Source organism: Panthera tigris, chromosome B2 (genome assembly GCF_018350195.1).
Source record: "Panthera tigris isolate Pti1 chromosome B2, P.tigris_Pti1_mat1.1, whole genome shotgun sequence".
Lineage (NCBI taxonomy): Eukaryota > Metazoa > Chordata > Mammalia > Carnivora > Felidae > Panthera > Panthera tigris.
The window spans coordinates 2,933,300-2,988,107 of NC_056664.1; the positions used below are offsets into that span (position 1 = coordinate 2,933,300).

The 54,808-nt window shown below is 48.1% G+C and overlaps 11 non-coding genes across 11 annotated transcripts; 6 read left to right on the forward strand and 5 right to left on the reverse strand.

Annotated features, from left to right (window-relative positions):
• Positions 1–2,609: 2,609 nt before the first annotated feature.
• Positions 2,610–2,682, forward strand: TRNAV-CAC. The gene has a single exon. It is a non-coding gene; the product is annotated as a tRNA-Val (tRNA).
• A 1,383-nt stretch (positions 2,683–4,065) lies between these two features.
• On the reverse strand, positions 4,066–4,139 carry TRNAT-AGU. The gene has a single exon. It is a non-coding gene; the product is annotated as a tRNA-Thr (tRNA).
• A 3,555-nt stretch (positions 4,140–7,694) lies between these two features.
• Positions 7,695–7,777, forward strand: TRNAL-UAA. The gene has a single exon. It is a non-coding gene; the product is annotated as a tRNA-Leu (tRNA).
• A 24,550-nt stretch (positions 7,778–32,327) lies between these two features.
• TRNAI-AAU lies at positions 32,328–32,401 on the reverse strand. Its single transcript has one exon. It is a non-coding gene; the product is annotated as a tRNA-Ile (tRNA).
• A 2,077-nt stretch (positions 32,402–34,478) lies between these two features.
• Positions 34,479–34,552, forward strand: TRNAT-AGU. The gene has a single exon. It is a non-coding gene; the product is annotated as a tRNA-Thr (tRNA).
• A 3,440-nt stretch (positions 34,553–37,992) lies between these two features.
• TRNAV-AAC lies at positions 37,993–38,065 on the forward strand. Its single transcript has one exon. It is a non-coding gene; the product is annotated as a tRNA-Val (tRNA).
• A 1,599-nt stretch (positions 38,066–39,664) lies between these two features.
• TRNAS-CGA lies at positions 39,665–39,746 on the forward strand. Its single transcript has one exon. It is a non-coding gene; the product is annotated as a tRNA-Ser (tRNA).
• An 800-nt stretch (positions 39,747–40,546) lies between these two features.
• Positions 40,547–40,619, forward strand: TRNAR-ACG. Its single transcript has one exon. It is a non-coding gene; the product is annotated as a tRNA-Arg (tRNA).
• Positions 40,620–41,992: 1,373 nt separating this feature from the next.
• Positions 41,993–42,066, reverse strand: TRNAI-AAU. The gene has a single exon. It is a non-coding gene; the product is annotated as a tRNA-Ile (tRNA).
• A 2,411-nt stretch (positions 42,067–44,477) lies between these two features.
• Positions 44,478–44,550, reverse strand: TRNAF-GAA. The gene has a single exon. It is a non-coding gene; the product is annotated as a tRNA-Phe (tRNA).
• A 9,647-nt stretch (positions 44,551–54,197) lies between these two features.
• TRNAI-UAU lies at positions 54,198–54,291 on the reverse strand. Its single transcript has 2 exons — positions 54,254–54,291; positions 54,198–54,233 (listed from the first exon to the last, which is right to left on the reverse strand). It is a non-coding gene; the product is annotated as a tRNA-Ile (tRNA).
• Between the last annotated feature and the right edge of the window lie 517 nt (positions 54,292–54,808).

The following is a 54,808-nucleotide window of genomic DNA, read 5'->3' on the forward strand; positions in this document are numbered from 1 at the left end:
CAGAATCCCAAGCAGGCTCCAGGCTCTGAGCTGTCAGCACAGAGCCCGACGTGGGACCCGAACTCACAAACCATGAGATCACGACCTGAGCCGAAGTCGGACGCTTAACCGACTGAGCCCGCCGGGCACCCCTGACACAGTGTTATTTGAAAGTGGGCTTGGGTTAGTTGTAAATATATATTGCAAACTCTAGGGTGACCAGTAAAAAAAAAAAAAGTAACAAAAGAAGTATAACTGATATGCTAAGAAAGAGAAAATAAAATAATAGAATATAATAATGTGAAGTGCTCAATTGAAGCCACAAAAGACAGAAAAAGAGTGGAAGACAAACACAGGAACAACAAACAAAGGCACCAAACAGAAAGTAGTAACAGCTGTGCAAAATATTAATCCAACTATACCAGGAATCAGCCCAAATACCAATGGTCTAAATGCACCAATTAAAAGACAGAGGTTGTCAGAGTGGACCAAGAGACAAGATTAAACTATATGTTGTCTACAAGAAACCCACTTGCAACATAAAGACACATATCGACTAAAGGTAAGTGAATGGACACAGACACACCAGCCAACGTTAGAACAAAGGGAGCAGGAGTAACGTGTTAAAGTCAGACAGAGCCGACTTCAGAGCAAGGAAACCACCAGAGATAGAAAGGAGCTTCATAGAATGACAAGGGGTTCGATTCTCCCTTGACAAAAGGGGCCAATGCTTAGTGTGAACATGCCTCACAGAGCATCAAACCACCTGGGACAGAATGTAAGAGAATTGCAAAGAGGAACAGGTGAATCCATGATCATGTTCGGAGACTTCGTGTCGGAAATGGTCCAGCAGGCAGGAGATCAGTGAGGACGCAGCCGAGCTGAACAGCGCCATCAAGCAAATGGATATCATCTACATCTTCAGACAGCTTACCCGACAACAGCAGAACACACGCTCTTCGCAAGGGCACACGGGACATACACCAAGACAGACCACATTCTGGGCCATACGACACACCTTACCACATTTGAAAGCATTCCAGTCAGACAACGTCTGCTCTCGGGCCCCAACAGAATTGAACTAGCAATCGATAGCAGAAAGATAGCTAGAAAATCCCCCCAAAACCCGGAGACTAAACAACACACTTCTCAATGACACATGGGGCAGAGAAAATGTCTCGGGGAAAAATGAAAAACATCTTGAACTGAATGACATGAAAACACACTGCTTCATACAGTGAAAGAAGCGCTTAGAGAAATTTAGAGCATTGGATGCATATTATTTGCAAAGAAGAAAGATCGGAAGTAAATCATCTAAGATTCCATCCTAGGAGAGTAGAAAAAGAAGACCTAATTATCCAAAGCAAGCAGAAAAGAATAATAAAAATTAGAACAGAAATTAAAGGCAGGAAATCAATGAAACTAAAAGCTGGTGCTTTGAAAAGATCAATAAAATCAGTAAAAATCGATCAGCCTCTCACTAGACTCAGGAAAACAAGGGAAGGGACACAGATTCGTGATAGCAGAAATGAAAGAAAGGACAAGACGATAGATCCCAAGGACAATAAAGGGATGTCATGCACAATCTTTATACCCACAATTCAGATAACCTAGACGAAATGGACCGATTGAAGTTGTAAAGACAGAACTTGCCAAAATTCACACAAGAAACAATGACCCTCAATAGGCCTCCACGTGTTAAAGAAATCGAATCAGTAAGTAATACCATTCCAAAACAGAAATTTCAGGCCCAGGGAAGTTCACAGTGAATTCTGCCAAAGATCTAAGGAAGAAATAATACCACTTCTCTACAATCTCTTTCAAAAGACAGAAGCAGAGGAAACGCTTCCAAACTTAGTGGGGCGAGCGTCATCCTAACATCAGGATCAAACAAAGACGCGGCCGGAAAGGAAAACCACAGACTGTCATCTTTATGAACACAGATGCAAGAATCCTCAGCAAAATACTAGCAAATTGAATCTAACAACGTATCAAAAGAATTATACACCGTGACCCAGTGGGATTTATTCCAGGTGTGTAAGGCTGGTTCCAGATCCAAAATCACTTCATGTAATCCATCACACCAACAGACTAAGGAGAAAACGCGCATGCTCAGAACGGTAGCCGCAGAAAAAGCATTTGACAAAATCCAACTCCCTTTCGTGATAGGAACTCTCGGTCAACGTCTCTACCTTCTACTCAGTTTTGCGGTGAACCCTAAACTGCTCTTTAACAAGTCTATTGAAAAATAATAAATGCGTATATTAGAAAAGAAAATGGTTAATGTGTGTGGAATTGTGTGAAAGGGAGTGAAGTTTTGAATTTCAAGCTGGGCAGGGAATAGATTGAGAGCCACGCCCGGGAGCATGTGGAGGGTGGGGAAGAACGAGATCATTCTGATCGTGGTCATGGTTTTAGCATAAGGCTCATAGAATTTAAACACTTAAAAATGTCTGGGAATGGGATACCTCCTAACCTCAGCATGGTGCTTGTTTTGGATCAAGTTTAAAATGCAGTTGTGGACCCTGACTACGCAAACCTGAGTAGAGAGAAGACCCCGGACTTTTAGGAACCAATGCTGATGAACGCAGGAAACCTAGGTGAGCGCCCAGCCCAGCCCACATGTGGGGGTTTCTGTGGTGTAGCGGTTATCACGTTCGCCTCACACGCGAAAGGTCCCTGGTTCGAAGCCAGGCAGAAACATACCCACGGCGGAATAAACCCTTTTCTCTTGCAACAAGCCAATGCCATGTTTCACATAGACACCTGTCACCCTTCTGACCCAGCCTTCTATTCGCTTTCATCTATGGTCTCCAGGGCACCGTCTCCATCCCTTCCTGTCCCGAGTTAGAGAAGTCATGGGGACACCCCGAGACAGGGTGTCTGTTTTGTGCGCCCGGTCACCAGGCCAGGTGACGCTGACGGGGACCTGGAAGGAGGAGTTGTTTGGGAAAAGAACATAAGCCAGAAAAATACTTCAGGTGGAGAGAAGGCCCTCTCACCGAGTTTGTTTTCACAGTTCTTACAGCGCGACGGTTTCTCAAGTGCCACGTTCTCCAATCAGTACCCTCCAGCTCCCGGGGCTTCTAAAAGCACCGGGTCTCATTGACCGTCACCTTGGACTGCATTCCACTTTCAGGAGTCCTTTAAAATCCAGTCTTTGGGCAAAAAAACCAGACCCCCCAAAGAGGGCCAGCGTCACGGCTGGCAAACCACACGCCCGACTTCATGTTCTACCTGGTTTGAAATTCTCAATGACTTTTCAACAGAAAGCCCTGCGTTTTCATTTCACGCTGGGCCCACAAATCCTGTCACGCGTCCTCCCGAAAGCTCACAAAAGGAGCGGCCGTGCCACCTCTCTGGTCCTTCCGGGGAGGAGCAAGCAGCTGAGAACAGTGCCACCCCCTGCTTGACGACGAATGTCGTGTGGAGGAGGGGCTGCCTTTGCAGACTGGACCGCCTTAAGAGGCATCCTCGCACATCAAAAGGAAAAGATCGGCTAAAACATTAAGATTCTATTCTAGGATTTGATTTTGTTTTTCCCAGCGTTTTATTTTGATCTAAGTACTTCCAGTCCCAGCTGCCTCCAGTCGCCTGTTAGACTTCTTGTTTTCTGCTTTGGTTGGTTCCATCGCCATTCTTCTTACTCTTCCAAGATTCCATCACGTCACTGTACTTTTCAAAATATTCTGCGGTGTCCTAGAATCCACAATCACGGGAGAAGGAGGGGTGGTCATCGCGGCACTCGGTTTGCACAACATGCACGGTTTGTCTCTTTTTCTTGCCTTCTTTGTGGATTGCCTTAAAAGCAAAATGCTGAGACTGCGAGCTTCTTTGGGAAATGTGGAGCGTAGCTATAGAGGTTTAAAATTAGAAAATTACGGCTCGCGTCCAGTTCACAGCATAGCTTTGCCAATTCATGGTGAATAATCTTCTCAGTCTTCTACAAAACGCCTCAGACGGGCAGACTCGACATCTGAGGCTTCCATCAGGTATAAAACCCAAGTTCTGATTTGTTTTGTTTATTTTTTACCCATTGCCTGTATTTGCCTTGGACAATTTCGCTTTGTAAAACCTCAAAGAGGAAGGCCCCGCTGGGATTCGAACCCAGGATCTCCTGTTTACTAGACAGGCGCTTTAACCAACTAAGCCACGGAGCCCGATGTCCCATCCCTCCCTGACGCATGTTGTTTTATGAAATGTCACACCTTCATCTACTTGGAGCCCAGGATGGGGTCATCGACACCGGGGAAAGCTCCTTCCTCGGGGAGGAATCCTCGAGGAGGATTGTCCTTAACTCGAACACCTATGTACCTTGGGAGCTCCCTGCCTCCCAGCAGACGGGCACAGGAGGCACGGGGCACGCTGTGTACACACTCGCGTGCAAAAGGAACAAAACAGGAGGGACACGGCTCCACGGCGATCCTAGGCTCCGGTGGGCACATGACGCTTCCTGATTAGGACTCAGCGGTGCTGTCTGGGAATCGGTCTCCCGGACCCTTGGCTGCGCCCTCGGGATCAGCCATCCTACTGGTGGGAATTTTCTCCTACTTGCAGCTGAAGAGTCGCCTTAGCCGACCTCCTGCCTGTAGTGTGGCAGGTTCCAGCCCCTCTCTTCATTTTCTTTTTCTTTTCATTTTTCCAGGTCCTCTGTCCCTTTAGTTCAAGCTGCGTTCAACCACCCTGCTCTTTAAAGACCTGCGATCTCGTGAACGTTGTTGGAGTTTATTCTTGTATAGTGGGAGTTGGCAAACTGTGACCCATAGGACAAATCTGGCCAGCTACCTGTTTTTGTCAAGTTTTATTGGAACACGGCCACACGTATTCTTTTCACATCATCTGCGGCCACCTTCCTGCTTACAACAGCAGATTTGAGTAGCTTCGACAGACACTGACTGTATGGTCCACTGGCCCATTGAAGAAGAAGTTGGCCAACCTCTGTAGTAAAAAAAGCCACATTCGCAGACCTCATGCAAATAAGCCCTTGTTTGCCTTGGCTTCCAACTGAGCTGCCGTGGCATCACACCCGCAAGAGTTGTGCTTTTGTGGATGGGACGGGCGGGGCAAGTCCTTAAGAGGCTCAGAGGTTTTTCTGCTGAGATACCGCCTTAACTCCCTTTGGAGTGCCAACGAAAGATTTTACAATCACGCCTGTGGCTTCATCTTGAGGCCACATTTTCTGACAGTGCTCTGGATTTAATTCTTGCCTGAAAGTCATTTCTTTCTTAACTTCGGCATCGCTTTTCATCGCGCAGCCGCTGGGGATGACGAACAGCTTGTCTTGCAAGCCCTCTGAGTTGTGGCTCGTTTGTGTTTGACAGTCCTCCCCTTCACTGAAGCCTGAGCAGCACCTTCGCAGTTCCGCCTGGAAATCTCTCTAGCTAAACTGGTCCGTGGGACTGGTTTTCATGTCATGACACTGCAGGCCCTGGCGTTTCTAAATCCCCTACTGCTTCACGAGGAATCCCTTTTCCTCCAGGTTCAAGTAATATTTTCCGCAGGATCCATTTGTGCCTCCTGTGGCTTACCTGGATCTTTTAGAGGGGGGGGGGGATCCAAACCTAAGGTTATGCCTTGGTATGGACCCCACCTGATGCCCCATAAGTTAGGATGTCTCCTCAGGAGAGCTGGTGGGAACCATTTTCAGCGCTTTGTAAGCAGCTTACTCTTTTCCAGTGGCTCCTTTCCCAGCCTCCTGGAGTTTTAACCTCCCCTTGAGCGTGAATCAATATTCCGCCCCGAAGGCACAGCCAGCCCGGGAGCCCTCTCCGTGCGCGGCTTTCTCCTCTCCAGTGTCCTGTGCCCCCCGTATCCTGACTACTTTGGCCTCCTTGAGATGCTGTTTGTGCTCCCAATGCAGGGACCCCGCCTGGCTCTGAATCGCCCTCCGCCCTCGCCCTCCGCCGTGCTGGGGCTAGAAGCTGCCTCCAGGCCCTAAGCTAAAACCTTTGTGAGACTCACCTCTTCCATCCCCCTGCTGCCGGGGATGGGGGCCCTGCACTGACAGCAAATGTCACAATTCCTGTCCGGCCTCCTTGTTGCCCACGAGGGAAGCGCAGCTCCTACAGGCACGCATCCTTCACGGGTGGAGGCGGAAGCCTGCGTCCCTGTCGTCCTACTTGCCCATTTCCTTCTGACCTTGCTGCTGTTCGTGGCTTTTTGCTGCGGTATCATCTATCTATCTGGCCCTTGCTACTTTGGGACAACTTAAATACACTCACCCATCATCCCATTTATCTATTTATATTTCTCTCATGTCCTTTATTTTACACATTCTCCGTTGTAATGGAAGCAAATGCTAGAGTTTTATGTCTTTATCGACTGTGCTTTTGAAGTGGTTTAAAGTTCTTCTCCTCATAGACTTCTGGTAGCTTTATTTTTTACTTTCACATTTGGGAACTAAACTTACTAGCTGATTCTACTGTGTAGCCCGTGTTCAGAACAACAGTAATGGAATGCTCTGGGAACCTTTGTGTCTGTCCATACCTGTAGGATGCTATCTCTGATCTGGTTTTTTTTTGTGGAAGCAGCAGTCGTGTCCAACCCCAGCCTCAGCCCAGTTCTCACCCCAGCGCTGAGATGTCTGGGTTTCCTTCTGGGCTTGTTAAGTGCAGGACCCTTGGGCCCGGTCTCCTTTCTAGGAGTTGAACCTTGATCTGGCCAGAGACAGAACCCAGAGCCGGCCAACCGGAGGACTTGAGGGGGCCACTCCTTGTGGGTGAATTTATCAGCCAAAGAGAAAGATCTGAATGTGGATCCGGTCAGTCTGAACATTCAAAACGAGGGTTGGGTCTCATCAACGGAGATTCGGGAAGAGTCATCTCTGCTTGTCCGGTAGGGCAGACATGACCCCCTCACACTGTGGTGCCTCCCTTCGGTTCCCTGAGGGCCGTGTCACACGCTAGGTGTTGGGTAGCGCCCTCCAGATCTCATTTCAGCTCAGGAGACCCCAAATGTCCCATCGGATCCGTACATTCCCCGCGACGACTCGCAGCGCCCTTGACGGAGTGTGGTCCGCAGACGGAGGGCGGTGGTCACCCGAGTGTGCCCGGTGGGGTTGGCATTCTCGGGGCCCCCCCTATACCGGAGGTGCGGGCTCCCACCCTCCGCTCCTTCGGGGACACACTGGGCTGGCAGTTACAGCCCCTTGCCATTAAAATCGGAGTCACGCATGTGAACTGTGTCCGCTAGGGATTTCCGAATCTACCGCCAGGGCGAGCTCGTTTAACCTCACGTCCCTTGGGCCCCAGCCCCGCTGCCCAGACCCGGGTTGGGGAGGGGGGAGGGGGACGGGAGAGGGAGGGGGACGGGAGGTCTGGGTCGGGGGGGGGGGGGGGGGGGGCACGAGCTCAGGAAAACCGCGGCCTCTCACGTGAGTCCGGATGGCGGCGGCGGGGAGCGGAGGGAGCAGGTGCACCGGGGCGGGGGGAGGACGGGGGCTCTTACTCTCCGTCTCTCCCCCGTTCGTTTTTTCGTTTTTCTTTTCGTACCACACAGAAAGAGCTACTTCTCTGAGGCACAGGCAGTGAGCTCGGGGGGGGGGGGGGGGGGACCGTGGGCGCTCCCCGAAAGCAGGCGGCGGGCTGCTTCCTCTGCGACGACCCGCCTCACGTCCGATGCAACCCCCAAAATCAGAAACCCGGGGCTTCCTTCCTGCGCGGCGCGAATACCGTGCTTGCAACAAAAAAACAGTTGCCGGGGGCAGGAGCCCAGCCACCGGGATGGCCGAGTGGTTAAGGCGTTGGACTTAAGATCCAATGGGCAGGTGCCCGCGTGGGTTCGAACCCCACTCCCGGTAGGGCGAGTTTCTGAAGGCTGGAGGCCCCCCTGGGGCGGCGCCGGCGGCGAACACGGCCCGACCCCGCGCCTGCTTTTCTTCTTGTCCCTCCTACGCTGTCCTCAAGCAGGAGCACCTGCGCGAACCGAACCGATTTTTGCTCGGACCCCCTCCGAGGGCCAGCGTGAGGCCCTCCTCCCCCCTCCCCCCCCCCCACGCGCCGCCCCAAGTCCACAGTCTTCCTAAGGAGCTGCTCCTCCTGCGGGCCTTTCCGTTCCAAGGGGGACGGAGGCCTGGGGCCCCGCCGGACGACCACCCGCCAGGTGCACCTCACGCCCCGCTAGGCTGCCCCTGCGGCTGGCTCCGAAACACGGCTGACCCCGCGCCAGCGGAAGGTGGGTGTCTGCAAACGGAAAGACGCTCCCGCAGGGGGGTGTTAGCTTGCCTTCCGGTCGGTGTTGTTGGGCATCTTTTCAAGTGGATGAACCCCCTGGGTCCCCTCTCGTGTGAACTTATTATATCCTGTACTCATTTCTCTCCTTCCCTGTCAGGGCTTCCTCTTTGGGGAAACAGGAGTCCGTCGGGCCTTCTGTCGGTATGTCACAGGTTTATTTGCCTTGGAACTTGGCAGGGATTTTGGAGGCGGACACTTTGGACTGTGTGCCCCCCCCAGTGATCAGCCTTCTGGTTCAATGTCTGACTTGCACGTGCCTTTTCCTGCTACAAGAGCGAGTGACAGAGGAACGCCATTTCTTCTACCATGGTCATGATTTTTTTTTTGTATCTAGATCTCCGAGGTGTCTGATTTTTCCCTGTGTTTTAATATGCGAGATACAGATCGAACTCTACCTTATTTGCAGAGGATTACCAGTAATCTCAACACCATATTACTGAATGTCCATATTCTCCCCATCCGTTGAAATGCCGGACTACTAAATTCTGTTCTCTAAAACGCATAGGACCAGATGATTGGAAAGACCATGACAACAACCAATGTTCTAATTCTGGCTTTCCCGTGGCCTCTCTGAGCCTTGATTTCTTCCTTTGTTAAATGGAGACAATAACCCTTATCTCACGTAAATGCCTGCGGAATTAAGAAGTCTCTTTGCCTCTGGATAGATTAGTCATCTTTCCCCTAAGAAGAAACTCACACACTTCTTTTGTAGCAGTCCTTAGCAGAAACCCCGAAATCAGATTTAACATCAGATAAAATTTGTCCTGATAGCTAAATTGCTTCTATGTTTTGAGATCAAACATCGAGATTCCACATTTGAACGTTCTCTGATCCTGGGGCAGCTCAGTGCATCATTTTCATGAGCGGCCTTGAATTTCAAGTGTGAACGTTGAGTTTCACGTTTGCTCCTGGCCATCCCCGGCAGAAGGAAGGAACTTCCTGTGTCTTCACGGTCAGAAATAAGTCGGTTTGAGAAAGACTAACGTTCCATGGAGAGGCAAGACTCCTCCCTACCAAAGGTGGTTTCTGTCATCTTTTTTCTCTCCCGTGAATGGGGTAGAGAGAGGACGGGTGGAAGTGGAAGATTTATTTTTTTCTCAAATGAGATTCCAGATGGCAAAGATTTTACCCCAACTGAAATCTGCTAAAGAGAAAACACAGCAGTCTCTCAGTGGTCGGTTAGCGAGGTCGTGCAGACTGGTGCCCAACGACACCGACTCCAGGTTCCGTCACTGCACAAGTTCTCTTATGTCACATCTCCCCACCAGAGAGTCAACTCATCTAAAATTACCATCCCAAACCCATCTCTGCCACCAGGAAGATCCGAGCCTGTTGTGTCAGGCACTTGACTGTATTAACTTCCTCCCGATCATCAGTGATGCTGGCGACTTCCACGCAGCCCCAACCTCTCCTGTTGTTCCTCGAGGCAGGTAGAGTTCCGTGATGGCCTCCAAGTTGCCCTCCCACGGTGTATAAGCCCTGTACAATCCTTCACAGATGCTAGTCTTTCATCTAATACATAATTAATAGCTACCAATTCATCCCTTAAACTAGTTTATATACATAGTTTATAAATATATATATAGACCATAAATGGCACATATATGGTACATATATATGTGGTATATATATATATGTATATATATATGGTGTATATGTATATATTTTACAACATGCATCTTGATATTGGGAATGCAACACTGAGGGAAAAACAAACTGAGTTTCTTTCCTCCCACCCAGGCTTTCTGGGTAAAGGAAGAGACACACAGGTGGCTTTTATTTTCAACAGGAAACTGATTCGAGGAGGAAACTGCGGCTTTCTGGATTGGTTTTGTCTTTGGACAGAAATCGTCAAGCCAGCCACACTCCTACCACCTCACCCTGGGCCATCCTCTCTTTACTGCTTGTGCCAGCCTTCTCCAGAGAAACAGAACGAGTAGGGTGGAATATATAGGTTGGCTCCTGTGAATATAGAGGCTGAGAAGTCATCAGATCTGCAGGCAGCAACTGGGAGGCCCAGGAGAGCCAATGGTGTGGTTCCGGTCCAAAGACCAGCAGGCTTGGGATTCGGGAAGAGCCAATGTTTCAGACGGAGTCCGAGGGCAGGAAGAAATGGCTGTCCCGGCTCAAAGTCCGTCTGGCAAGAGGAGTTCCATCTTCTTCAGGGGAGGGAGGCCCATTTTTTCTACTCAGACCTTCAACTGATTGAAGGAGGCCCACCCACATTAGGGGGGCAAGGTGGTTTACTGTCTACTGATTTAAATGTTAAACTCACCCCAAAACACCCTCATGGAAACATCCAGAATATGTGACCAAGTATCTGGGAACCCCATGGCCCAGTCAAGTTGACCCATAAAATTAACCATCACACCAGTTCAGTGTAAGCAAAACCATGATTAAAAAACAAGGAAGGACAATTTTCACTAATCTCAGCACAGTAAGAATTTAAGAAACAATGCAGTATATATAGTTTTTGCATGAGTAATATATTCACTTGGCTGAAAAATGAGAGAGTATTAGAAGGTTCCTGAGGTCTGTGGTCCCTCCTTCCCCATCTCTGCGGGTCTCACCAACACCTTTACCTCAGTTTCTTATACAACCTTCCCTTTCTTAATGATACTTGCAAATATGAACGTAGTCTTATCTTACCTAACTTTTTACATAAAAGAGAAAATATTTACCCACTGTTCTACACCTCCAATTTTCAGGTTATGGAAAAATGAGATCTCGATTTCATCAGTACTTGGCTTACCAATAACACTTCCCGTTTTGCACATGGCCCAAGTGTGGCTTATTTTCAGATGAGTTTATCCAACCAGGAAAGAGTTGGATCTGAAAATTGCTTTCCCACTGCACCTCTAGAGAAGGGAATGAAAGCAAAGTGTAGGAGCTAGAAGGGAGGAGGAGAACTAGAGGGGACTAGAAGGGAGGAGGAGAAAATGAGATCCCTATTACTTTTTTTTTTTGCTCTTAGGGACAAAATACTTTTTGTCTGACGCAATATAGTGTTCAAAGATACCTGAAGTAGGGGTTTTGAAGCAGCTAGTGATCAAGGGAAATTATATATTCATCCAAGAAATATTTATTAACCTTCACTCTTCAGAATGTAATAGTTATTATTTTTTAGCAAAGATGCTTAAGAAATAGCATTAAGTTAAAAAATGGATAATCCTTTTAAAAAATAGAGGTATGTATACGTACGTATATAATGTCCAGCAGTATCTATACTATAAAATGTGCTTAAGTGTTTACTTAATGTGGGAATATATATATGTATATTTTTGTAGCCATATTTTTTATGTGTTTTGGCAACAATCCTCCGTAATACTTGTATAATTAAAAAGGAGAAAAGTAAATGCAGAAATAGTGAAAAAAAAACAACAACCACCAATCCTTTGGATCTTTATACGTGGAGAAAGGATGAAATACTTAAAAAAAATAAAACTTGATGAAGAATCTTTCGTCCTGACAGCGTAAGGTGGACGCTCAGGGTTCCTTACCCAGGATGGGAGTCGTCTGACCTACAGTCTGTATCAGGGTTAGTGACGAGGAAGGTTGAAACGATAGAAACTTAGAACAGTGAACACTCTTGTTGGTTATCAGGATCCCAGTATGAATTCAGTTCTCTAGATCAGGGGATTCCTACAAAGGTGGTCACTCCCTGATCAAAAGATAAATGTGCTTTTAAAAGACCATGGAGTAGACTCGTTCGGAAGGAAGACTTCGGAGCAGATTCCCCAGATCTAGAGAAGCCGACCCCTTACTGAGACCCTGAGAAGAGAAGGGTTCACGGACACGTGGACACCGCAGCAGAGCGATCTTGTCTCCAGTTCTGCCTCCGCCACGTACCCCCCCAGCCAGTGTCTCACGGTTCCAGTGGAGATAATAACCCCTACGTCACCGAGTTGTGAGGACACACACACACACACACACACATACACACACTGCGTGTAGCACAGCAAGTAGGGAGTGCTCAGTAATCACTAGTTCCTGTGCCCCATAAAAGAAAACCATTCCCTTCCTTGATAAGCTGTCCTGATGAAAATGTTCCTGATTAACTTCTGTAGCTTTTAAAACATTCTAGATGTTCACTTCTCACTTCTCTAACACTGTCATCTCATCCACACTTTTACAGGCCGAACACCTGAGTCAGGTGTTCCCAGCACATCACCCTGGGCCTGGCCGCGAGCCTCCGGCCTGGCGATCTGACTCCAGTCTCCAGGACCCTCTGCGGTCCCACAGCAGCGGTGTCGTGAGTAGCGCCAAACGGTCACTGCCCTTCCACCAGAGTGAGGAAGACGGCTCCGCCAGCCGCAGACGCTGTGCCCGCCAGCAGCATTTGCCGAAACGACACTGTGGGGAAAAATGATCAGTCACAACGCTCCCAGAGGGAGGAAGATCTTTATTAAAACTTCAACTTCACAGATGGAGGAAGAGCTTTGTTAAAGACAATGAAATACTGTTACGAAACAGCCCAGTAAGTGCACGTTTGTAGAGAAAATGGAGGAGAGGCATCCGTGTAATTTAGGAACCAAAATACAAGACTGCCTCTCTGCTTCTTCACACACGATTCTACCCCTTCACTTCCTCCACCACGAAACACACCTCTGATCCAGGGCTCTACAAAGACACCTGAACAGAACAAGGGGGAGAGTCGGGGACACTGCCTTTGGGGTGGGTGGCTGAGAAATCGCCAGCTGCGGGTAGGGAGCCCTCTTCGTTCAGTTCGCTCTCTCTGCTTGGTTTTCGGCTCAGTTTTGGGTCTTCTGATGAGACGGTGTCCATGTGGCTTGGTTGAGATTTTAAAACTCCAACAGCTCCCAAACCCTGGGAACTGTGAAGGCAGAGGGCTCCTGAGAAAACAACTATACTGATGACTCTGGTGGAGACAGTCTCTAATTTTCAAGGAGTGGAACAGGCCCAGAGACTAAGGTGTGGTTTTGTGATCACCCCGTAACACAAGGTCCAAGCTGACAGCGTCCAGCTGTGTGACTGGGACGGAGACACAGGGCCCTGCACCCAGAGGGGCCTCCTGCTCGGTCTCCTGCTCTGCCGTCGCTATCTTGAAATGGTTGATGACCTTCGGCCAAGAGACCCCACAGCTGCATTTTGCACCGGGCCTCACAAAGTATGTAGCTGGTCCTACGTGGTATGTTCTACACTCTGCTGTCAAGAAAAGGAAGTAATTCTTCCCCGGATTCTGCATTCTACCCCTTGTCCAAAGGGCGTTTGGTGCAGAGAGTGCTTCTTGATCCCACTTCTGGGGTTTATACTGCAAAACCGAACTGCAGGAAGAAATCAAGCAAGAACAAAATTTTTAACATACATCCCGAAATCATGGGCAAGCACCATAAGGGACACTAATGCTCAGAACCAAAGAGGAAAAGGAGAAAGTAAGGAAAGTGACTACTGACGGAACTTGAGACTAAGGAAAAGGAAGACCAAAGAAACAAGCTTTATCCACTTCCCGGGAGGCTGACTGACCTTCCTCAATCAGAACCCGATGACCACTCCCCAGACAGGAGAAAGATGGCCGAGCCGGACAGGTGTATGAAGTAAGGACACTTTTGGTGATTTCTGGCGGGTCAGGTCCCCGAGCCACTTCCAAAGTTTGCAGATAGTGCGTAGATACCGAGAGGAACACAAGAGCCCGCGCCAACCCAAGATGGCGGAGAGATAGACCTTCACGGCTCCACTGCAGAAACATGATCCGTGAGCCAAACCGTCCTCCATACTGCGAGACCACTGTTTTCTCCTAGATTTTTCTTTTCCTTGGCACTCTCCTCAACGTTTTTTGTTTTTTTTTTTTTACGTTTATTTATTTTTGAGACAGAGAGAGACAGAGCATGAACGGGGGAGGGGCAGAGAGAGAGGGAGACACAGAATCGGAAGCAGGCTCCAGGCCATCAGCCCAGAGCCCGACGCGGGGCTCAAACTCACGGACCGCGAGATCGTGACCTGAGCTGAAGTCGGACGCTTAACCGACTGAGCCACCCAGGCTCCCCTCCTCAACGTTTTTTTAAAAAGCTCATCAAGCTAAAATCTTCCCTCTAACCCAAGGGCAAGATGTTCGGAGTTCGCTCCAGCCTGTCCTTATCCCTGACGGTGAAGATAAATGCATAGGAAACACCGTTTCTGGGCCTCAGGGAATAACCAGCAACAGAAAGTTCAAGCAGAACGAGCGAGCCGAGAAGGGCGCTGACCATGAAAATCCCACCCGGTGTTAAGGAGGCTAGAACCAGGGACGAATGGCAGAGTCTGAGAAGCCCTCCCTCTCTAGGACCCACTCCCCGGCTGTCCAGGCCCCAGGTGAGGGGAGCCCGTGAATGCGGGTGGGTGTCGGGCGCGGGCAGGAGCGGCTGGGGAGGAGGGGACTTGAGGCTGCAGGTCGAACCTCGTCTCACCTGGCTTGTGCCGGGCGCCCAGACTTCGAAGAGCGTGCTGACAAGGCTCTATTTCCAGGCAGCTCTATTTCCACCCAGGACACCAGGAAAGACCACCACACCAAGGAGGTGGCCAGGAAATGACAGCTGAGGACCCTGTCTCTGCTCGGTGTCTTCATGCTAAACCACCGCTGGAAAGGCATCACCTAAGAAAGGGAAGGGGCAGGGGGGAGTTTCCCCAGACTCTCCAGATTAACTCCTTACCCTTCAAAAACAATTCCTAATGATCCCTCATTCCTAAAACTTTCTTGAATCTCCCATCCTGGCCCACAGTTTAATTCCTTATTTAACAACTACCGTATGCCCATGTCATGCCCGACATTCTGTAATACTGCCTTCTAACACCGCTCCCGGGTCGGCTGTCATCCCCACCAATCCAGACCGCAGACTAACAGCCTCTCCCCCCATAACTTTATCAGGTCCTTCTGCTTAGAAGCCTCCTAAAATCTCCCCAGCACATGTGATGTAATCCTTTGAGTAGCATCCAAGCCCTTCCTTAATCTAGCTTCACCCTATCTCTCCAGCTTTATTTCTGTCTACTTCCTCCAAAAATTCAGCCTCTCTGCCAAAAAAAGTTCACCATACTGTTTCCTAAATCCTGTATAGGCAAGAGTTCCGGTATGGGCTCCATTGAAACCTTCTGTCCCATTGCCCACTAAGTACCATCCAAGTATCTCATTCCCTTAGTAAGCGGATATGTCTTGACTACCCCCTGCGGTGCCTACACTGTTCCAGATGCCTGGTGTTGGTCTGCAAACAGATATGGTTACCATAGGGAGATCTCCCAAGAGTGGCGCAGCCCCTGGGCTCTGCTCGTCCCCATCTACCTGGTCCCCCTGCTTCTCTTCCCTCATCAGCCAGTGTGAATCTATCCTTCAAGGCCCAAGCTTCGGTTGGAAGCTTACCCAACCCCCATGTCCAAACTGTGTGCAGCCTGTGTGAATACATATGACAGTGAAGTCGTGTATCACTTCCAGCAAGGAGGCCAGCGTGCGGCTGGAGTGGAGACAGAGAGGACATCACCAAGGTGATGAGGGCCAGACTGGAGGATCCAGCAGTAACATTAAAGAATTTGGTTTTTATTCCGAGAAGCCATTGCAGCAGAGAAATAAGGTCGGACTCACATTTCTATGGATTCACTCAGTTGCTGTTTTATGATTAGACTACTGGGCAAGGTTTAAGCAAGGGACGCAGGGAGCTACTGCGATAGGGACACCGTATGACATCATGGTGGTCTGGAGCATGTGCTTATTGAGGAGGGCGCTGCCAGTCTCCCACTGGGTTTACTTGGCAGGTAGAGCCACTGGGCTTAGTGATGGATTAGACACGTGAGTCAGGAATGAGCTCAAGGTTTTGGATTCAGATCTGTAAGGACCACGTTGCTTTTTGCTGATATGGGTGAGATCAAGTTGCAGGCACAAGGGGGTGAGAAGCACTTTGATTTCGGACATGTTACATCAGACATACCTTTTTGACGTCCAAGGATGTTAGGTGATGGTATATACTCGCATGGGGATTAAGAAGGAGGTCCAGGGTAGAGACACAGGGATTTAAATCTGAGAAATGTCAGGAGACGTGGGAATTTTTTTTTTATATAATTTTTTTTAACGTTTATTTTTGAGACAGAGAGAGAGACAGAGCATGAACGGGGGAGGGTCAGAGAGAGGGAGACACAGAATCCGAAACAGGCTCCAGGCTCTGAGCTGTCAGCACAGAGCCCGATGCGGGGCTCGAACTCACGGACTGTGAGATCATGACCTGAGCCGAAGTCGGCCGCTTAACCGACTGAGCCACCCAGGGGCCCCGGGAGACATGGGAATTAAAACCATCGCGAGTAAGTGAGTTTCAGTGTGGCCCAAGGAGAGAAACGATCCTAGGACTGAGCTCCTAGGCTCCTAGGAATGATCCTAGGCTTTCCAGGATTTAGAGACCCAGGGACGGAAGTACCCAACGAAGATGACCGGGAAGAAGTAGCCAGTGAAATAGGAAGAGACCAAATGAGAGACCTCTCTCATTCCTGTCCCTGAAGCCAGAAGAAAATGTTTCAAGAAGGAGGAAATGTCTGTGCCAAATGTCATCGATAAGACAAGTAAGGTGAGGAATGAAAATGGATCCTCAATTCATCAATGAAAAGGTCATTGCGACCTTGACAGACACTGCTCGAACGGAACGACAGAGCTCATCAGAAAGACGGGTGGAAGAGGCGGCCCCCTGGAAGAACGGACAGAGGACGGACGGACACGGTAACAATAGACAAGTCTTTGAAGAGCTTGTGGGATCAAAAGGTCTTTTGTTTTTAACACGCAGAAGAGAGACCCTGGTAACCTGAGGGAGACGGCAATATTCCCGAGGCTAGCCCCAGATGAGAGGATGAGCAAATTACCCACGGTAACTAGGAAGAAAGGCAGAACACACACCCGTGAGGTCATAGATGAGGTCATGAGACTGTGTGGAAAACGCCTTCTATTTTCTCAGAGGAAGAGACGGCAAGGTCCTGGCCGAGGTGAGCACGGGGCAGGAGGTTCTGGAGACGGTGACAGGTGAGAAGTTACCTAGAAGAGAGGGCTGGGGAACGGTGTGGGTCACGGGGCAGCACGAAGGGCTCACTCAAGGTTTATGGTCATGAGTTTACAGCTAAACAAGTCAGCCTGCTTTTTTCCAGTTTCATTCACTGTATGGGTGTAGGCAGTGAATAAACAGAAATGCAGATTTTTGATGGGTTGGCATTGCATACGAGTATTGATGAGGCAGGTGGGTCGAGGGGGTGTGCAAGAGGGTGGCTCTAATGGCGTCGGGTAAGGAGGGAAGCGAGGACGTGACGAGGGGGGTGGGCAACACGGGGGGAGGGGGGAGTGGACACAGGTGCCCTGGGGTCAGGGGGCCGATAGAGCTGAGGCCTGAGAGGGGATGAGTGGGAAGAGGTCACGGACAGAGCGAGACGCTTGAGGGTCTAACCATGTCTAAGGCAGTTTAAACCTGCAGCTCTCAGCAGCAAGACACTGCGGACGGACAGATCGGCTCTGGAGGTCACAACGAACCTTTCTGACTTTGTGCATCCGTTGTTTGTTTTGGAGTTTTTAAAGTTTATTTAAATATGAGTAAACACACATTTGGTACTTTCTACCTTTTACTTGTAAGTAGCAAAGGCAAGTAGTGGGTTACAAAACGTGCAAACTATACACACGCGCACGTACAGTCTACACGCAAGACAGATTTACGGCCGTGAGCCGAGGCTCAGGTTGGAAAGCCCTGGTCTGAGCCTGGGCCGTATGAGGGGCTGCGAGGAAGGGGCGGAGACAAGATCACGGGATGAGCGACCAGGGAGCTGGGAGGCCAGGAGTACTGGGAACGGCCTTCCCGGGTACTAACCTCACCAAGAATCACGCCAGGGGTCGTATCAGAGTGAGAGTACTCCAAGGGCTTACATTTTCAAAACACGGGAGGACTTATCCCAACAGGCTGTAGATGACAGCAAAAATAAGGAGAAGGTGTGGCCAAGTCCTGGGGAAAAGCTTCCAGGCTGGGAGTTTTTACGGAGGGGGAGAGAACAGTCTGGAAGAGGTGAGGAGGAGCAAGGGGCTAACACACTGGGGAGGAGCCAGCAGGGGGAGCGGGGTCACCAGGAGAGAACCCGGCTCTGGTGAGGAAGCGGACAGAAGGACCAGTCGGAGACTGAGAACACAGGCCACTGTGCCTGCTCATTGGTGGCCCACGGGGTGACATCATAAAGTGGGGAAATCCTTACGGACCCAGCATTTCGATCTAACCTGCCTCTGCCAGCACAGTGCATGATCTCATGTTCTCTTCCTCTGGCACTCGCTCAACACAAAGCCATCCTTTGTCAGTGTCCCTTTTTCTGCTCTGGAAGGAGGAGGAGACCCCACGCTTGTGAACAAGTCCAGACGCGACTGAGAGCGACGTCAGGGTCACTGAGTGAGTGGCGAGCAGCTGACAGATTCGGGGCTGGGGGCGGGGGAAGTGTCACAACGCCGGAGTGCGGGGAAGACTTCCGGACCCCTCCCCCCCCCCCCACCCTTCCTGGCTTCTCTGTCCCCACTAAGCAACTGAGATCCAGGCCTCCAAAATACGAGGCCAAGGCAATGATGGAGTCTCTTAAGTGCCCACCTCCCCGCATTAGCACTTTCGTGTCAGTGTTGTTTGACTGACATGCAGTCCTTCGCTCAGGGGCCTTTGCCGTCCTTCCTCCTCCTCCGTCCGCTGACTCCACTTTATGTTGCTTCATGGCTCTTTTCCAGCGGAAAGGTTACTTTTTGTTTCCTCCCACCGGCCCGTAAGGTCACCGGGCGCAGGGACCTCGTCTGGGTCCCCCTCGCCTAGAACAGTCTGGCACGCAGTCACCTGTAATACCGGGTGAATGAACGAGCCCGTCACAGAATGACTGCACCAGCGCTCAGAAATGATAAATCACAAGTGGGATCGCCAAAACTGGACCCGTCGAGAGGCAGAGCTGCTTTGCGAGGAACTAGCTGAGCTTCCGGGACGGCCACAGCACCAGCAGGGGGCGGTCCCTGGAGCTAGGTGGCCAGCGGGGATAAAAGTCCACCACGAGCACCTGGGCCGCGCTCCAGGAGCTGGCTGACTTGGTCAAGGTACACGAAGGAAGATGGTATTTCTGGAGCGAGAAACCCTGGATCTCCTTCTCCCCACACACCCACCAACTAGCAACAATGCAAGGACGACCCCCCCACCGCCCCCGACTTTTTCTTTTGAGAGAGAGAGCACGAGTGAGTGGAGGAGGGCAGAGGGACAGAGAGCATCTCACGCAGGCCCCATGCTCAGTGCACAGACCTACGCGGGGCTCGTCCACCATCCCTGGCTGGGATCATGACCTAAGCCAAAATCAAGAGTTGGACAGTCAACTGACTGAGTCCCCACCCCCCACCCCCACCAAATTCCCTTTTTAAGAAATCAAAAACTAAAAGGTTTCTTCATCCTCGGGGATCGCAGAACTCGACTCACCAAAACTAGTAGATTTGGGACACACTCTTGCTGGGTCTGCAAGGATATTCATCACCTTCAACATACCAGAGTCAGTGAATACCTGATACAACACATTAACCGAACAAAGGACTAATTAAGAGGTGCAGAAAAGCATCTGACAAGACTCAACAACCTCTCATGATAAAACCTCTCGACAAACTAGGTTTAGAAGGATATGCCTAAACGTAATAAAGATCAAATATGAGCCCACAGCTAACATCATTGTCAAAGGTGAATAAATGAAAGATTCCCTCTAAGATCAGGAACAGGGCAAGGATGGCCACTCTTGCCACCTCTGGTCATCACAGCACCGGAAGCCCCAGTCAGAGCCATTAGGCAAGAAAGAGAAAGAAAAGGCATACGAATCAGAAATGAAGAAGTAAAATGATCCCTGTTTACAGCAGACATGATCTAACATAGAGAAAAATTTTAAAGACTCCATTTTAAAAAGTGTTAGAATAGGGGCCCCTGGGTAGCTCAGTCAGTTAAGTGTCCGACGTCGGCTCAGGTCACGATCTCATGGTCTGTGGGTTTGAGCCCCACATCAGGCTCTGGGCTGACAGCTCGGAGCCTGGAGCCTGCTTCGGATTCTGCGTCTCCCTCCCTCCCTCTCTCGGCCCCCCCCCCCACCTGTGCTCTCTCTCTCAAAAATGAATAAACATTAAAAAACCTTTAAACTGTTAGAACAGATGAATTCAATAAAATTACAGGATATGATATCAGCCCACAAAACTCATGTGTGCTACTAGACACAAATAACAAACTCTACAAAAAGGAAATTAGGTAAACAATCCCGCTTATTACAAAAAAGAATACTCAGGAAAAAACTTAACTGAGGAGATAAAACACCTGTACACTGAAAACTACAAAACAAAGATGAAACAAAGAACTTACAAACAGACTTCCTATTGGGTGGAAACCTTAATATTGTTCCAATGGCCACACTTCCTAAGAGATCTACAGAATCGATGTAATCCCTATCAAAATCCCAAAGGCATTTTTCACAGAAACTGAAAAAACAATTCTATAATTCATACAGAAGCACAAAGGACCCTAAAGAGTCAGACCGATCTTGAGAAGAACAAAGCCAGAGGCATCACACTTCCTGGTTTCAAAAATACTACAGAGATACAGTCATCAAGAGTACAGTAATGGCATAAAAACAGACATATAGACCAAAGAACAGAGTGGAGAATCCAGGAATAAAGCCATGCATCTACGGTCCGCCGATCTTCAACAAGAATACAAGATGGAGAAAGGATAGTCTCTTTGACAAATGGTGATGGAAAACTGAATATTCACACGCAAAAGAATGAAACTGGACCCTTATCTTACACCACATATAAAAAACAAACAACATACAGTAAAAACTTATATGTAAGGCCTGAGATTTTAAAACTGCTACAAAAAAAACACGGGAGAAAGCTTCATGACATTGGTTTTGGCAAGGATTTCATCGATAAGGCACCAAAGGCTCAGGCAACAAAAGCCAAAGCTGACAAGTGGGACTACATCAACTTAAGATGCCCTGCACAGCAAAGGAAACAACCAACACAGCAAAAAGACAACCTGCAGAATGGGAGAAAATATTTGCAAACCATGTATCTGATAAGGGGTAATTCTCTAAATACGTAAGGAACTGCTACAGCTCAATAGCAATAAATAAAACAAAAAACTAGTAGTCCAATTAAAAAATGGGCTAAAGACTTGAAAAGACATTTCTCCAAAGAAGATATATAAATGGCCCACAAGTATATGAAAAGATGCTCAATGGCATTAATCATCAGGGGAATGCAAATCGAAACCACACACACACACAACCACAATGAGATGCTACCTCATACCTGTGAGGATGGCTATCATCAAAAAAACAAGACAAAAAAAAAGGACAACGGTGCTGGTGAAGATGTGGGGAAAACAGAACACCCGCACCCTGTTGGTAGGAAGGAAATGATGCAGCTGCTATGAAAACAGGAAGGCGTCTTCTCAAAATATTAGAAGCGGGACTATCACGCGGTAGCCACCCCACTTCTGGGATTTCTCCGAAAGAGACGAAATCAGGGTCTGGAAGAGAGATTAGCACTCCCGTGGCCACTGCAACAACGATCAGAGTAGCCCAGGTGTGAACACCACCTAGACTTTCAAGCAGATAAAGAAAACCTGGTCTCTGCAGACAACGCGAGGTCATCCAGCCCTAAAACAGTGGCACCGCGCACTATTCCACCACCCGGATGAACCCTGAGGATAGCATGCCAAGTGAAATAAGCCACTTCAGGACAAATACTGCATGATTCCGCGATTTGAGGAATATAGTCTAGTCAAATTCACAGAATCAGAGTAGGACGGGGGTTGCCGGGGGCCATACGGAGTTACCACAGACACGGTTCCAGTCAAGGAACATATCAAGCTCCGGAAACGTGCTGCGCAACACGGACCTCCGGCCAACGACCATCTATTGTACGTTTAAGAGGGCAGGGTTCACGTTAAGTGTTCTTTCCACAATAAAAAAAGGGAAATGAATCCGTGTAGTGACGGATGAGAGAAAAGCAAGTTCGTACAGACACAGGAGAAACTACAGGAGGCTGTGGGGCCAGCAAAGAATGAGACGGGCCGAGCACCTGTGATTCTCAACTCACTTCCCCTCGTGCGGAGTCCACAGAAACCCCCTTCGGCGGCGAGGCCAGAAGTCCTAAGTGACGTGAAGGTTACTCCCTCAGAACTCAAGAATTGGCCGGTGACTGCTGCTACCGGGCCAAGAGGTCTGCAGAATTTAGGACGTATTCAGACCATGTGAATATTTACCTGAAATACGTGAAGGCTGAAGATGCCCCCGAGATACTCAAATGAGACCAATCACCTCTCAGCAGTGTACTGACGCCGCGAGTACAATTCGCGATTTGCAAGCTGGCTCCGTGTTGTTCTCTGCAGAAACGCGTACTTCCCAAGCGAGAGACTTCAAACCCGAAGGGATCCATCCGTTTAAACTCTGTAGAACAACAGCGATGATTCCGAGAGCTCTCTCTCAGCTCCCGTAGTTTTCGAACCCGGACACACGTGCCCCCCTGGTAACACGTGGCCACAGACGCTGTAAAGGAACCAGCTTGTGACCGTGGATTCCCACGAGACTCGTGACCGATCTGCCCGCAACCTGCTGCTTTCCCACCTTCCCTTTCGTCGCAGCCCTCTCCACCCAGCCGTCCCGAGTCACGCCCTTCACACCGACCCAAGAGGCACAGCCTCCTCAAGACGTCTCGTGAGAGGACCCTGAAATGACGGCGTCGGTGAGCAAGTGAGCCTTCCGTGACTTGTAACAAAATGGTTTCTGCTCTATTTGCTTTGCACAGAAGTGAGGAGGGTCTAACCCAGCTGTCAGAATCAGAGTAACAATCTTATGACGCATAATGTGATGTGGGCATGTAACACAGGTGTCGGAAAAATTAGAATAGCATTCCCACTTCAAAATCCTTGAATTCCTACCTACTGATTCACGTAAACTGATATAGTCTCTCATCTACAGTAACGAAAAGAGACATAAAATTGATACTGAACTTGTCCCATTCTTGCAATGAGGAATATTCATCCACAGATACGTGCATTAATTAGAATATCTTAGCCACATCCATCTCATTAAGAGTGAATTTGCAACTCAATTTTACTTTATTAACCTATCAAATAAGTTAATAATCAAATATATCCACAATGACTTGATTTTACACTAATAAAAATTATAACTTAATGCTGAGAGCAAATGAACTCTTAAAGTTATTATGGTCAATGGAACTTTTTAAAAAAATTAAGTTCACTGTTTATACTATTTTATTGCAGAGAAGACAGGGTAGACCCAAAACAGCCACGTTACAGTAGAATTTATTTGTGTGGGGTGGCGAATGAAAATACAAGTTCAGGCACAAAAGACGAGGATGTAAAATTTCAGATGTTAAAGCAAATTATTTTTTTCAATGGATGATAGTTGGGGCGCCTGGGTGGCTCGGTTGGTCAGGCATCTGACTCTTGACTCCTCTCAGGTCACGATCTCATGGTTCATGGGATCGGCCCAAGTCGCCTCTACACTGAGAGTGTGGAGCCTACTTGGGATTCTCTCTCCCCCTCCCCCGCTGGTGCTATCAAAATATATAAACTTAAATAAATAAAGGGATGATAGTTCATTTAAAATAATCATCACTATGGTATTTAGATTCCACTGGATAAATTTAGGAGAGTGTTAGGGGAGCCTGGGTGGCTCAGTCGGTTAAGTGTCTGACTTCGGCTCAGGTCATGATCCCACAGCTTGTGAGTTCAAGCCCCGCATCGGGCTCTGTGCTGACAGCTCGGAGCCTGGAGCCTGCTTCTGCTTCTGTGTCTCCCTCTCTCTCTGCCCTCCCCCACTTGTGCTCTGTCTCTCTCTCTCTCAAAAATAAGTAAACATTAAAAAAAATTTTTTTTTAATTTAGGTGAGTGTCAGAACACATTTTAAAATGCCATCATTTACAATCTGGCAATCATATTCTTTACCATCGTTTAAACTTATGATGGAGAATTTTATATGTCAATGTAAAAATGTTCAAGGGGGTGCATTATCTATTATCTTTCAAAGGGGTATGCTTTCAAATTCTGGAGATCACTTCTCTAGAATAGGAGTTCTTAACATGGGATGTAACGTAGTCATTATAGAAACACTAGTAGTTCGTCTTACTAGTTTTAGGACACTGGCAAGTCACTTAAGTTCGGCTCAGTCTACTTATGTGTAAAATGGGGACAGTACTCTATGTACAGAGATGAATCTGTCGAACTTCAGTATGCATTAGAATTACCTGGAAGGCTTGTTAAAACAGATTGCTGGACCCTTGCTCCCAGAGTCTCATTCAGAAGGTCTGAGGTCAGGCACCCAAATTTGCATTTCCAACGAGTTTCCAGGTCATGCTAACGCTGTTGGCTCGGGGACCGCGCTTGGAGAACATCTGGTCTATCTCAGGAGATCATTATGAGGACTTTCTGGGCTAGTACGTAACGTGGTGACAAGGGCAGTGGCACACAGCAGGGGCTACTACTTACCTGCCGGGTGGTCAGTTAGGATGGGACTCACTGCAACAGAAAAGTCTAGTTTTTCTCTGGGGTAAGTATGTCATTTATCAAGAAGTCCTCAGGTAAATCATCTAGGGCTGGCACCACTGTTCAAGAAAGCCACGAAGTTCCCAACCACCTTCTGTCTTCTTGCTTAACCGCCGTCGTCCTGTGGCTTTCGTCGTCATAGACCCGTGAGCGCTTCTGTTCCTCCCGGAATCCTGTCTGCATTCCAGATAGAGAGCAAAGCACAGGCCAAGGAGGTGATGGAGCATGACGGCCAGGTCACCCTCCACCTTTGCAAAGACTTCACTCTCTTTAGAGAAGTCACTCCCTTTAAAGAAATGTTTCTAGAAGCCCCTCACAAGTGATTTCCACTTGAATCTCAATGGTCAGACCCAGGTCACATGCCAGCTACTCCAACTACAAGGGAGTTGGGGAAGGAAAGACTTTCTGGCTCTAGCTATTACGGTGGCGGAAACCAAAGGAGAAACAAATTTGGATACAAGACAGACAGCACAGCATGTAGGCGTTGGCCACTGGTGGTCGATTCAACTTCCAGCCCCATTCCCTTCCTGGAGGTCAGTGGGTAGAGCTGAAAGTTCCAATACTCTAATCTCAAAATCCGGTTCCTAGAGCTTTCCAAAAAAGTCACTTCATTAACATAGGCTCAGGTGTGGCTGAAAGAAGTTTGTGATGATTAATAAAAGATACTCTTTTCACATTTAGCACTCAAAAGCTATTTCAGGAACCAAGTGTAACACCAAATATTATAACCAAAGACGCCCCTCTTACTCTAGTCTCTTAGGAAATGACAAAGGTTTTGGGAGCTACGAGCCAAGAACCATGGAGGAAGACCAAAATATATACCTAATGTATCATAATAGTTTATTCATAAATAAATAAACTTTCTTTACTAATATGGAAATCTCTAAGATATAACATTAAGTGGAAAAAAGCGAGTGTCACATAACATATAAGAAAGAGTGAAAATAACATATCTTTGTATTTGCTTGTATTTCCACAAAGGAATTCTGGAGAGACAACTAAAAACACTAACAAAAACAGTTCCCTGTTTGCTGTGCCGGGGAAGGGAGTGGCGTGGATGGGAGGGAGGGTAGGAGTGAGACTTTACTGTGTACCTTCTTTATTATTTTCATTTTGAAACACATAAATAAATTGGGTTTTCAAAAACAAATATATAAGGGGCGCCTGTGGCTCAGTCGATTAAGCATCCGACTTCGGCTCAGGTCATGATCTCACGGTTCGTGAGTTCCAGCCCCGCATCGGGATCTGTGCTGACAGCTCAGAGCCTGGAGCCTGCTTCACATTCTGTGACTCCCTCTCTCCCTGCCCCTCCCTCGCTCACTCTGTCTCTGTCCCTCTCAAAAAATAAATTTTAAAAAAACGTTTAAAAAATTAAAAAAAAAAAAAGAGAGAGAGCCTATAGCAGAAGCACCCCACTGGCTTCACAGTAAAAAAACACAGGCTTTGATGTCAGACGGACAGGAATTCAAACCCTTGGTTCTGCCACTTACTAGCGATAGGATCTGGAGCTACTCACCGAGTTAAACTCTGGGCCTTGGCTTCACCAGCGTGAAAAATGGATTTAACAAAAGCATCTCTCGCTCAGGGTTGTGAGGATGAAGGAACACACGTGTAAACCGGTTCGGCAGCAGCTGGCATACAATCCCTCCACCTGTTGTTGTAATTACTGCAACAGAACAAAGGTCATTTTTTCCCCAATCACTAGAGCTTTCAAGAACATCGCTGGATTTCCACATTAACTCCTGACAGAAAAGATACTAAAATTCCATCACCGAGCTCCTAACAGTGCCAGGAAATCCTTACACGGATTCCACCTTTGCTGAAGAAAACTCTGCTTAAACCGAGAAAAATATCGCGGCGTTCTTCAAATTCGATAAAAAGAGGTAAGATTCTTTCCCTCTACTCGTTGCTTGCATGACCCAAGTTTGTGACTCAGTACCGTGCTGGTAAATTTCCCTGGGCCAACGGATTAAGTGCCGGTTAAGCCACAATGTCTCCACCAGGCACCGCGTCAAAGAAGGGTTTCTGCCCGGAATAAAGAGGGGGCTCGGACGGCAGCCAGGGGTGACCACCACCGTCCGCACATGGACACTTCAGATGATCTCAAGGTCGAGGCCGGCTGTTGAGACAGAGGGGCTGCAGTAGTGACGACCACCTGTACCCCCAACCCCCGCCCCATAACTACCATCTCGTACTCATCTGATGCCCAGAATCGTCGTTCCCTGAACGCAGCCCCATTTTCGCCTCCCACGGAATACTCTTCCAGAAGATGCTGTTATCCGGGGCAGTAAACTCCAGCACCTGCCGCTCAAGACCCCGAACCCTCCTCCGCAGGGAAAAGGCCACACTGCTCCGGAGGGACTTCCCCTGGTGGGGCGGGGAGGTGCCTTCGGCTCCCGGGCCAGAGTCGCCTCTCGGCCCGGTCATCCGCGCACTCGGTTCCCTCCCAAAGGCCGAGGAGAGGCTCTTCCGTGCCTTGCCCCGCGCCGGCCGCTTCCCAAGCGAGGAAAGGGACCGTGGGGGCCAGCTCGTGTCCCAGACCCACGTCCACGACAGTTGCCCCCACGTCCCGCCCTGGTCAGGTTGTAGGCTGCGAAGCCCGGCCCTCCTCGAGCAGCCTCGAAGCGCGGAGGGGGTCCCGCTGGGGCCCCGGGATCGAAGAACTGGCGGCCAACTGCGCTGGAGCTCCCCGCCGCACAGCCACCTCCGAGTCCACCGCCGAGCGGGACGGCTAGGCTTCCCTCCGCGGCGTCGCTTCCGGTCCGCTCTAGGAACCTGGGAGGAGTCTGCGCCTCTATGGTTAGTTGCTCCGCCTGCCTTTCTCTCTCCTCCTTACCTTCAACCTGGGCCCGGAGGGGTTGGAATTGTCAGAAATTGTTTGGAAAACTTCAGAAGTATGCATACAAAGAGAGAATCGTATAATGAATCCGATAACCATATCTAACCCTTTCAATAATTATCAATTGATGGCAATCTTATTAATCTATAACCCCAACCCTCATTCCCCCAACACTTTGCAGTAAATCTCAGACATGGATCTTCCATAAATTTAGCACAGCCGGGGCTAGGGTGAGGCAAGCGAGCACTGCCTTGGGCACAAAATTTACAAGGCTACCAAAAAGCTTACCAATCGAGATAATATTTTAAAGCAATATTTTAAAAATCAAAATTAATGCAAAAGATCCATAATGAATACAATATCAAAATTCTTAATAATCAGTATTACTGATTTTCCTTTTGTCTCAGGCTCCACTATGACTGGAACAAGGCTAATACTTATGTATCTCTAAAAGATAAGGACTCTTAAAAAACATAATCACAGTATGATCACATCTAAATATAACAAAAATAAGATCAAGCATTCAATTATTGTTCCAATTTTGCCACTTGTTTGATATATCTTATAAATGTGTTGTATAATATAGTTATATAGAGGTATTAAAATTATAATATTCTATATAATATAGACTATATTATAAGAAGCATGTATATAAGATACACATACGCATTTTAAAAAACAAGTGATTGGACATATATGTCTCTTCAGTTCCTTGAATCTATAGTTTCTCTCTCTCTCCCCCCTTTTATTTGTAGAAGAAACTTGAGGTTTCCCAGTCTGGGTTTTGTTTCCCAAGGACTTTTAAGAATGCACACATCAGAAAACCAGTCTCTCACTTCAATGAAGAGAAGGAAAATAATCTTTCCTTCTGCCCTTCTGAGTTCTCGATGTGGGCCCCTATAATGTAACGACAATTAACAACACACTTTATTTAACATGATTTATGTGACACGGGAGGCCTCACAGGGAATGTCCCAAAGTTAGAGTTGCACACGCTTGCACGGAATTGGGCAAAGAGCAGTAAAATTAAGAAAATGTGATGAGGCAAGGTGGCAGGGGCTAGGGAGGTAATTGGGTGAAGTGACCAGAAGATAAGGGTGAATTTAACAAGGTTTGTTTGTACAGATTTCCCTCAGCCTCAACTTTCTATCCTTGAGAATCAAAATGTTACTCTTCTCCTGGTAAAAGGAATCGAGATAATTACCAATCGAGATAATATTTTAAAGCAATATTTAAAGACATCTTTCACAGGAGAATTTTATCTCCCACTTTTAAGAATAAGAAGAAAGGCTGGAGTGTTTTTCTTGCATCTGCTGCTTTTCAAAAGCGTTTCGCTCAAAATGACCATTGCGCCCCAGGGGCATGTTTCGGGCTGGCATTGTCTGCCACCCTTCACCAGCTTCTTCCTTATTTCCTAATGCCAAAGCCCATAGATCGGCCAACCTACCTCACAAAAGGAGAATCTTCAGCTGGACCACCTGAAGCTAGAGATCGAGCAGAGACTGGAATGGGCAGGGCAGGCCAGAGACCCAGACCCTTTCCCTCACCAGCCACACTGGTCATCTGGCTCTACAGTACGACCTATTCACTTGGTTTCGTGGCCTTTGAGTTGCTGTGCTGATGGAGGGGAAGAATTTCCTCTACCCTTCAAGTTTCTTCCAGCTGGTCTAAGAATTAAGTCACGTGAGACAGATCAACAGGAGGAGAAACCCCAAAGTTTAATTATGTACATATGGGGGCCCAATAATGAGCAAAATTAAAAGCTTCCTTCCACAAGGAAATAATGCAAATCAAATGTCAATGATAAACGAGACACATGACTACGATAATGCACCTGAGCTAGAAAAAAAGTTAACGTGAAAAGTTTTTTAAAAGAACCCAGGAAACAGTAATGGGCAAAACTTTGTGCGAGCAAACGGGGAAGTCAGATCTGAGATGAAACAACCAGTGATTCTTAGGACAGGTAGGGAAGAACATAAATTGAATTTGGAAGTGTATGTGGTTGAAGGTGAGCGGAATATCACACCCCAAAATATGCCATTTTAACATACTGGTTATTTGTAACTAAAGGTGTTTGAGAAACAATTCATGCATGAACAACACTCTGACCCTCCTTTGCCCTGCCAAAAGCAGGGGCGAAGTCTCCCATGTGAAGGGTCCCCTCCCTGTACCAGAAAGGTAGAGGACCTCCTTAGCACTAGAGATAAGGATTCGGGGTCTACAAGATTCTGTTTGAGAAGCCTGTACAAATAAGCCTTGTCACTTCTCCACCGTGAATTATCCCAAGTCCAAACCCCTTTGTGCTGTCAGTTCTTCACAAACTGATTGTTTATTTGCCTACACGGTAGGAAAGCTTCCTGCTTTGGTCACATTTTTGAGTTTCCTTTCTTTATGGGGTTCTCACATGTATAAAATTAAATTTATCTTCCTCCTGTGGATCAGTCTTATCTCAATTTAATTACTAGACCAGCCAAAGAACCTAGATGGGAAGAAGGCAAAAATTTTTCTGATCCTACACGGTGTTATAGGAATAAAATGGACCAGCGGTTTTGGGTTGATCCCAGAGTTGCTACAGTATACTTCAGCTCCAGTCTTTCAGTATCTTATAGTTTAAAATAACAGTTGTAACTAAAATCTTATATAACAGTTATTATGTATCAAGCACTATTTATGTGTTTTAAATGAGTTAACATATTGAAACATAACAACAAATCTATGAGGTAGATAATATCATCATGCTCATTTTACAGATAAAAAACTGAGTCAGCATTCTAATCAGATAGCTCTACAGAACTTCCTTTTAACGAAGTCACTATGCTGTTTCTCAAAGGCACGTTTGTCATTTTGTCAGTGGATGATCATATTCCAAGGAATCGTCCTATTCAAATAACCAAGTTCACAGCATCTTGAATTGTACCTTAGAATATTAATTGCTCCAATTTTAAATTAATATTAATCTCATCATTAATACCGAATATGAACCGTGGACTTGAAAACTCCTGTCTAGATAAGAAACTCTGAGCATATGTGAGCCATGTATCCTGCACGATTGTCATGAGGAATTCTTTCTGGGAATTTCACTTTAATTACTTAGTAGGTTACTTCCTTTTATTTAGTTTCCCAATAAGGAAAAGAAGTATAATGAGTGTAAACATCCTACAGATTGATGATTCTTTTTTTTTCTCTTTCTTTGTTTTTTTCTAAATTTTTTTGTTATTGTTTGTTTTACATTATATAAGTATATATAGGGGCTCATTGCAGAAAATGTGGCTAAGCAAAAAGAAAAAACTAAACATGGTTCATAACTCCACCATCTAAAGGGAATGACTATTTAGCACATTTAATAATGTCCTGAGACATGTGTGAAACATTCTTATTGATTCTTTAGTTTTAAAGTTTTAAAAAACATATATGTCACACTCAAAAAAAAAAAAAACGCAAAAGTAATACAAAGAACTCCTATATACTCTTCATCCAATTTCAACAATTGGGAACACATTTTCCACGTTTGCCCCTTGTCTTACGTCACCCATTTCCCCCCAAACCACATGAGAGTTAGTCGCAGGATAGTTTTAAAGAGATCATAGTCATGCACACACAGTCTTTCGGACTCCAGTCTGTCACTTCATATTTCCTTCACATCTTTTCATGAAGGACAACACAGTGCCATACTGGAGTGAAAGATCGATACACATTTGTCAAAATTGTAATTTTGTTCGATAATTGAGCAGCTTAGGAGTGCCTATTCAAGTCTCTAAATGTGATATGGCTTGAGAAAGAAAGCGCTTTGTTCACATTAGAGAAAATTAAGGATACCATTTCCACTACCTCCTTTTCTGTGTTGGAAAACCCGACACTTTGTATGATGTTGAGAAATTTCTAGATTCAACTCCTGGCTGGCAGGACCAACTCATTTGAAAATAAGCTTTAATTTTTGACTGTGTACAAAGTGAAAAGTGCAATTCGAAATACTCAAGATATACTAAGAGAAAAGTGCAAGGGCAAACAATGGGTAAATGATTATGAATCTTTTGCGGGGAAAAGAAGAAAAAATAATAATAAATACAAATATTTATATCTATGAAAACCAGTAAGGATAAATGAGAAGTTAAGAACAGAGTTGACCTACAGAAGGTGATGGTGAGAAGTGGGCTAAGGAAGAATACCGCTGAAAGGGAAACGTTTGCATTTATCTTTTTAAAGTTTCTTTCTTCAAAACCATCAATGTATGTATCATTAACGCAAAAACAGAAACCTCAAATAACGTTTCAAGTTATGTAACCCTTTCATGTCAGAATAAGTGTGAGAGTGTAGGAAACAGAGATCTTTGTCAATCCTTACTATTAAAGTTTTGGAAAATTTTTCTCATCTTGTAGTCCTTTCTGTCTTTTAGACGAACCGGGGAATGCAGAATGACCCACGGTGAGTGGTAGGAAGGGCGATTCCACAACTGGTTTTCAGAGGAAACAAATAATTCAGGTTTTTCTCCTTCCAGAAGAGTTTCGTCACAGGAAAACAAAGCCCTCTGCTCTGGCGCCCCCGCTAGTGTGCGAGAGCGCGGGGGGCCGAGACAGGTGCAGGGCACCGGCAAGCTGGGGGCGGGGACTGTGCCCACCTTGGGGGCCAGCACCGCAGCAAAGAAGTTCGGAGACTCGCTCACCCGGCAAAGCCCGCACCCAGAGGGTGTGCAGGCCCGCGGGTACCCTCCACGTGTAGCGCAAAAGCTGGCCCGTACGGGGATCGAACCCGCGACCTTGGCGTTATTAGCACCACGCTCTAACCAACTGAGCTAACCGGCCAGGACACGTACGGGCTCTTTCCCACGGTAAACGGCACTCAAACAGCATTGCTTCCTCGAGGCTAATCTCGGGAAGAAGAGAGGATCGCTCCTATTCCTCGCGTCCTTCCCGTCTGGAGGGGCCGAGGGGGGAGAAGGGAGGGGGAAAGCTCCATATTCGGCCTCAAGGGATCGGGCTTCTTCCGGGAAAACCCGAGAAGATTCAGGCCAACGTCAGGGAGCGGGATCCGGGCGCCTCGGCGCTCCCGGGGACCGTCGAGACAGGCCGGCTCCGCCCGGACCCTGGGGACGCCGCACCTCGGACCCCGCGCCGCGCCGCGCCGCGCCGAGTCCGCCCCTCAGTGTCGCCGAGCTGGAGCTGCGGTGTGGCTCCCGGACGCGTGGTGGCGCCCGAGAGCGGGGCTGGGGTCGGCGGGGCTGCTGACCCACCGGGACCCGGAGCGCGACCTGAGCTCCCGAACCCAGCCGGAGGGAAGGGGGAGGCGGGGCGCGTCCTGGGCCCGGGAGCAGCGCCGGGACTGAAACCGGAGGAGGAGCCGAGGCCCCGGTCGGGCGACTCCGGAGGAAGGAGGGAAACCTCGGAGCAGGTACGCCCTTCCCAGCGCGGCCTGATGCCCCTGCCGGGACGCGCCCACGCGGGAGGGGCCGGCAGGGGGCGCGGGGCGCGGAGTCCTGCCATCCTCCGCTCTCTGCTAGGTCCCGCTTCCCCCTGGCTTCCCACCACGGCGCTTTCTAAGCCAGGGGTACTAATATTTTCAGAAGCTCATCGGTCTGTGCACATTCTCAAAGCCTTCTTTCCCCTCCATTTATAAGTACCTGTGAGCACGTGTATGTATTATATGGGCTTCTCTCGGATATGCACTATAGTATGTAAGGTGTTTAGGACTTGATATGCGCTGTTTCTCCCTAGAAATGAGAACCATATTCTTTGACCAGCTAACTTTGCCTTTTATTTCCTAACTTTCCATTTCAAATATTTGCGTTTAATATCATACATATAAATCATTCTTCTGGCCATTTAGCACTCTTTTGGCAACTTTGTATACCGTTTGAAGCAACTAGCAGGTATCTTCATGTTTTTTGTTGTTATTCTGTGGTGAGAATTCTGAAAGTTTGCAGAGTAGAAGATTAATATTATTATCATTCTTGTTTTCCCGGGGCACTTGCTATGGTAAATGATTTCTGAAAGCCCGGACCCCATTCAGACTTCACTTTGACCTCTAGAGACCAAAGTATGCATCAGTCATTACTTGCCTTTTGTCAAGGGTCGGTTCCCTGGGAAACGCTCTGAGTTCATGGGGAACGCTCTCAGAATCAGTAAATACGAGAGGGTGAGGGAAGTGGGATTGGGGAGAGGCAGAAGCTGAGCTGCGTGTAGTTTAACAGAGGCCTCAAGCTGATGTCTCAGGGGGATTTGAGCTTGGAATGGCGCTTCAGGAATGTCCTGCGTCGAGGCAGAGGGGAGTGGGGGAAAGATTTGTACTCTAACATCACCCAGGCTTGGATGGGAGCGCTCCTCGAAGGTGGGTGTAACTTTGCGCAAGGTGCCTCTTCTGTGGAGGAAGTTCCCAGAGGCCAACCCAGCCGTGAGTGAACCATGGGCAGTCAACGTCTGTGAGTGGAGAAAGGAGTGCCACCATTTTGGAGGGCCATCTGACAGGCACAAACAAATCCTCACAGCTCTTTCAGAGCCACGTGTCAGACACGTGCTAATCTTTGACCAGTGACCTCTCCTTTTCCACACTAATAGAGGAGAGAGCAGGTGTGGTTAAGAGAAGAGGATGATTAGCAGAAAGTCAACTCATTGTTCCTTTAGGGTTCAACAGAGGTCTGTGTCCCCAGCAGACCTCAGTGGGTCTAGTGGTGTCCACCTTGAAACAATGATCCAAAAAGAGACAATCATTTCAATCCAGGCCCTCTGTTCATCCTTCCAAGAGAACGTTCTTCTTTGGTTTTGACTGAGACATGTCTGTTCTTTCATTTCTGAAACATCTGGTGAACTAGTTACTAAGTTCATTACAGTTGAGTTGTGTGAAATCATACTGAAATAATATGTAACTTATGAGCATACCGTACCTGGCTCCGTGGCTTAGCTGGTTAAAGCGCCTGTCTAGTAAACAGGAGATCCTGGGTTCGAATCCCAGCGGGGCCTGTGCCTCAGCTCTCTTTCTGGCTTTTGTGATTTAACCTCCCATGTTTTCTCCAGGTGGGTAGGTAGCAACTTGAATTTACCTGGGGGAATACTCATGCCTTTGAGACGCATATCCTATACATCGTAAGAGTAATTTAAAGACCCAGAATATTTGTTCTAGGGGTGATGTATCAGGAAAAGGCAAGGAGCCTCACCTAGCCTAGCTGAGGTTTGCCCCTCTGCCCTGCCATTTGAGATCAAGTGACAGAGATTCAACCGCTGTGAAAACACCCTTTCAGATATTCTTTGTATTACTAAGAAATTACTGATGACTAAGAAAGGATTAATTACTTTCCTGTTGATTTTTGCCCATCAGGAAAGGCAAAGGTGTTAGAAGACTAATATTTTATTAAAACTCCTTAAAGTGGATTTGAATCTAATGGACTCCATGAGAGTTGAGTGGTTAACAGTACTAGAAAATAAAAGGTAGTTCCTCTATAAGATAATTTTAATCAAGTCCTGAACGTTCAAAATTGTGTCTTTGCTGAAGAGAGTTCTAACTAAATACCATGTATTTCCTGACATAAGTTATTCTTTATTCAAACCTCCTCCCCTATTAAATGTTCCCTGGCTTGGGATCCTCAAACAGACAGCTCTCTTCTGTGCTCTTACAGGAGACATGGTGTTGTTTTAGGTCAGCTGTGCGCTTCTTTCTTCTTCGTGTTCAGGTATTCGTTGCTAAAATTGGGCACTGGAGAGGTTGGTGAATTCATCTGAATGAAATGTCCATTAAAAGGTGAAAGGTAAAGTATGGTGATGATGAAAAGTGTTGGAGAAAGGGAAATGATTGGGAAGTACATCCAGCTTTCACCAGGAAAGCTTAGGTGTGAAATGAATGTGATAATGACCACCCTGTAGATAATTACTTGCACAAATCATTACTCAGCAGACTCAGCTGAGATCTTCTGGATTCATCTGTCCCTGTTCCCTGTTGTCACACTTTCTTCTCTGTGTTGGTATTGTTTAATGCTGAGTCTGTGTCTACAATTCCACATAAACAGCACATCAAACTTAGGAGTGTCGAACACTCTCAGATGGTTAAGTTTTAAGTTCTTGAGCCTTGTACCTACACCATGATTACACCTGGAAAAAATCTCAAGCACCTTGGCGCTTTCCAGGGCTGATGTCCCCAGCGCTGACCCATTGCAGAATCTCTGGAGTTGATCCTTCATCCTTTAGAATTTCTTCATCAACTCTAAGCATCTTGGCGGCCTGCCTGGAGCTGATCTCCCCAAATAGGCACATCCAAAACAGATCTCGCCCAAGCTTGAAACTCATTATTTCCATCTGCACTTAGATTTCACATAGGCGCTATTAGCACAATGCGCCCTAAACTCAAGTGACATCAATCCCATTGGAAACCTGTGGTTAAAATTAACCTCAATTCCTCCCACTGCCTTTCCCACCATGAAGTCACCACAAAGTCTTGTTGATTGTGCCTTCAACGTGCGTAAGATGTCCTTGCCATCTGTCCTTCTAGTGGTCCCTCTCTGGGTCTTCAACATCTCTTAGCTGTCCCTGTCTTCCAGATTGGCCATCGAAAGCCATTCTCGACACACCAAAGTCTCTGTCTTAAAATACAAGACATCACTTCCTTCTTAAAATTTCCCAATTTTAACCCTCTCTTCTTTTTCTAATAGATGCATGTAAACCTGTATATTTTCCACTAAGTATTGTTCTAGTAGCTTTTAGTTAGAATTACCTTCTGGTTTCCATTATACTTTGACTTTGACCTGTGGCTTATATAGAAGTGTCATGCTGAAGTTTCCCTATATCTGGGCATTTTCTACTTTTTTGTTACTGACTTCCTGTTTAATTCTGTTGTCAGAAAATATCTGAAGGTTTATTTTAGTCCTTTAAAAATTTGGGGGACTTGTTCGATGGCCCTGTTTTGGTGAATTTTTCAGGTGCACCTGAAAATAATGTGTATTCTGCAAGAGTTAGGCATAGTGTCTTAGAAGTGCTAATTAGGTTAAATTGCTAAGTTACTAGCCATGGCCTAAATCTTCTATATCCTACTTATTCCCCCTTTTCTTTCAGCTTCTCACCAGCTACTCCAAGGGGTCTTTTAAATCACCAACCATAGTCGTGGTTGTTCTATTTCTTATTTTAATTTTCTCAGTTTCGCTTCATCCAAGAATTAATAAGTGTCCTTGGTGAATTGATCATTTAATTGTTGTTGAACGTTTCTCTTTAACCTTGGTCTTGCTTTTTACCTTCAGGTCTACTCTGGCTGATATTGATATGGCCACACCAGCTTTCTAATGCCTAGTGATTTCAAGGGAAGCTTTCCTCGTCACTCTACCTTCAACCTGTCATCATTAGTCATCTTGCGCGTCTCTTGTAAGCAGGGAACAGTTGGCTCCGGTTTTTCTTATTTTGCTATTCTGCCAGCCGATCTCTGCCACTTAATTACGTGTTTATCCCACTCACACGATATGAAGTTATTTATATTTGGATTTAAGTCCATCGTCAAGTTATTTTTTTGTCCATTTGTCCCCCCTTTTTATGTTCCTCTTTTTCTGTGTTTCTTTGAATGAATAGTTATTATTCCATTTAACCTTTGTTTAACCTAAAATGTATTATCTTTTCTCTCCACCTCCTTTTTAAGATTTTTTAAATCTTTGGTTTCCAAGCATTTCAATATAATTTAGGTGGTTATGATTTCCCTTATGATTATCCTGGCTGTCATTTGCTGGGCTTCTTGAATCAATGAGGTGATGTGACTTTTATTTTTTCATTGAGCTGTATCCTTAAGATTCGTGCATTTTAATAGTGTAAAGTACACCTTGATTTTTTTTTTTTTAAGGAAATCTTCACTGATGACGTCTACACTCCAAGAATTAAAGCTTAGGCTCCAACCTGTCTCATCACATTCAGATTAAATTATACCTTCCCGTCTGTGGAAGGCACACACCTCATCGTCTCTGGTCTGGCCCACATATTCCCATGTAATCTCATTTCTTTCCATGCCCTCCTTCAAATCCTTGGATATCCACCCACCTGCCTCCTGACCACCCCCCCCCGCCACGCCTCCATCCCCGCCCACCCACCATTCCCCGCCTCCCAAGATCACGCCCACTCCACTCAGTTCCCAATGACAAGACCCCCCTTTCTGACGTCTCTGCGTCATGCTTCATAGTCTTTTCATCTATGAAGTCTCAGATCAAGGGTCATTTTCTGTAGAAAGCCTTCATGGGCACTGGGGTAGTTTCCAATTTTTTTGGCTAAACAGGCTTCTCTGAACGTTATGGTAGATACCTTTGGTGAACGCATTTCTCCTGGGAATCTTTAATCCTTTAATCTTTTCCCTTTAATCTTGTAAAGGGAAAATTCCCCTACGAAAAAGACCTGGGGGCATCAAGAAATATTTACTTTTACCAAGCTTTCCCCAGCACGGGGTTTCCGTAGTGTAGTGGTTATCACGTTCGCCTAACACGCGAAAGGTCCCCGGTTCGAAACCGGGCGGAAACAGCCGCTGGCCCTCGTTTTACTCCTGAGCCTACATCCTTTTAGACGTGAACCTGCACTCCCTTTCTGGGGTCTCAGACTTAAAAACACACGCGAACATTTGCTACACCCAAATACGTCAGTTTAGTATAAGGATGATCTTGAGCTGAGAGCAACTGAGAAAAAGCAAACAGGAAGAGCCCTCTGTCGTCCTGTGTGCCTGAAACAGGACATAAGTGTCCCTTGGTGAAGGTTCCCCCCCACCCCCCATGTCCTGCCAGAGAGAGAACCACCCCGATGACTGGAGGTAGGAAGTCAGCGCCAAGAGGAGCCTGAGGAGATAAACTGCGAACCAACCCGGTCTTCCGTTCTTTCCCCGCTGTTTTCCTTCCCACAACTGTTGCCCCTTGGAGCCCACGCTCCCCTTTTCTTGGTCTACCCGCTTCCCTACAATGTATCACCCTTTGCTAAAATGGCATAAAAGCTTTCCAGTCTAACTGCTTCTTTGGGTTCTCACTTCTTTTACGTGAAGCCTTCACGCCTGTAAAATTAAAATTAAAAAAAAAAAAAACAACATCGACGAACTTTGTAAACCTTTTCTCCGGTTCGTCTGTCTTTTGTCAGTTGCATTCGTAGGCCCCAGCCCCCAGCCTGAGAGAAGAGAGGGAACATTTTTCTTCCCTACATATGGAAATTGTGAACATCGGGGCCTTGGGAATTTGAAGAAAATACACGCACATCCAAAAGGATGTGAAGGAATAAGCATGTAACGGGGAGCCAGGAGTACTCACATTTCAACACACGGTCCCATGGTCCCATGAACTAACTCACATGGTCCCACACAAAATAAATAAGTTACACAGTGTGTTACAGTGGTTATGAGTGACATGGGGGAAAATAAAGCAGAGAATGAGGAGAAGCACTGGAAAGAGGGGAGGTGAAAGTTTCAGGTGTGAGTTTCAGGTGTTATTTGAGGAAACACCTGCAGTAGTTAAGGGGCTGGGACCGGGCAGGGCAAAGCACGGGACAGCGAGGAGCCTGATGCTTACAGCGAAGAACAAGGCTGAGAGCGACTGCAGCCAGCTGAGCAGGGGTGCAGGGTGACACCCGAGGTCTTCAGGGGCCCAGAAGCCCAGGTGGGGACTTGGGCGCTTACTCTGATGAAAGGAGGAGACGCCACTGAGTTGTGAGCACAGCTGGGCCACCAAGAGGAGTAGGTTCAGAAAGATCCGGTGGCTGCTCATGGTGGAGTGTTCGGTGAGGGCTGGAAAGGCCGGATGCGGGACCCGTTAGGAGATGCTTGCAGCATATTCCGCGTTAGACGTGCAGGTGCTGTGCACCAGGCTGCTAGCAGCTGGGTGGTGAGAGCGTTTTCGGATCTAGATGCTTCTGAGGGCAGAGGGAAAGAGAATTCCCGCACCTGTGTGGAATGAAAGAATAATTGAAGTCAAGCGTGTTGCCAAGATTTTTGCCTAAATATCTGAAAAGTTGAAAGAGCCATGAAGTTGAACAAGGTTTTGAGGGGACCCTCTGGCATCAGCCACCCCTATCTCTTCTGCCACACCACCGGGTCAATGACAGACACTTGTCTTCAGTCCAGCGAGTGAGGCCTTCTCCATGGGGGCTGTGATGGCCGAGTGGTTAAGGCGTTGGACTCGAAATCCAATGGGGTCTCCCCGCGCAGGTTCAAATCCTGCTCACAGCGTCGCAGCTTTTTGGTGAGGGTCCCAACCGGCCCCCTCCCTTCAGCCACGGTCCCAATTTATAACCCTGAATGTTTGAGGCGCCTGGGCCACCAGCCCGGTGTGACTTCCACCCTCCCCTTCCCTGGTCTGGGCGCCTGAGAACCTCCAGATTTCCACGTCTCCACCGTCCATGCCGAGATCCGGCCTTGGAGAGCTCAAAAACACCGGCTGCCTGATCGTGAGGCTGTGAAATCTGACGAACGCCTGCTCACGCTGGTGACTATTCTGCCTCCCTCGAAGAGCCAAGTACAATTTAAGCCAATTTTGTTTGTTAGTAAATGAGTTCCTGGTTTCCAAGTTTCTCCGTCAAGTGCGAATCTTAAAATGTATACTTCCACTGAATTCTCGCCTCCTTATTGCATCTGGTGTTTCTTGCAGTCTGTGGGCGACGTCTGCGGGCGGGGCGGTGAGGAGGAGCCCCAAAGCCAGGCACCAGTATAAGCTGGAGTGAAGACAGAGTCCAGAGGGAACGTGAACCCTGCGTCCGTGGAGATTTGTTCAAGCAAAAGCCAAACCAAAACGAAGCAAACAGCCCCGAAGCGCCAAACAAGTGTCCCGTGGGGACAGTCAGAGAAGCGCAGGTCGCCCTCTGTCTTCAATGAAAACATTTTATGTAAATGTGTTCTGCAAGCAAGTCATAAAATCAATTATGCTTTCCCAGAATTGGTACAGATTTTGTTCCTAGTCAACCACTTCCTCGTCTGGTGTGAATTGTGTAAAGTAACGAAAATACTGACACTGAGGCCACCTGAGCAAGCGCGGGCCAGTGGCGCAATGGATAACGCGTCTGACTACGGATCAGAAGATTCTAGGTTCGACTCCTGGCTGGCTCGTTGGGCTCACTTTTTTCTCTTCATGCTTTCTAGGTACCTATAAAAAAAAGAAAAAGAAAAAAGAAAGATTGAAACAATCCTCAAAGTCCTCCGAACACATTTTCCTGGAACATGATCCTTCGCCCTCGCGATGCTGTGCCACATCGGCTGTGGGTTGAGTCTGAGAGAGACGCGTCAGAAGCATCGAAGGAACGATCCTCTAAGCTTTTTCTTCCTTCATCTCTTGAACTTGAGACAGGAGATTGGCCGAAAAAGACCGTTAGAAGGAAGGTTTTAAAATCAAAGAAGCTCTAAAAAATAAAAGCTGTTCTTCCAGTATCTTCTGCACCCACATTTTTCCCGGTGGGAAAGGTCCTCACCCCAGAGGTCTCTCCTGCGAGCTGCTTCCTCCCACGGCTACCAACCAAGAAAGGGAACCCCTCCTGGGGAACCCCTCAAGGAAGGTTGGGCTGTGGGGACACGGGTGCGAGCGGCTCTTTGCCTCAGTGGGGCCCCTTAGAGCTTGGCCCTGACGGCCGGCCGCAGTGCCACCCCTCCCCGACATGTCCCCACGTGCCCGGCCAGGCCATCGTGGGGACAGACGCCCCCGCCCCCGAGGGACGAAGAGCCGACAGGAATCCCTTCTTTTACAAAAGTAAACTGCGGGAGAAGATGAGGAAGACCTGGGAGGTGGCAGCTCCCGGGGGTGGGGGTGTGGTGGGGAGGGGGCTCTCAACAGACCTGCCTCCTCCCTGTGCGTCGGGGCCCAGCATAGAGGCTGGGGGGGAATCACTGCCAAGTGGGGGAAATTCTTCAAACCAGCCCAGAAGATCATCCTCATACGTGAACCGATTTCCCAGTGTGTAGCCTGTCTCCTCGCTCGGCGTGGCAGGTGAATTGCGGTCAGCGCGTGCGCCTTGGCGGGCGGGGACGGAACCGAAGAAAGCGGGTGCAGCCTCGCCGGGGGCCCGCAGGTGCAGGGGCGGAGACCCGACCGGAGCGAAGCCCGTGTGTCGCTGCCCCAGCCAACCGAGTCACCGCCAACCTCCGCCTGCCTCCTTTTCTCTCTAGCAGCTTCTCTCACGCGCCCGGATAATACCGTCTCCTGGAGTTTCACCGAAAACCGAGCAGGCACATTGCTACAACTGTCCTTGACGCCCCCCCCCCCCTTTCCTAAAACACAGCCGCCTCGTTCCCACACCACTCCCTCGGGTTGCTTCAGGAAACTCTTCGCAGCGGGTGTAGTTACTTTTAATTAAGAACAAGCGAAGCGAAGCTACATAGCCTTCTTTTGGGAAGAGGAAGGTCTGAACTTCTGATTCGCGGCGATTTGGGGTCCGACGAGTGAGTTGGCCAAGTCCACGCGCCAGGAAGGCCAAAAAGGTCACCCTGCGTGGCCCGTACGGGGATCGAACCCGCGACCTTGGCGTTATTAGCACCACGCTCTAACCAACTGAGCTAACCGGCCACCCGACGGGGGACGCTTTCTAAAAGAATAAGTTCATCTACAGTTTTGTTTGCCTAAAACTAAGGGGAATGTCTTCTTTTTCTTCTCCCGCTTCTAAGGACCATTTTGAACTGTATCCATAGCCTGTAATGAGAAGTCTACACTCCCAGTTCTTCGGATTTGGACTAGGAAATCCACGGAGAGACTTGTGCAGACGCTGGGGCCAGCCTATTTGTGGAGACAGCACCGGGATGGGATTTTCGGTTGTGGTGAAGGGAGTGTCCCCTTCTTAGAGGCGAGTCGGTATCTCCGGATCACACGTCGCAAACTTCTCTCCCAGGACTTGTACCTTAGTGACGCGTCCAGTTCAGGTCGGTTCCAGGCAAGGAAACGCAGACGAGCGCGAGGCAGGAAAGGCCCTGTGCCCCGGGGTCTCTGAAGCCCCGCAGACACCTGCCCCGACGTCATGAGCCGGGACGGCGGCCCCCAGCAGCACGGGTCACCACCGTGAGTTGTCCTGTTTGGGGGCGGGAGAGCAGGGCCGCGGAGGTTTGCAGAGGGCGAGGGGCAGGCGGCGCCCGGCTGTTAATTCTCCGCCGACGGCACCTGCTGGGTGTCCCTCGGATCGCGGCGTGCGAGCGGGGGGACCCCCGGAGTCAGCCAGCTGCGCGCTGGGCGTCCCACGAGCCTCCTGGCCGGTCCCCCGAAGACAGGTTGAAGGTGTTCCCGGCGTGAGTTACTCCCCACGTATTTGTCGAACTTTCGTGCTGAGAATACTTTTCCGAGAATACTTTTATTTAGAGCTAAGAGAATCAACAGGTGATGACGACTGTTGGGTTCAAAGCCGACGCTGGCGCAGGACAGAAGCACGCGCCTCCAGGGTCCGCTCTGGAAGTGTCCAGGGTCGACGGGTAGAGACTGGGGGCCCAGGGCTTCCGAGTCCCCGAGGTGGCCTCCGCGGTCTGCGTCCTCCTCGTCGTCGCGGGGAGCCGCGCGCCCCACCGCGACCTGACCCCGGGGTCCGCACGGCAGCCGCGCCCCCCAACCGCGTCCCGGGCTCCGGGCTCGGCAGGCAAAGCCGCCGCGACGCACGTCGCTGGTTTCCGGGCCTTGAAACGCCGAAGGGATTACCCTGGACTCCTTCCTCCGGGAAGAACGGAGTTTCCAGGGCGGCCCGGCCCCCTGACTTTTCCGACCCCGCCCCTGGGTCTCCGGGACCACCGCGGGCCCCGCACTCGCTCCCCTGCAGACCCAGCCCCTCCCAGCTGGGGAAACCTAGGGTGCGGGTCAGCTGTCCTCACCCCACCTCGGTCCCCTGCCCACGTGGACCGAAGGTCCCACGTCCACAACTGTATTTTTCCGTGCCTGCTTTTAAGTGAAATCTTGCGTGTGAACGTAGTGATTCCGGATCAGAAGAGGGGCTCGTGAAAAGACCCCCTTTAACATAATGGCATAGAACGAATCCATTGATCCTAGCCTCTACCCTCAGATCGTCCTCGGAGACCACCAGAGCGCTCGTCTGCTTCCTCCCCCCCCCCCCCAAAATATCCTACCCCTAGTCAAGCGTTCCTTTAACGTCCCCACCTACACCCTCGGCCATATATTGTAGCGTGTGCAGCAAATGTCTTGTAAGAGAATTTCACACGATGCGCGTTATGTTTCAGATTAGATTTCGTTAAGTATCCAGCGCTGCCTTGGGAAAAATGATAGATCAATGTTCACAATTCCCGTGCTATTTTATAGCATATATATAGTCACGTATAATCTTAATAAATACTAGTAAAACTCAGTTCATGTCGGGGGGGGGGGAGAGGGGAAAGTGGGTGATGGGCATGGAGGAGGGCACTTGTTGGGATGAGCACTGGGCGTTGTACGGAAGCCAATTTGACAATAGATTATATTTTAAAAAATAAACCGAGCTTCTTTAAAAATAAATAAAATTCAATTTGTGTTTAAACTATCATTCTCGCCTTTCTGCACAGTAAAATGACGCACTAGGACTGTCCCTAGAGCTGAAAACCAAAATGCTGTATAAAGTAAGCAAAACTTCTTACAAGATTCAAAGTGCTGGCCATGTAAGGACCCTAAATGAAAGCAGAAACAGAGGTAATTAAGTGAAGAACTCTAAGTGCTCATGCCCTGATTCTTATGGATGCATTTAATAACACCCCAGTGCTCTGAAAAAGGCACTGAGCTCTCTTTACCTGAAGGAACTGGAGGAACTTAGTGTATAGATGTAGAATTGCGTTTTGCCAGAGTTTACAAAAGCCCTTTCCAATAAAGTAAGGGTAAATGTATGCGGCTCCTTTCCACATAAATGGTGCTGTGGACTGAACTTATTTGAGGGTGACTGACATTTGCTATGAGTTCACGGTTTCCGAGGCCCATCAGTAATAGGAAAGTCAACATTTGCAAAAGGGGCGCGGGACGCCTGCCGAGACCCGGGATCGAACCAGGGACCTTTAGATCTTCAGTCTAACGCTCTCCCAACTGAGCTATCTCGGCGAGCCCTGAGAGTGTTTCTTGTCAATTACTCCTTAAATAAGCTTTTCTGAACAGCCTATTTGCTTTTTAGGATGATACGTTTCAGGAAAGTCAGTAAATTTTTTGTGTTGTTTTCTGAAAATGTAACACAAAAATAATCTTCTGAAAATGTTACATTTTGCCCATTTCAAAACTAATCCTACGGAAAAAGAAATCAGACGGGGGGGGGGGGGGTGACTATACATACAGTAATACAATACTGTATGTTAACTATACGAAAAAAAAGTTAAACAAATTTACACAATGTGTGACCATATTTAAGGTTTCCTGAGTATTGTAGGAAGAACAAAAAAAAAAAAGGTGATAAAGAAAATTTTGTACTGGGTTTCTAATGTATGAATTAGATAGCCGTGGGAGTGTAGGGGTTCAAAGCTTCCTGCTGGAAGAATTCAAGAAAACACCATTTGGGGTAATTTCTAGTTTGGACCCCCCCCAATTTTTTTATTCTTTCAGTTGTTTTTATTCCTTTCCCCTTTCATTTTACAAAAGTATAAATTACATAGCGTAAAGTATGCAGATCTTAAGTGCACAGCTTGATGATTTTTACAAGCACACACCCTGTGTAAGCACCTGAGCACTGTCAGACTCCCTCTCATTTGCTGTCCTCCCAAAGTCAGCCACTGGTCCGGGCTCTCACTGTATGTGCTGTCCTTTACTGTGTCTTCATACACATTAAAACAAATTGAATCTGCATTCTTATGTCTGGTTTCTTTCACTCAATATTGTCTTTGAGATTCATCTGTGTTTTTATCTGTGAAGACAGTTTGTTCCTTTACATCAACTTCCATTTGGTTACACCACAATTCACCGGTTCATTCTAATGCTGATGATGGCATTTGGTTTCCAGTTCTAGGCTACAAAAGCCACTGAACCGTCTTGTGCATGGTTTCAGGTGAACATAAGCACTCATTCATCATATAAATAGATAGATACATACACAGATAGATACATAGATAGATACAAAGGTATATGGACAGATACATTGATAAACACCTAGATACATAAATACACAGATAGAGTATGAAATTGCTGGGTCACAGGATATATGTATGTTTAACTTTATTAGATGTTGCTAAACAGTTTTCCAAATGCACATATTAAGTGTATACACTCTTAACAGCGATGTGTGAGGCTTCTGGTTACTTCATAGACTAGCCAGTACCGGATATTGTCAGCCACTCTAATTTTGGCTATTCAGGCCAGGATGTCGTGCAGTTTCTTTGTGATTTTCACTTGTATTTTTTTTTTTTTTGATGACTAATGATATTAATTATTAACAGAGAGGAGAATAAGATATTTTTGGTGTTTCTCTGTATTGTTTAAAATAGTTACACTATGGGGGTATCTGTTATTTGGATAACTGAAAAAAATAATAATTTAGCATACCCTGTATCAAAAATTATATGAGCAACTTGCAGTCAACAAACCCCACCTCCTATATAATGCAAAACATCATCATAGTATTTAAGCGCAGACAAGCCCAAACACAAATCTTTCCTCTTTTGCCCAAACCTGCTGGTAAGACCAACCACAGACCCTTCCCCTGTCACTCCTCGCCAAGTTCTCATGTCATGCCTTTGTGACATGAGTGATTGACTAAGATGAGAACTGTTTGTCCCTCTGTCCCCCCACCCCCACCCCCGTTCAATGATTCGAGAAAGACTCACGGGACTCAGCATATAGGTGTCCTCATAGCTATGATTTATCACAGCAAAAGTCAGCAAAGGAAAAAGGCACCAGGCGCAAAGTCTGGGGGAAACCAGGGGCGAGTCAGAGAGGACAGGCTTAATTCCCACAGCCGAAAATTGTGACAAGACATGGAAAATGTCCACCAGGGAAGTTCGTTAGAGACCCGGTGCCCAAATACTTGGGGGTGGGGGGAGACTGCCTAGCGTATATCAAAACTGCAGACCCAGGAAGAAGGCAGGTGTTCGGCAGAACTGTATGCTTTGCATGAACAGCTCAGGCACAGTGAGGCGCTCCCGCCATTTGGGAAACGGTCGGAATCTCTTAGAATCTAAGTTCCCAGATGCCAGCCACAGGCCCATCCTGCAAGCAGGCCCTTCTAAGGACAGCAGTCCCAGGCCTGCTGCGTGAACTCTGTACAATCCCCTTGAAAGTAGCCAGACACACAACTGAACACTTCCCACTCATCTGATTGAAACTTCCCCAGTTGCTAAACGATTCCACACAACCTCATGTGGACGCTGTGTATATTCCCTATAAAAGTCTAAGGCAAACCACCCTGCAGAGAACGCCGCCATCCCGCATTCTGGGGCACTCTCCCGATCACGAGGGCCTAAAGAAAGTCGGTGTCCTCATCTATCTGGCTTTTGTCTTTGGCCGTTTGGTGTCCTGGGTCACACGGGAGTAAAAGCCCACCTGGGACACCCGTCTTATCCACCCAGACGCTGAGGGCTCCCAGCCTGCTGTCGTCCTTTCCTGACGGTGGCTCTGGGATCGATCCCAGTGAGACCACCTGCTGATACAGGTGCTCCAGACATTCGTCTGGGGCAGCTCAGTAAGGATCTAATTTTGCTTCTTTGTTTGACAGTTATTTTGCTCTGGCTTTTCACCTTGATATTATGGGTAACTCTAAATGCACCCCAAGCCCCCTTCAAAAGCTCCCGCCATTACATGCTTTGGCACAACGGTGACAATTCAGTTCATTTCCTCCCCCAAATGGCAGAATTTAACTCCTACAACTATCTGTTTTTAGTATGCCCTTGATTATGTAAGATAACAAAGTCTTTCCACCTTTGACACAGCTACGGTTATTTATAATGACATTACCTTCTATGTTGACTTTTTAAAATAGGCTATTCTTCGGAGCATTTCTAGGTTTACAAAAAAAAAATTGTGCAGAAAGTTCAGGGAGTTCCCAGGTTCCCTATTCCCCCAAATTCAGAGTTTCTTCTCTTAGTAGCATCTTGCATTAGTATGATACATTTGTTACAATGGATAAACCAAGAGTGATACATTGTTCGCAGCCGAGGTCCGCAGTTTCCTAGGATTTACTCTTTGTGTTGTACAGGCCCATAGGTTTTGAAACATGCAGTGGCTGAATGAGGCAGCCACTGCGATGTAGGCGTTAGGCTGCTCTTGACCTTCTGATGACACGTCACAAGGAGGGTCGTCTGCCTCCAGACCTCAGCTGACCGCGGGCAGCGGAAACTGTCAAAAGTGGAACCACGTGTACGGAGGGATTACCGCACAGACAGTCCCCATTTATGATGGTTCCGTTTACGTTGGTGCAAGAGCCATACACATTCAGGAGGAAGCAGACTTTGGATTTCGATCTTTTTCCAGGCTGTGACGTGGGTGGGGTCCTCTCTCGTGATGCTGGGAAGCATCACGACCATTCTGACCCCGTTCTGCTGGTCACTTTCAGCACAGCATTGAGTGAATTACATGAGACATTCAACACTTTAGTATAAAATAAGCTGGGTGTTAGATGATTTTGCCCAACTGTAGGCTGATGGGAGCATTCTGAACACATGTGAGGCGAGCGAAACTGATGTCCCGTAGGAAGTGCATTAAATGCATTTGTAACTTACATTTTCCATTTATGATGGGTTTAGCAGGACGTAACCCCTCTGCAAGTCAAGGACATCCGTATTTGTAAACATTTTCCACTCATTTTCCCTTGTTCTTTGTTTTGTTAGTTGTCTCCCGCTCCGTTTCCACCTTCTGGGGCTTACTTGAGCATTGGCTGTGATTCCACCCTCTGTGATGCTCACGGACTGTGATCAGTGACCGTGATTCCCTCTGCCGCTCTCCTTCCTCTCCAGGTTTTGGGTTACCAGGTCGCCCTGTGACCTCAATATCCTGATACATCTAGGGACAATTATTGATTTTCAGCTTTTCTCTTGTGGTGAGGATGAGAGTGATGGCTCCCAAACTGTTTACACGTTGGAGCAGAAACTGAAAGTCCCCTGTGTTTACCTTTAAGATCTTATTGTCACTTGGTTAAATAGGTAGCCAAGTACTAACTTGCGAACCTATTTAATTAGGTGTTACTACCTGGAAACTTTTGACATTTTTTTCTCCTCGCTTCAACTCCTGACGCAGTTTGCACCTAACACTGACTGAGATTTCCCAGAGGGCTCCTAGAGAATCAGCCACGATTTGCTCCTTAATATTGTAAAAAGAGGGTGTTAGAAATAATTAAGCTTATTCCCTATGTTACTATTGATCCGTTTCATGGGAAGCACTGTCAGATCGGGGGAGATTTCTACCTGACTCCTCTACCTGGAGTTGGCCAAACAGCAAAGTGTGAGGGCACAGTCCCTAGGCTTCTCTCGCTTCTGACACGTATTTGCAAGTTTTCGTTCTGCAAAACACCATTGGGCTCGATAATTTGCTAAAAGGGGTCCCGGAGCTCATCAGAGCTATTATACTCATTGGTTACAGTGTCTTAAAGGGAAAGGACACAAATTAAAATCAGCCAAAAGGAGACACACATCCAGCAGACTCTGGCAGAGTTCCAAACGAAATTGCTGTCATCCTCAGGATAAGCGATCGTTCTGCATCGACATGTGACAATGCACAGAGTATTTATTGTTAGCTCAGGAAGTTCACCTGAGTTTCTGTGCCCAGAGTTTTTACCGGGCTTTATTGTACAGGCATAAGTGATCGATTACGCATGTGCTTGAACTCACTCTCCAGGCTGCCTGAGAGCATGACCTAAAGCCCCCACCCTAGATCACATGGTTGGTCTTTCTGACATAGCTGTGGTATGTGGCCAGACCCATCCTAAAATATATACACAGTAAAACCTGGGATTGCAAGTATCTTGTTCCGCAAACGTTTCACAAGACAAGCAAACGTTTCTGATAAATTTTCACTTGATACACGAGCGATGTCTTGCAAAACGAGTCGTACGTGACGCCGAACGTCAGGTGATCACAACTGAGCCAATGGTTTTGAAGTTCGCTTGAATATACAAATACATATTGGATATATTTGCAATGAAGTGCTTTAGATCACAAGCATGTTTCTGAAACGAATTAGGCTCACAGACCAAGGTTTCACTGCTACTTTTGGGTATGACATAGATTAGCTTCCAATATCTGAAGCAAAGGACAGACCTCTCTGGCCGTTTTCACTACCTGGGAAGGGGTGGGGTCCTCTCCACATGTTCACCTCGAATGGTATCTGGCAAAGAAGAGAACGTAAGTCACTCTAGTTTTTGAAGAAACTAACAACATTGGTAAAACAAAGAAGATTGTCAACTTTTCATGTTTATGGGCCCTGCTTCTGGGCTCCCAGGGAAGCCATGCTTTAACATTTACCAAGGTCAAAATGACTCAGCAAAACCTCAAAGCAGGGGCTCTATTTCTGCCTTGAACACACACGGTACATCTGCTTTATTTAAAAAAATAATAATAACCAAAAAGGAGCATTCCTAACATAAAGATAAGAAAAGTTTCAAAACCTCCCTGGTTCCTGTAAGATTAAAGTCACGTGGCGTTGCACATACTAAAAATGTAAGATAAAGTCTAACTTTCTAGAGTGTTCTTCATCATGATGATTTGTAACATTAAAATTTTTTTAATGTTTATTTATTTTTGAGAGAAAGAGACAGAGCATGAGTAGGAGAGGGGCAGAGAGAGAGGGAGACACAGAATCTGAAGCGGGCTCCAGGCTCTGAGCTGTCAGCACGGAACCTGACAGGGCTTGAATCCATGAACCACGAGACCCTGACCTGAGCCAAAGTCTGGCGCTTAACTGAATGAGCCACCCAGGCGCCCCCATAACTTTTTTAAATGTGAAAAACATATATAACTGCACCAAATGTTCCTTCCTAAGAGCTCTCTCTTCTTTGCAAGGTTTGTGTATCCCAGGCACCTGAACTAACTTGTGCTCAAATGAAACTCTTTTCCTTTCTCTTTAAAGATTTTTAAAAAGCTTATTCAATTTGCGTCCACAACGTAAAGCAACAGCCTGTGCTCGGGGACCTGGGGGCTGGGAGATAGAACCAGGGAGGACCTTGATACTCACAAATATTCAGAGCCAAGGAAATGTGTTATCTAGGCAAAATAAATAAATAAATAAAAATTCACAAAATTGTTACATGAACCATAACTTGGATGTGACAGAAGACGCAAGAGTGGGCCATATTTAAGTTATGGATAAAATCACTTACAGGGCTTTTTAAGGATATGGATCTTTTCAGTTTGCACCAGAAATAGAAATGGAAACTGGGGAGAAATAAGCAAATAGTAAAGACACCCACAGGTCAAAATTGTGAGAAAGTTTCTTGTTCAACTATTTAAAATTCTATCACTCCATAAATAGTCACAAAATTTTACTGGACACAATGAAGAGGGAAATTTTTGAAGTAGAATATTTGGCTGTTTCCTCTTCTTCTTCTTCTTCTTCTCCTCCTCCTCCTCCTCCTCCTCCCCCCCCCCCCCGCCTTCTTTTTAATTTTAGAGAGAGTGCACACAGGCTGGGGAAAGGGGCAGAGGGAGAGAGAGAATCTTAAGCAGCCTCCACGCCCAGTGCCCAGTGTGGAACCCAACATGGGGCCCAACACGGACTGGATCCCACGACCCCAGGATCATGACCTGAGCCCAAATGAAGAGTCGGACCCTCAATCGACTGAGCCACCCAGGCGCCCCTATGTGGCCTTTTCTGATGGCACACGAGGTCTCACGGTGGCTAAAACAAACTCATTACCAGTTCTATTTCTCAGCCAAGCGTGTAAATCAATCCTCATTTGGTGGAAGTGTGTGTCAACTCTACAAAAACCTCGAGTTATAGTGTTTAAAATATCTGATATTTTCACCTGGAACAGCCAACAGAAACCCTTTTTTTTTTTTTTTCCTTCTCATCATTCCCATCCAAACCACCTTACTTTTTCCTCCTTCCTTTTTTATCTTCCTTTTCTCTTCAAAGTTCTGCATTCTTCTCCTGTACCATTTTGAGACTCTATAGATATTTTTGAGCATTTTGAGCACTTTTGAGCAAAAAGTCATGGTAATTGCCCTTAATAAGCAAACTCGTAGGAAAGACGGCTGTATATGTAAACACATCTTTTTTACCATGAGATAAATGTGAATTCAGCACTACAAGTTATCTATTAGGAAGAGGAAAGAAACCATCAGGTCTGTTTCCGGGCCACGAAGAAGGAGCAGGAATCTGGCACGTGGACCAGATGAAGAGAATCTCATAGGCAGGGGAATAGGGAGAGACGTTAGGAGGTAAGGTGGAATCAAGAAGACCGCGTAACAGACAAATGCGAGGAATCAAACATGAGTCTCGGCCACAGACATCAGCACAGCACGATGCCAAGTAGAAGAGGTCGAACCAAAACCCCACAGGTTGTACGATCTCACCTACACGAAATTCTAGAAAAGGCAACCGGATGGCAGCGGAGAGCAGGTGAGTGGTGGCCAGGGGGGCGTGCGGGGGAAGTAGGCTACACCAGGGAAGGGGGAGATGCTGGGGGAAGGCGCTGCTCCCCGTCGACGGTGGTGGAGTTTACCCCTGAGATACGATCATCCTGCTGGGCAGAGTAAGGCCTCCGTGAAGATGTCCACACCACCACCCCCAGATCCTGGGAACGTGCTGCCTCACACGGCAAACGGAATTTTGCAGATGTGCCTAATTCAGGATCTTAAAATAGGGAGATTATCCCGGATTGTCCAGGGGCTCCAATACAATCATAAGAAGAGGAGAAACATTAGAGTCAGGAAAGGAGACGTGACCACAGAAGCAGCGATCAGGGTCATTCAGTGGCTGGCTCTGGAGATGGAATGGCCCAGGGCCAAGGCGCCGGCGGGCTCTAGAAGGCTGAAGGCCGAGCAGGCAAGAAGAAGGATGCTCCCCCAGAACTTCCAGGCGGCCCCAGCCTGGCCAGCAGCCTGATCTCAGGGCAGCGAGAGCCACCGCGGACTCACGGCCTAAGGAGCTGCAACGCAATGATCCTGCGCTCTTTTAAGCCACTAAGTTGGTGAGAATCTCACGAAAAAGGAGTTGCTAGAAAACTGCATGGCTGTCTTCTGTTTTGAACAACCCGCGGCAATGCTCTAAAATCAAGCCTCGGAAGCCAGGGACAGCCCAGCCTCGGACAGCACGCGGGAAAGCCCTGGGGACACTGCTCTGTGCCTCTGGGATTCTGCTTCCACACCGTCTCCTCGAACATCCTTTGGCCTCGGTCCTAACCGGTACCGCATATAACATCATGTCACGTATTAGCTTTTCAAAAATTATCGAAGAGGCTCTTCTGTGGAAAAATACACGGCAGTGAGCTTCTGGGGACATCCCACAGCTAGGCCGCGTGTTTGTTCTTCCCTGGGCCTGGGCAGGACTTCCGCGGTGGAGACCTGAGACTCGCTTCCTTGCTTCCTTCAGGCCTCTGCCTACAGGCCACTGGCTTAGCGAGCCTTCCGTCACAACCCTACGCGATACACCACCCCCAGCACATACTCTGGTGCCTCCTGTCCCTTGTCGCCTGTCTTTGTTTTTCTCCAGGAAACACTCCGCCACTCTGTCTACTTGGATGTTTATTTTTAATTGGTCACTGCGGATTCCTCCCTCCTAGAACTCAGCATCCAGAGCACAGAGGCTTCATCTTTTTACCTCAGTGGGTAACCTCAGCACGTAGCACGGACCCAGTAGAAACGCAGGCATTCCACATATGTTAAATGACCGCCTTTGAAGTAAAGAGCCCGGGAGCGGGAGTGGGTTTAAGGTTGATAATTTTCCCACGTGTCGATGTTACAGACCCGACGGGGTTAAGGTCAGAACAGCGCAGAGGTCAGCAGGATGCTGGGCTCTGGGTTCAAACGAGAGGGCTGGGTGCGACAGAAAGGGTAGACCTCGGTTCTTAGGGAGAGGCTGTAATCAAGGGAACGAATGCCACACAAAGATTGCGTATATCCTTAGCCGAGAGGAAAGCGGAGGACGGAACTGTAGGGAATGTCGTATTTAAGGAAAAGAAGAGGAGGAGGCCCTGAGACAGAATAAATCCAGGACAGCCTGGACAAAGAAACAGGCAACCTTGAATCACTTATTTCAGACACAGCGTCAGAATGAGAGCAGCTCTGCAAACAGGCCTTGTCTGTTTATTTTCTGATGAAATTAGGAAGAAGTACGTACCCAGCCACCTGTGCCCGGTGCCTCACTGCTGGAGGCCGGCCTGGGCGACTCAAATCCCACGAAGATGTCACAGGTGGAATCCGGCCACCAGACGGCGCCCTGCGGCTTCAGAACTAAGATGCGGGAGCGCCCCCTCTGCCCCCATCCGCACCCCGGGGAGCTGACAGCAGACAGCACGCCCCGGCGCTCCGCTCCCCCGCCCACTTCCCGAAGAGCTGCGGAATCCGTTAAGGAAAGGGGCGGGGAAAGGATGGGGCCTCCTCCGCCGATATGCAATGGCTGTGAGGCCCCCTGACCCGGGAGAAGCGCCTCTGCCTGGATAAATTCAATTTGCCTCCTCTGGTGTGCGGTTTCGTCCCGTTCGAAAACTACCAAATGCCCTCCATATCCGCGGTCTCGCCGCGGAAAAGAACACAAGCTCCCTCCAGCGCTTTGTCCGGAGGAGGAGGGGAAAACGCACCCGAAGAAAAGGAGTGTGAAACCGCAAAGGGAAGAAAACATGCTCCAGGTGAGGCTCGAACTCACAACCTCGGCATCACCCGCACATATACTGCTGTATAAGTACCGCGCGCTAACCGATTGCGCCACTGGAGCATGCTTTCCCCGCACCGCCAGCGCGCGCTCTACAGAGCCTGGGGCCGGCGCGCGGGCACGCGGACGCGCGGGGACCCGCCCGCACCCGCCGCCCCGCTGCGAGCCGACGCACGCCGCCGTCCCGGCGCCTGCCCCTCCCCCCCGGGACGGGCGCGCGCTCCGCCCTCCCGGCTCCGCCCCCTCCCCCCCACCTCCCCCGCGGGGCGGGGCCGGCGTCCGCGGGCGGGAGCCGTGGGGCCGCCCCGCCCGCAGCTCCGAGAGGCTCCCACCGCGCCCGGGGCGCCGACGAGCCGCGTCCCCGGCCCCGGCTCCGCGCGCCCCCTGGAGTCCGCGCCCGCCGGCTCCTCGCGAGCCCGGGTCCCAGCCCGCCGCTCCGGCGGCCCCCGCGGGAACCGCTGGAGTCGAGACCCCTCCTCGCTCGTGCTGCGCGTCACGGCGGCCAAGGCCGGGTCCACACACCCCCACCCCATCCCTCCACCCCCCTCCTCCACCCCCCTTCCTTCACACTCCCACCCCC